At 33.0% G+C, this 72,089-nt stretch overlaps 3 protein-coding genes and 1 pseudogene across 3 annotated transcripts; 3 read left to right on the plus strand and 1 right to left on the minus strand.

Annotated features, from left to right (window-relative positions):
- Positions 1–7,051: 7,051 nt before the first annotated feature.
- On the minus strand, positions 7,052–7,633 carry LOC145564752 (uncharacterized). The gene has a single exon (XM_081624964.1). The coding sequence runs from the start codon at positions 7,631–7,633 to the stop codon at positions 7,052–7,054; it is 582 nt and encodes a 193-aa protein (XP_081481090.1).
- Positions 7,634–16,144: 8,511 nt separating this feature from the next.
- LOC145563464 (uncharacterized) lies at positions 16,145–16,982 on the plus strand. The gene has a single exon (XM_081623910.1). It carries the CDS (start codon positions 16,282–16,284, stop codon positions 16,798–16,800), a length of 519 nt encoding a protein of 172 aa, XP_081480036.1. The 5' UTR covers positions 16,145–16,281; the 3' UTR covers positions 16,801–16,982.
- Positions 16,983–26,943: 9,961 nt separating this feature from the next.
- Positions 26,944–27,454, plus strand: LOC145563465 (STS14 protein pseudogene; annotated as a pseudogene).
- Positions 27,455–27,579: 125 nt separating this feature from the next.
- On the plus strand, positions 27,580–35,922 carry LOC145564753 (uncharacterized). Its single transcript, XM_081624965.1, has 3 exons — positions 27,580–27,585; positions 33,723–33,986; positions 35,425–35,922. Exons 1-3 carry the CDS (start codon positions 27,580–27,582, stop codon positions 35,920–35,922), a joined length of 768 nt encoding a protein of 255 aa, XP_081481091.1.
- The last annotated feature ends 36,167 nt before the right edge of the window (positions 35,923–72,089 follow it).

Genomic DNA, 72,089 nt, shown 5'->3' on the forward strand with positions numbered 1-72,089 from the left:
TAAATATATATTGTACGTAGTATATATTATAATATTATCAGACTATTATTTTTTTATATATATAATTTTTATTTTATTAATTTGAGACAAATAAAAGTGATAAAAAAAATACGTGTCAACTAATACAAACGGGAGAACGAAGCTAGTCCGATCCAATATCATATAGAAAATCAATAGAATATAGTAAATTTCGTGTAGAAACGTCAAATTTTTGTATTTTCACTATCTCTTTAACTCCTTATATTATTTTTTAATCCCTAACAAATTCCACTTACATAATAATTTACTCAATTCAATTCACAATTCTAAAACTATGTAGCAAGCAAGCAATTAAACTGATGAACGTGTCAATAATGTTAAAAGTGCGAATGTTGCAACATCAAAATTACATATAGTACAAGTTACGTATTGTGTAACGCTACAATTAGATTCTATTTTTGTGTTTCAAAAAATTAAAAATAAGTGTGAAAATTATAGTCCGTCCATACATTTTAAACATTAAAGGCAAGTACATTAATAGAAGAGGAAGTCAATAAATTTTTCTTATTATGATAAATTTTCGAAAGACCCAAAATATAGCCAAAAAATGTTAAATTTTCCTTCACTTATGATTTAAATATCCAATGCATTGACTTGAGTAAATATATAGATGCACATGCACGGACAGCACGGACAGTTAAACGATAAGATGAGCAGAATTAGCCGGTGAGACGAGAATCGTTGAATTTTACCGACTTCAACTTGTATTCATACTTCATAGCTTTCATTTACTAATTCAATCCCATTATATACGACTTTGATGGAATTAATCCATGTTGTTGAACACTTCTTTACTTATCTACTACAAGTAGAATTGTCTAAGGGCGGCCTAGAAGGTACGAATGTTGCAACATTACTTACGGAATATCATGACTAAATTATGATTTATCTTTAATCTTTAATTTGCCGTCCTAGATTATTGGAGCTCGTGGTATGAATATTATTGCAATCTCCTACTCTATTGCGAAATGATCCTATTCTAATTGTTGAAGTTCATCAGTTGAACTTCGACTTGGAGAATTCTCCAGAAAATTAGAGAGGAAAACAAAACTTGATGAAGAAGATAGAAGTTTATTATGATTGAATGAATAGAATTACAGCAGAAGAAAAGCTTTTATACTAGAGTTAGTTACAGATTCTAACAAACTCTAACAACTTTTCTAACAAACTGGAAACTGAGCTGTAATATTAATTGCTGAGCTGTAATTCTGTTGCTGCTGTTGCTTCATTATGCTGAGCTGTCTGCTGACTCGTGCTATAGGTTCCAACACCCCCCCCCCCCTCAAACTTGGCAGGGGAGAGAAAAACATGCCAAGTTTGGATAATAAATCCTGCTGCTGAGAGACTGACAATTGCTTAGTGAAAACATCAGCAAGTTGTTGTCCTGTAGGAAGATAACATAGCTCAATTAAACCTTCTAGGACCTTATCCCTGGTAAAATGACAGTCCACCTCAATGTGTTTTGTTCTCTCGTGGAATACTGGGTTTTTAGCTATGTGAATAGCAGATTGACTGTCACAATACAGCTTTACAGGCTTCAAGTCAAACAAACCCAATTCAGTGAGAAGTCTGACCAACCAATCAACTTCTCCTGAAGCATGAGACATAGCTCTATATTCAGCCTCTGCTAAACTCTTGGAAGTGGTACTTTGCTTCTTGGATTTCCAGGAAATAGGAGAGTTACCTAGAAGCAAGACATAACCAGTGACAGACTTCCTTGTGGAAGGGCATGCTGCCCAATCTGAGTCACAAAAAGCCCTTAGAGTTAGCTGATCTGTAGCTTGAAGCAAAATGCCCTGACCAACAGTACCAGCAACATATCTCAATGTATGATGAAGAGCATGAACATGAGGAAGCCTTGGAGAGTGCATAAACTGACTCAAGGATTGAACAGCAAAAGCAAGATCAGGTCTTGTATTTGTGAGAAAATTCAGTTTCCCAACATAACATCTATATAAAGCAGGATTGTCATACAAATCACCTTGATCAGAGTATAGCTTCAAAGCAGAAGGAAAAGGAGCACTAGCAGGTTTAGAAAGATCAAAGTCACAATCTTGCAAAAGCTCTTTTGTAAATTTACTCTGAGTTAATACATAACCATTGTCACATCAACAAACCTCAATTCCAAGAAAATAACACTACTAAAAATTGGCCAAATTACGACCGGCGCAAACGGTCGCAAAAAATAGTTAAAACGGTCGCAATACATAATTGCGACCGTCAACGGTCGCAACATGGCGGTCGTTATTATCATGGTCGCAAAAACAAAATATTACGACCGTTTGGCGGTTGCAGATTTTTAACGGTCGTTTAACCTATTTTCAACGACCGGTAAAAAAACGATCGCAAATATTAAAAATTGCGACCGCCTTATGAAACGGTCGCAATTATTGAATTTAGTGACCGCCATAAGCCGTCGCTAAAAGTATTAAAAAAAACAAAAAAAAAAAAGAAAAAGACCCACCCATCCACCCTTAACCCAGAACCCACCCAAACCAGAACCCACCCAAACCACGCACCACCACTACCCTTCTTAAACAACCACTACCCGCCTCCGCCACCCTCTACCCACCATCACCTTCGCCCACCTTCAACCACCAATACCCACCACCACCTACCCACCTTAAACCCAGAAAAACAGAAAAAGAAAAAAAAAATCACCTACATAATTTTGAACAAAAAGCAAACAAAAATGAAATAAAACATCATTAAACAATCTATGAAATTCGAACACATAAAGAACAAATTCGAGCAAATAAAATGCATAAAAATTATATAAAAAAAATCGAACAAAAATTAAATAAAAAAATTCGAACAAAAATGCACAAAAATTAAACCAAAAAACGAACAAAAATTAAATAAAAAAATCGCCCAATAATTATACCCAAAAAAAATTAAACCCACAATTCGAACAAAAAATTTGACAAAAAAATCAAACAAAAAATCTATGAAATTCGAACAAATATAGAACAAATTCGAACAAAATTATGAAAAACTCGAAATAAAACCAAAATCAAAGAAATTCGAACAGAAAAGCAATTAAAAATCGATAACAAAATCAAACAAACATGGATATTTGAACGGAAAACGAATTTCAACCAAAAAATTCAAAAATAAACAAAATTTTCAAAAAAATAAACATACCTTTCATAATATATCTTCCTCTTTAGGTTTATATAGTTAAATTCGACCAAGAAAACTCCAGATCTGGAATTTTTAAGGTCGAATTTGACCATGAAAAACCATAACTCGTTTGTTGAAGAAATCCGAACACCATAATTTGTTTGTCGACGAAAATACGTACACCAAAACTACAGCTCTGAAAAAAATGAAGAAGAAAAAGAGAATGAAGATGGAGGGGCGTGAGAAGCGAACGAAAATGGAGAAGTCAGAAGAAGAAGAAAGGAAATAAAAGAAGTAAGGATAGAGAAGAAAGAGATGGAGGAGCGTGAGAAAGAGAAGTAAGAAGGAAAGAGCAGGAGAGAGAAAAGAAAGAGGAGGGGTGAGCGGCGTGAGGGAGTGTGAAGTAGATTAGGGTTTGTGAATAAGGTATGCTTTTATACCGTATTTTTTTAATTAAAAAAAAGGGTCTTTTACGACCGTCTTTACCGGTCGCAGATTATGATTATTTACGACCGTCTCTTTGACGGTCGCAGATTATGAAGTTTACGACCGTCTCTTTGACGGTCGCAGATTATGAAGTTTACGACCGTCAGAGACGGTCGCAGATTTTGACATTTGCGACCGTCTCTTTGACGGTCGCAGATTATGACATTTACGACCGTCTTTGACGGTCGCAAACGATTTATTTTAATTTGGAATTATTTTTATTTGTTCAAACATCCTAGCGACCGTCTAAAAGGCTAAAAACGGTCGTAAAACGGTCGCAAATTTGCGACCGTTGTCAAAGCAGTCGTAATATTGCGACCGCATAAAAAACGGTCGCAAAATATGAATTTTGCGACCGTTTTTCAGACGGTCGTAAAAAAACGGTCGCAATTTAGCCGAATTTTAGTAGTGTAATTCAGCTTTCCCAAATCCTTGATACTGAAAGTCTTGTGCAAGTGAGTCTTTAGATCAGAGATTGATTGTTCATTAGATCCTGTGATGATAATAGCATCAACATAACCAGCAACTAAAATAATATCATCTGCATTTTTCTTCAGAAAAAGGGAATAATCATTTTTAGATTGATAAAACCCCTGAAACTGCAATTCTTCCACCAGTCTGGCAAACCATTGCCTGGATGCCTGTTTAAGGCCATACAAGGACCTTTTAAGCCTGCAAACATGTCCTGCAGGAGCATCAACACCTTCTGGTATTTTCATATAAACCTCTTCATGAAGAGTGCCATGGAGAAAAGCATTATTGATATCTAGCTGGAACAACTTCCAATTGTTCTGTGCAGCCAAAGAGATTAAACACCTAATAGTTGCCATTTTAACAACAGGTGAAAAAGTTTCTTCATAATCAACCCCATATTTTTGGGTGAAACCCTTTGCAACAAGCCTGGCTTTGTATCTTTCAATACTACCATCAGCATTCTTCTTGATTCTGTATACCCATTTGCAGCCTATAGCCTTCTTCCCTTTAGGTAATATAACAATGTCCCAAATGTTGTTCTTGTCAAGAGTAGAAAGCTCTTTGTCCATAGCTTCTACCCAAGAAGGATCAAGGGTAGCCTCTTTATAGCAACTTGGTTCAGCAAGAGATTGATGAACTGTAATTTCCAACTATTTCTTCTCAGGAAGAGAATCAAAAGAAACAAGATTGCACCAGTGATCAGTTGCAGCAAGACAGTAATCAGAAAAATGAGCTGGAGGTTTACTGATTCTAGAAGATTGTCTGAGTGGATTTTCAGCTGGAATATCTGAAGAGTTTGGTAAAATAGTAGTAGAAATAGAATTTGAAAGAATTTGTTGAGAATTGGAAGAATTAGAAGAAGAAGAAACAGGAACAAGATCGGTAAGTGTCCTGTCATCAGAAAATATATCAGGAATATCAATTGGATTTTGAGAAATAGGAGTGGTGACAGGAAGAAAGAATTTATTGACATAATTTTTGTGTGGAGAGGAAGAGAAATGGAAAGGAAAATGTTTCTCATAAAAAATGACATCCCTAGATATAATGACTTTGTTTGTGGCTAGGTTTAGAACTTTATAGGCCTTTTGATTTGGAGGATAACCTAAGAAGACACAAGGAGTAGCTCTAGGATCAAGTTTAGTTCTATGAACTTTAGATGTGGACACATAACAAAGACAACCAAAAACTTTCAAATGTGAAAGGGTTGGAGCAGAACCATATAGTCTTTCATAGGGTGTGAGAGAATCAATAGACTTTAGTGGCATTCTGTTAATCAAGTAAGCAGCTGCCATTATGCAATCACCCCAAAAACGAGCTGGAACTTTTGACTGAAAATATAGAGCTCTACTAGTTTCTAAAAGATGTTTGTGTTTTCTTTCAACCACCCCATTTTGCTGGGCTGTGTCACTGCAAGACTTTTGCTGTAAAATACCATGCTGCAAAAACAATTGTTTCATGCTACCTTCTGTAAGATCAGGAGCATTGTCTGATCTTACAGTCAAAACTTTGGAAGAAAATTGAGTATTCACATAAGTGAGAAATTGACTCATAACAGACACTGAATCACTTTTATTTTTCATGAAATGAACCCAAGTCATTCTTGAAAAGTCATCTACTATAGTGAGAAATTGGTTACAACCAGTGTGTGTAGCATGAGTGTATGGTCCCCATACATCTATATGAACAAGCTCAAAAGGCTTACAAGATTTTATTGAGCTAGTAGAAAAGGAAAATCTAGACTGTTTAGCTAGAGGACAGATTTGACACAAATTTTCTGCCAGACAACCATGTATATCAGTGCCTTTTATTGACTTTACTTTGTCAAAAGACATATGACCTAAACGAAGGTGCCAAAGTTTAGCTTCCTCAAATGCAATTAAACTATAATTCTCAAGTTTAACAGCATTGGTTCCACTCAAATGTTCTTCTGTGAGACTGTATAATCCTCTGTCCAATCTACCAAGCACTATTGGACTGATCAAAGAAGGGCCCTGAAGCAAGCATGTATCATTAGTAAATGATACAGATCCTGAAATGTCTTTACATAGCTTTGATATAGAAATCAAGTTAAACTGAAAACCAGGAACATGCAAGACATTTTTAAGAGTAATGCCTGATTTGAGTAGAATAGTTCCTGTATTCTCAACTTTTAATTTCTTTCCATCAGGTATTGTTATAAATCTCTCACAATCAATCTTTGAATGTGAATCAAATGCTGAAATATCAGCACACATGTGATCTGAGGCTCCACTATCTAAAATCCATTTAGGAATTAGAGAAGAAGCTAGACAGAAGTTACCTGCCAAGTGAGAAGTTGCTGCTAAGCCAAGGGAACTTGAACCTCCTGAGAGTTCACCTTGCTCAGCAGCCTGCTGTTTCTCAAGGTACTGCACAATTTGTTTATGCTGATCTTGTGTTACTGACAAATTGACAAGATCTGCTGACTTAGAAAAACTAGCTGAGCTGATGCTGCAACTCTTTTCCCTTTGTTCTTGAAATCAGATGGATATCCATGCAGCTTGAAACACTTATCTCTGGTGTGATTTCTCATTTTGCAATAATCACAATAGAGGTTGTTTCTTGTGTAAACAAAATTTCTTGTATTTGAACCTCCTGAGCTAGAATCAGGTATTTGTCCCGCTCCTCCTTGAGAGTAAGAAAATCTTTGTCCTGCTCCTCCTTGAGAGTAAGAAAATCTGTTGTTGCTGAATTGATTCTTACTGTCATTGAATTTCTTAGCATAAAATGCTGCTGATTCTGAGTTTTGATGAGACTTGATGTTACTCAAGTTCATATGAGTCTGCTCTTGGAGTAACAAACTGTATGCCTTAGATACAGTTGGAAGAGGATTCATCATAAGAATAGTACTCTTTGTATGAGAATATTTGTCATGAACTTTCATCAGAAAGTGAATAAGCCTCTGATTTTGCTAAGACTTGAGTAATTGCTGTGTCAAATTGCAATTACAACCAGTACATACACAAACAGGCAACGGATTTAATCCATCCAATTGATCCCATAGTTGCTTAATTCTAGTGTAAAACTCAGGAATACCTTCAGAATCACTCTGAGAAATGTCAGCTATCTGTTGTTGCACTGAGAACAGCTGAGGTCCAGAAGATTGACTGAATCTCTCTTCTAAATCCTGCCAAATCAACCTTGCAGTCTTCAAGTAAAGAACACTTCGAGCAATTGAAGGATCAAGTGAGTTCAGAATCCAGGAAATCACCAAATTATTCACTCTAACCCAGATTTTGAAGTTTGGAGAATTATTTGAAGGTTGATTCAAACCTCCATCAACAAAACTCAATTTTTTTCTAGCTGATAATGCAATGATCATAGATCGTTTCCAGTCATTAAAACTGCTTCCATCAAACACAATATTGACTAATTTTGAAGTTGACAAATCTGAATTGCTCAAATAATAGACTGAATTTGGATTTTGTGTAGGATCGTTCTCTACATTTGCATCTGGATTTGTAGAATTATTTCCAGAATTTCGAGGTGCCATTGTTGAAGTAAATTGATCAGAAAATCAAGAAATATCAATTGAGAATCTGAAGACAAATTTAGAAAGAAGAACAAAGGAATTTGAAGAAGATAATGCAGAATTTTTGATCAAAAACAAGCAAAATTCTGCTCTGATACCATGTTGAAGTTCATCAGTTGAACTTCGACTTGGAGAATTATTCTCCAGAAAATTAGAGAGGAAAACAAAACTTGATGAAGAAGATAGAAGTTTATTATGATTGAATGAATAGAATTACAGCAGAAGAAAAGCTTTTATACTAGAGTTAGTTACAGATTCTAACAAACTCTAACAACTTTTCTAACAAACTGAAAACTGAGCTGTAATATTAATTGCTGAGCTGTAATTCTGTTGCTGCTGTTGCTTCATTATGCTGAGCTGTCTACTGACTCGTGCTATAGGTTCCAACACTAATACTCTATATCCATCCAAATTTATTATATTTTGCATAATATAGTTACATTGTAATGTTACACATGCATTACGTACCAACTTGCACAAAATATCTTAATTGTCCGATTTGTAATTTCAAAGAAAAAAGAGAAAGACTAATTCAAGATTAACACGTACTAGGGCCTGTTCACATTTAGTGAATTGAGTTGAACTGGACTGAACTGAACTGATTGGAGCTGAACTGAACTGAACTGATTAGAGCTGAACTGAACTGAACTGAACTGAATTGAGCTGAAATGAATATTTTATGAAAGAGGAAAATTAAGAGCTGAACTGAACTGAACCGATTGGAGCTGAACTGAACTGATTATAGCTGAACTGAACTGAAATTAAGTAAATGTGAACAGACCCTAAGTCTTCACCAAAAAAAATAAAATAAATAAATAATAAATAAATAAATAAATAAATAAGATTAACACGTATTAGTATAAATTCCGAGCTTAGAACAAGTATAATGATTAAATTTAAAGCGTACAAGAGTAAATATGTTACATTACTACTCGTCGTTATTTCAAATATAATTTCGTTAATTAATTTGTTGTTTCTCATTAAATTAAATGTATAATTTCCCATGCTAACCATACTCGTTCAATTTAAAGTAAGAATTCATCTCATGTTAACTATACGTCTATATTCATCCAACTAAGAATTCAAAAAAAAAAAAAAAAAAAAAAAAACTGATGGGGATTAGATGTGAAATTTTAAATAATGAAGGGATAATACAATATTTTAACGAGTTTTATATATTTCACTTAATTTATATACCCTTCTATTCACATGTGGACTATTTTATTTCTGTGACAGATAGATGAAGTATCAAATTCGATACGGTAATAATTATCTTAAGTCAACTAATATATAATTTCAATCTTATCAGTATAAATATTTAATCAATCCTGAAGATTTTTATTTTATTATACAAAAATAAACTTCCACACTAAAGCATCTCATGCTTCATACCAATTTTCCTCCTTATATTTTCTCAACAATAATTGAAGAAAAAAGAGGTGATGCATTAAGTAGCTAGAAAAAGTGCATTTACATGATCTTCGTACAAAAAAGAAAAGAAAAGAATGATACGGAGTACATTATTAAAATTAAATTATTACAAAAATACATAAAAAAAAAATAAAGCAAATCTTATTCTAACTACCTAAATTTTGTTACGCCGTATTTTTATGATGTACTTGTATTTTTCCTTTGTAAAAAGTTTCCACTATAGCCGTACCAAAACGTGATTTCATTATATTGCGCAACATTCTTACTTACGTTGAAGCTTCCTTCAAGAAAGGTAATCTCATATGATTATAAGTTTGACTCTACTACTAATGCACTACTTTATTACATAAAAGGCAATAAAATGTTGCTTTCATAAATTCATACTTTATCCTATGAACTTTTTGACTATTTTTTCTTTCCGTTCAATTTCCATTTGATACTTGGTAATCACTCACTTATTAGTCTAATAAAAACGCCCATTGTTTTTAAAAAGCGGCTTATGTAACGGATTACGCTTCATTAGTGGCTTATGTAACCTATTACGGAATAATCATTGATTTTCAAGAATTAAAGTATTAAAATAAGTCTTGAATCTATTTGCCTCCTATGATGAAAGGTTAAACCTATTTTTAGTGTCTATTCCATTTATGTTTACTTTTCATAGCACTAAATAAAATTAAATATTCTAATACTTGTAACCTAAACCATTATGTAATCTTTATTTCGTCAAGATTATAAAATTCTCCTTCATTTGCTATTACATTGTTAGTGAATCACGTAAATATATGTCATGCGTGTATTTAACGTTGTTCTTCCTTAATTTTTCTTATACCGGTCGCAAAACATAAAACTTAGGAATAAAAACAGTGGATTACAAGCGAGGATAATACAGCTTAGTAATGTTTGTTAAGTGTCGGGGAAATAAGGTGCAGAAGTCTCATGACAAACAGCTATTTGTAAAACTGGCTTAATTAGTTGGGTGGTTTTATTATAAAGAAATAGCGTAATTAATTTTAGGAGTCCCATGGTTTAAGTAGCGTGTCTTGCGACCTATATCACGTGAAAGTTATCCCTCTTTAGGTTAGTGGTACCAATGGATTAACGCGTTGCATGTTGTTATACCATGAAAGACATGTACTACTTTAATTTTTTCTGTTTTATGCGTTACGTATTCAAATTAATTTAATTAATACACTTAAATGTGAGTTACAGAGAGTGAGTGTGAGGACTGAGGGTGAAGGATCCAAGCTATATATTGGAAGTTGGAACTCGACAAATATAAGTGTTTGTGCAATTTTGTAGCTTGTCATTTAGGATATTAATGTCAGGATCGGATCCATCGATAGTTCTTAATTATGCGTTATGTGTACTTGTATATGAGCGATTTTTAAAATGGGATTTTCTATTCGTTTTATATTAATGTATTATGAAATGTAATGTTTAGAGTTACGATACATTTATCAGGTGTTTGTCTTTATGTTCAAGAGAAAATATAAAACAAATAAAAGTGCGTCTTATGTGAAAAGTTCTTTGTTATCTGAAAAATTGAGCCAATTTGTTGAAATTTATCTGAAAGTAATATGTTGAAGAATAGACCTCTCAAGTATGTCATTCTATTCTCTCCTTCCCTAAATTTGTCATAATATTATTAATTCATTGATCAATTGAATTTTATGATGACATTTACAATAAAAATTTGATTTTCATAAATACATGCCAAATTAATTAAATAATTTTTTTATCAACAACCAAACTACAAAAGTTCACATTTGAAAGTTTATTATGCACTCAATCATGTAGTTGTTCCATACATAGTTCCTCAAGAAGTTAAAGTTTATCTAATACTCTTTATATGATTTATGCTTAAACATAAATTACGAATTGAAGATGATTACTATTTTCGAAATGCATATTAAGACTAATCTAACATGCCATAGTTGATAATTTTCTTACTCCCTCCGTTTCAATATGATAGTCCCATATGGAATCAATCACATAAAATAAAAAAAGGAGAATATTTGGAATCTAGCATTAAAGTAAAAAACAATTCATAAATAGTTTTTTTCTTATTTAATTTTTTTGATTTTTTTTTAGGAAAGCATTAGCCATAATTGCATAAATCAAGGGAGTAATTTCTTTACTTAGAGTCATGTCATTAATTCACAATCAATCGATCTAACCAATCAGAATTTACTATGTATAAAATAGGAAATAAAAACTAAGTTAAAAGTGGAATACATTGAACATGGGTAGATTTTTGTAAAACGCCCAAAATAATATATGAGACTAACAAATTAAAACGGAGGGAGTAATACATAGTATGTATTCCTATAGTCGATTTTGACACCAAATTAAAACAAATATTTAAAAATATCAAATCATATTAAAAATGTTTGCAAGTCACCTACATTATCATGATAACATTAGTCCAAAACACAACCTCTTATTGTCTATTAGGCCATTAAATAAATTAGAGTGAACAAAATACCGATGCGTTTGAAAAAGTATTATAGTCTCATACTCTCATGTATATTTCAGTTCAGTTTAGCTCTAATCACACTACAAGAAATAGGTCATTTTGCGACGGAAACCTTGCAACGGACTACAATTCCGTCGCAAAAAGGGTTAATTTGCGAGGGAATAAATTCCGTCGCAACTTTGCGACGGAAACAAACTTTTGCGACGGAAATTCCGTCGCAAAGTTTGCGACGGAATTTATTCCCTCGCAAAAGTTTGTTTGCGACGGAAATAATCGTCGCAAAACAATATTAAAAAAAAAATAAAAAAAAACATTTTGCGACGGATTCTGCGACGGAAATTCCGTCGCAAAAAGTTTTTAAATTTTTTTAAAAAAAACTGAAGTTTCGCTGAAGGAGAGAGAAAAAGAAAACGAAGAACAGAAAGAGGAAAGCGTAGAGAGAGATAGAGGAAAGCGTAGAGAGAGAAAGAAAATCCGGCCACTTCACCGCCGCTGTCGCCACCGGAACGACCGGAATCCGGCCACTCACACCTACTAACGCCCACCCCCTCCGTTCACTCCCACTCACGCGCACTCACGCCCACCCACGCCACCCCCTCCGTTCAAGCCCACTCACGCCCCTCCGTTCGCCGGCGGTGTGCAGCCACCACACCACCCTCCTTCCGGCAGCCGGATTTCCGCCACAACACCCTCAAATCCCGGTGAGTATTCCACTATCCCCCTTTGTTTTTGTTTTCAATTTAATTTTAATGTAAACCCTAACTTTTTCTAATTATGTTTTTTAATTTAATTTGTAACTAAATTTTATTATTTAATTACTTGTGTTTAGTGTAGTGTAGTTTAATTTATATTGCAATGTTAGAATTAGTTTAATTTTTAAGATATATTGCAATGTTAGAATTAGTTTAATGTATGTTAGTTTAGTTTAAAATATATGTTAGATTAGTTTATAATGTATGTTATTTTAGTTTAAAATATATGTTAGTTAGTTTATAATGTATGTTAGTTTAGTTTAAAATATATGTTAGATTAGTTTAAAATATATGTTAGATTAGTTTAAAATATATGTTAATTTAAAAATACATGTTAGTGTATGTATGTTTATTTGAATGTGGGTAATTGTGTGTTAATTATATGTGTTTCATCACTTGCTTTAAACTTGTTTAAATTAAACAATTATGGTATGTATGTTAATTATATATGTTCACTAAGATTTGAAAGCATTTGCATCTTCTTATTCCTAGATACCCGTTCAAGACATACACATTAGGAGTATGTCTTGAATAGTCCCCGGTTGGGACTGTCCTTTGACGTTTAATCTCACTTTAGGTGGTGAATGTATGCAATGTTTTTGATTCTATGGAATATCTTGGCGTCTCATTTCTCTACAATGTTTTCTGGGTACATATGTTGGTGTGTTTAATTACCTACATCGTGTACTTGGAGAACTGTAGGGATATGCTGTCGGATTTTCTATAGAATTGAAAACTAGGCATACATTCACTAGTGAGATAAGATGTCCAAGGATGGGTTAGGTTGGAGTGGTAAGGACCCCTGGATATATGTCATCTAAAACCTCATGTAGGTTAGATGTATTAAGGTCAAAAATAGGTTCATTAGATAACAAATGTGAGAAATAGGCAAGTTAGAACCAAAAACGCCCCATTTTCACCCAATTTTCCTAGTTTTAGGACCTAGTGAACCTATATTGCCACTTATGAACTATTTCAAGCCTCGAACTCAAGTAACTATGTTATTTAGGTGTATTATGGTCAAAAATAAGCTCATTTGATAACAAATGTGAGAAATAGGCAAGTTAGAACCAAAAACGCCCCATTTTCGCCCATTTTTTCTAGTTTTAGGACCTAGTGAACCTATATTGCCACTTATAAACAATTTCAAGCCTCAAACTCAAGTAACTATGTTAGTTAGGTGTATTAAGGTCAAAAATAGGTTCATTAGATAACAAATGTGAGAAATAGACAAGTTAGAACCAAAAACGCCCCATTTTCACCCAATTTTCCTAGTTTTAGGACCTAGTGAACCTATATTGCCACTTATGAACTATATCAAGCCTCAAACTATTGGTTCTCATTCTTTATTTTTATTTCTGCATTGTATATCCTTTGTTTGTTACAGGAGGCGTACCAACACAGACAGGAGGAATCAAGAACCCAGGGTTCCCAACTGTCTGAAAATGAAATTTTCTTTGAGGCGGCTGGTGGTCGTAATAAGAAGGGTCGTGTTAGAGGTCTTGGTGTTGGTGCTGACTTGTACTACGGCACATCTAGGGGACGAGGATCGGGTTCTTCCAGCCAATACGTACCGTCGGTCATAACTCAAATGCAGGAAAACTTCCACAAGGAGTTGAATGAGAGGGTGGAAGCAATTGAGAGCCAGATCGATAGCCGTGTGGCGGAACAGCTCGATGCTCGAGTGGAGGCTCGAGTGGCAGAACGGATGGCTGAAATCGAGAGGAAGAACAAGGAGTTCTTAGAGGAGTTAGCCAGTAGATTTACAGGATTGACCACTCCTTTCACTTGTTCTACGATTCAGCCTCAGATTCGAGACCCCAGGAACGACCCGGGTGGTGGTGGTGGTGGTGGTGCAGGCCAAGGACAGCCAGCTTGTGTTTAGTTAGGTGTCATTTTTCGATTTTTGTATATGGATGACATTGTAGTTTAAAAAATTATATCATGTACCGTACTTGGTAGTTACGGCTACGTGTTGTATATATTTGAATTATGTTAGGGCGTGGACTTTTTGACTGAAATTATTTTAAATGCACGTATTTTATTAAACAGGATTGCATGAATACAGGTTCCAGGAAAACAAAACAAAATACAAAAAAATTAAACAGGATTGCAGGAATACAGGTTCCAGGAAAAAAAAACAAAATACAAAAAAAAAAAAAATTAAAATTACAATAACTTTGCGACGGAATGTAATTCCGTCGCAAAATGGAGTATTTTGCGACGGATTATTTTCCGTTGCAAAATTTGTGACGGACTATTCCGTCGCAAAAGAATCCATTTTGCGACGGAATTACATTCCGTCGCAAAATTTGTGACGGAATATTCCGTCGCAAAATGATTCCTCTTGCTACGGAATTTTCGTCGCAAATGTTGTTTTCAGCTACAACTACCTTTCCGTCGCAAAATCCGTCGCAATTCGTTTTGCGACGGATATTCCGTCACAAAAGGACTGTTTGCTACGAAAGTTCGAGCGACGCCATGCCTGTGACGGAAATCCGTCGCAAAGTCACTTTGCGACGGAATTTTGCCAGTTTGCGACGAATTATTTCCGTCGCAAAACGGCCCTTTTCTTGTTGTGTCAGTTTAGTTTAGCTCCAATCAGTTTAGTTTAGTTTGTTCAGTTCAGTTTCTAATTTCCTTCTCTCATAAACAATTCTTTTCAATTCAGTTCAGTTCAACTCCAATCAGTTCATTTCAGTAAATCAGAACAGATTAGATAATTTAGTAATTATGTTTAATATTGATGAAGAACATAAACTTTAAATCTCATTTAGTAATCCTAAACACGCACATAATTACGTGCTGGGATCACATATGCTATGTATTACATCAATCAAAATAAAATTCCAATACAAAAAAAGTGTATGAACAATCGAACTTAAAATTTGTAAGAAAGTTCTACAGTTTCAACCCCTTATCTTCTTGGTAACTTCTCTATTACATCATCTACATAATTATATCCTTTGTCGTCAACTCTCCATACGTTACCATCACAGAATAGTAAATACCCAAAATATCCAAAAAAAATTTCCCTAAATTGTTTTTCTCCAGTTCGTACTGTAGACATAATTACTTAATTGAATTACGTAATTAATAAGTATAATTATTTATTGACCAGTAACAGCCAAATCAACACCCTAATACTCGTAATAACATAATGATGTGTCAATGTGTCAAATATGTGAAAATATAAATTTACTCCGTATAAAATTGTGCATGGTCCAAATTAAAGAAACTATTAATATTTTATTGGATTACTTTCTCTGTTCTTTTTTAGTTGACACTGATTTTTTATCACGTTTACCAATTCAATGATTACTTTTAACAATTAATATCTTTAACTATTATCAACATGTAAAAGTTACAAACAGTTAATATCACTTCTTATTAAATTTATATTAAGACAATTCAAACACAATCCCACATAATCCTACAAGTAGAAAAATACTCGTATAATTTACACTATCATTGAGAAGTTTGTGAATAGTATTAACAGATTGTCTGTCAACTAAAAAAAAAAAAAAAATACAAGTAATTTGTATAGAGTAATGTCAAAAATCAAAATGTACTCCGTTTTAAAATTTAAAATCCAAAAAAGAGCATGATAAAAAATCTCTACTACAGTACATACGACTTTTACTGCTGAACAAATTTCGATTACATACACCCTGGCGTCAACTTATTTCCAGCTTGTCACTATTTCCTCACCCCACCCCACCCCTCCTTCCTCCTCACGTCTACTCTTCTTTTCTCTCTCCTCCATTCCTTCCTCTATATATACCCCTCTTTCTCTTCTTTCCCTCATTACCATTCATTTCCCAACTCAAAAAAAAAAAAAAAACAACATTTACAAACCTTTGAACATTTTATTTTACTACTTACAATTACAACAACTAAAAGAGAGAATTGTGATATCATTGTGATAACAATTATATTTTACAATTATGGGTATATGTTCGTCTTGTGAATCGACCTCAGTCGCAACAGCAAAGCTTATACTAGAAGATGGAAGACTAGAAGAATTCTCCTACCCTGTTAGAGCTTCATACCTTCTTTCCAAAGATCCCAATGTGTTCATTTGTAATTCGGATGAGATGGATTTTGATGGATTTGTTTCGGCTGTTCGGGCTGAAGACGAGCTTCAGCCCGGACAGCTTTACTTTGCGCTACCATTGGCTAAACTTAGCCGCCCGATTCACGCGGAGGATATGGCGGCACTCGCTGTTAAAGCGAACGCCGCTCTTTTGAAGAGCCGCGCTGGGGGGAAGTGCGGGTGCCGGAAGAAGGGTAGGTTTTTCGGGGGTGGGGAGAAAGAAGAGAGATCTTCTGCCAAGGTAGCGGACGTAGGGTCCGCTGCTGGCAGAAGAATGAAAAATATTGGGAACCGAAATCGGAACCAGAGTAATGGGATTAATGGAAGGAGAATGATTTCTGTGGGTAATTTAAGCGCAATTCCTGAATGAATTGGAATGCAAATCAAAATTGGGAATGAGAATTTTTAGATTAGTTTTGTGTAAATAGGTTGATTAATTGTATAATTATTAGATGATTAGTGGTTCAATTTACCAATTTTGATCATGGATGGTTTAGCTTAGCCCACAATTTTGTTCGTTATTGGATTAATTTTAGTGAAATTACTCAACTATTTCATTATTTTGTCGTATATATGGTTCATTTTCCAGAATTACGGGAATTTTGATTAGTTTATTATAGTGAATTGCTTAAACGGAAACTGCATATTCTATTGAAGCTTTTCTAACAACTTTTTGAAAAGTCCTTCGACAGTTGGAATAGTTGCGAGATTATTTACATAACATAGCATTAACTCGGAGTTTAAGACGTTTGAAATTCAAAGTTTACCTGTAGATGATATTGTATTTAAGTCTTTTTGAGTTATCACAGTTTATATTAGCCAATCACAAGTCATTTTACGACTAACTTTCGTTGTTGTTATTAATGATACGGAGTATTAAATTGAATTTAATATTAGTATATTTATATATTGGCAAACTGGAAAGGGGACCGAAGAACAAAAAGAAGGGTATTTTAGAATACAACATGCATTATTCTTGCCTAAATTAACGTTTCCGGCAATGCATTAAAACAATTTACTCAATTCTTAAGCAAATGATAAACTATAAAATAAGTATAATTTCAATGATTATCAAGAACGATTCATATATAATAATACACTTGGTTTATAATATTAACTTAATTAGGAGTATATAATCGTATACTAAAAAGACGATAATGCATGTTATCGATAGTTACAACTTGTAATTAATGATTAATGAAATCATACATTAGATACACATAATGGCCGGACCACCGATTGTACTCTGGTCCCCCTCTATGCATGTAATTAGGTAATATATCCAACATGGTGGACACATTATTTGACAAATGCTATAGATTAATAATTAACATACCTAATAATTATAATTTCACTAAATTAGCACACCTAATAATATCTGGTAAGTAGTTATGGTTGAATGCATGTTCACATGCAATTCGTTATTGTTAGAAATATTCCGGCCAATCACTCAATATAAAAGGAAGAAAATGTAATCGGTTGAGACGACATATACATGTGGTTAAGTAATACTGTACTCTGTAAAAATAACTCCCTCCGTGCTCCGTCGTTCAAAAATTGTCCCATATTTCGTTTTTCACATTTTCAAGAAGCATGTGTAAGTTTAAGGCTTTATTCACATAAATGATGATATGAAAAGAGAGCAAGTGTGGTTGCAATTGAAAAATTTACTAATTAAAAATAAACAGCAAAGTATTTTATCGAGTAGAATGAAAGGCTAAAGAAAATTATTTGTCATGCTATTGGATAACTCTTATTTGGTGAGGCGGTTATAAGATGCAATTCAAATTGAACTCTTATATTTGAGCTGGAAGTTCAATATGAATTTACAAACCCTTTGTTCGACAAATGTAGTTGCATTGTTAGCTTCATTTTTAATAGTAGTTATTAACGGTTGTATATTAGATTTTAGCAAGCAATCTAGTTTGTAATACATGTAGGTTTTGTTCCTTATGTTAGAGTTATTTGTTAAATACAAAAAGTAAGTATAGCCTATATTATAATTGACTTAATTAAGGGTTAATGAAGAATCTAGTATAGTCAAGTATAATCCACCGCTACAATTAGTTTACACAGTCTACTACTCTACTTTACAACTCCAACTAGGTTACATCCTAATAAAATCATATGAAAATAAGATAAGCAGCCTCTTAACTTTATACGAGTAAAATTTTTAATACTCTCATCTTTTATTAACACGATATATTTACACCTTCTTTTTTAGGAAGACCATACCGCAACATACTCAACATGCAATCTAATCTGACACACAAAAATGAGAATATAATTAAAGATAGTGAACAATTACCCTACTGGCTACAGCTACTGAGCTAGCTCAATTTCTACGAGTAAGATTCGAATTCCAACGTCTCTATTCATTCACAATAAAATCTACTCCTACTTGTATAATTTGTATTATCGATCGTCTTGTACTGTGCTAACAAAGCTACTGGTACGTATCACATACTCAAGTAGAAAAAGATTGGTACAAGAGCATTAAGTTTATTCCCGAAAATAGCAAAATAAGACAAATTATGGATGGGACCATTACAATTTAGCATTGCCAATAGTATTGCAAAATCTTGGAATTGATGATGAATGACGAACGATGAACTATTACTCGTAGATTATAGTGGATTCCAGCTTTCTTCAACGTATTATGGACTTGAATTGAGTTTATATTGAATCATTTGAGTCCGTCCTATTTTCAGTATAAGCTGGCATGCTGTAGACTGTAGTCACGGACTTTTATGTTTACGTACATTTTATCTTTTGCTTTCCATTTATCACGAGTACAAAAGATTAATCAACTATGGATGGATCGGACTAGTCGGAGTAGATATTGGATAAAATTAGGACTGTTTTATTGATCAATTGGATAAACCAGTTGGTGTACAAGGGTCTACATCATCATCATATAAACTAAAAAAGGGTAATGCTATTGGTTCTTAATATGGTCCATGATTATGATGGTTTAAGAGAAACTGATAGAGTATGAATCATAATCTTGGTAAGCTTTTGGTTGAGGCCCAGGATTATGTTTCATATTCTATCACGCCCCTCACACGAGAGATCATTAGGCTTGAAGTGTGGATGCAACTAACATGGGCCCTCCGTATAAATCGCTCACATTAAGCATCACTTAGGCTAATAGTAAAGATTGTATCTCATTAAGTCATAACGTTGTGGGATCAATTCCTACCAAAGACACTTGAGCCAGCATGAATTTCAAATTTAACGGCCTTGTGTGCTCACCTTATTTAGGTTGACATGTGTGAGATTTCAATTTAGTAGAGCGTATTTTCCTTCTAAAGGAAAAAAACTGCTAAAAATAACTTGTGGCTAGTTTATTACGAACCAAAATCATTTCGCAAATAAATAACCCAAGTAACCTCTTAGCTAGGTTGGCTGTCTTAAACATCCTCTACAACATCGTACGTATACATTTTTCTTTTGCAATGTAAAATAGACAAAAGCTATGAAATTGTTTGCGTTCTCTTAAACCATGGAAAAAAAAAAAATGGAAAGACAATTAGACAAATGTGGGTCGAAAGCATGTCTGAATCTTTGAATTCTTTGGCTAGATGACCAACATTTACAAAATGCTTGGTACTATAGAACATTGATAATCAATAATCAATATGCATGGGTGTTTTTAGTAGGTGGCTTGTCTCCAATTGTCATTTATCAGCGTCTCATCACTGCTTCAGTAACATTTGTGTGTGTCTCATAGCTAATTAGTATTAGCTCTATTTATGTATTCATTGAATTATGCTCGTCCATGACATATAACAGTAACCTTGTAATTATAACATAAATAAAATGTGACAACACTAATATAATCTTTAAGGACGACTAGGCCATTTTACATAACATGGAGTTAACATTAGCAAGCTATTAATTTTAGTTTTATTAAACATCTTAAATTATTTATGAGTTACCAACTACGCGACTAACTCAAACAACCAATGTAAACATGTTTGTGAAATTCTTACTCCGTATACAAGGATAAGAGAATGAGGTCGAAACTTAATAGGCGAGTGAGAGCTGAGATGCACAATGTAGAGGAAAAACATCAGAAAATCAAAATGTCAAATCTACACAACATTGTGTGGATTGAGAACAACATCATATCAAACATCAACTATAGTTCTAAAACTGATCCATCTCAAGCTGGTCCATAAAATTATACGAGTACTATTACCGTATTGCTCTCAAAGACCGGATCCATTCTTAAGTTTTTGTGTTAAATTCAGTCAATTAAAGTCCCCTTCAATTCCTAACAAAAACAAATTCCAAATTATCCGGATGATACAAGTACTACTGTACATAATTTCTTTGAATCTTCATTATATAAGCTTAATTAACAGCCTCAAACTTACGGTTTCTTTGAATATTCCTCGAAAGCCTATGATTATGTGTGGAGGAAAATTAGATTCTTCAAGTTGTAAAAATTCAATTGGATATCATTACATGTAAATATGTAATGTGAACATATATAGTCTTTGTTGTTTTTTTGTTGATAGTTAAGGGCTTTTTTGCTATTGTTTTGGAATTTTCCCTTCTCATTCGTTAGAAATGTGATAGAATTCCTCTCAACAAGACAACCACTTTTATTGGTTACATACAAAAGGTTCAAAAATCGTCTTTTTAAATCAAAATTTTTTTGTTTAAGTTTGTACAGAGTATAAATCTATTATCACCAAACAATACATGTAAGCATTTTATATTAATAAAAATAATACTACTTCTGATTTTTTTTAGTTGCAATTTTGGGGTATTATTTGAGAGATATAAAATATTCCAAAGTTACAACTAAAAAAATTGAAGGTAGTAATATAATTAGGAGTATTTCATAAAGATAAAGGCCTGTTACTTCTTTAGTTCTATTGTTATAATCCCTTCGTTTCCAAATAATGTATATGTACCTATTTGTTGGGGTGTGAATGTAAGATGGATAAAATCGAGAAACGTCAATAACTTGAACAAATGGACCAATAAACTATACTTCGGGACTATTCACTTCAGCTTAATTCAAGTTCAGTTTAGTTCATCTCCAATCAGTTAAGTTCCTAATTTCCTTCTCTCATAAAATATTCACTTCATATCATTTTAGTTCAATTCAGCTTCAATCAATTTAGTTCAGTAAAATGTGAACAGGCCCTTCGTATTAGGTATTAACTTTCCCACAAATTTGTGTGGACCAAAGGATTTGTTGGGCCGTGGTTATACGAAGTATTTCATTATTGATCACTCCAGTTGTAGCCCATCCTTTTTAACGCAAAAGATAACACAAAAACTTCGTACGAAGTATTAAAACTGTAGCTAGAGCAGTTAAAGATGCAACACAGAATTTTCTGTAACGAAAAGGCTACTCATGAGAGTGATGACTGATGTGGAACCGCGGCTCATCCTAGACCATTATAACATATATAAAATCAATGACATGGAAAAACAACTCTAGTCACATACTCTTATTTGTGACTAATTGATTACTTTTCTCGACTCTTGTATGATAGTATCCATTATCCTGTAATGTATACCCCTACTTTCATCTATCCGGGGCCGACTCAAAGATTTTGGGGTCTGTATTAAATACAATAGGTCACTCGATTGGAGTCGTCTTACTCTTAGGTGATCCGTGTAGGAATATGAATGAATTATTATGAACGGGATTTCCGTCCAAACAAAATATAAAAATTAAACACGTACTATCATTCAAATGTGGGTTCTCCTATAATGTTGTCGCTTTGGCGATGATTGATTTGAAATAATCTTAGCCCTCAACCCCCCTTACCAACCCACAACTCAAGGCCACAAAGCCAAGCCAATGCATTAAGCGAGCTCCCACATCTAGACGCGCAGGGCCAAGGAGTGAGCCCCGGCCCCCTAGCTAGATATATTATCATTGATATATGAATTTATTGCTAAACACCTAGAGAAAATAGCACACTACACACCATACATGCATGATTCAAAATCATTGAATTGGACCTGATAATGATGTGTCCTTCAACCTGGATAATAAACAACATGATTGTGGGTCTTGCAAATTAAATCAAAGGAATTTGTGGTTCTTAAAAAGTTGTAATTAAGAAGCCAGCTAATTTTGTAGGCACCTGATTCCCACCATCAGACTAGTATGATAATAGACCTTTGTCACCAAATGAGGAAACTAGATTAAATTCTTGGTGGTTTAGACTAGATAGAAGAGTAAAATTTCAATCCATTAGTTTTTTCCCATGAATGAAACATTAAATTTTATAGGGTGTGGAAGATATTGTTTGGCTGAATATGGAAAATCAAATTTTCAAAGGAAGTCCCATTTGTTAGGCCCTTGTTCTATTAGATTGAGTGAAGCTAATTAAGTTAAACTAATCTTCTTTGAAACGATTAAAACTAAACTGAATTGAAATGAATAGAGCTAAACTAAATGTCTAAATTGAACTAATAAATGGAGTCGAGCTGAATTGTGTTGAACTAAAATGGATTAATTCAACCAAAAGCTTAACCTGATGGTTGAGGCCCACGATCATGTTTTATACACTATCAGTATGCATAAAAATTGTGTGTGTTTGAAAGCCGTCATGAAGTTACAATAATAAATTATAAATGTTATTCCCAAAAAATAAAAAAAAAATAAAAAAAAGTAAAAAAAAAATTTTCCTACCATCAATTTATATAACCCTTATATGGTCAATTCGAGTAAAGTTGATGTGTACATTAATACTCATATTAATCAATGTCTCAAATTCAATTCTTGACTAAAAGAGCTCAATTCCAAATCTTAATATCTAGGGCTAGATCAATGAAGCACAATTGTACTTTATTCTAATTTATTATGAATCAAATAATTTCAAACTCAAACAAAAATAAAAACCCAAAAAAATTGACTGGGCTTAGCATTAGTATATAGAGTCTAAACAAACCCACTTGTATGACGAACTGGTCCATGCAAAACTATGTTAAAATCAATTTTTTTTAAATCTAGCTCTTATTGGACTCGACAAAAACGGGTCGGGTCAACCCGAGTACCCTGAATACCCACCCGAAAACAATTTCCTATAAATATGCTGAGTCAGGCTAATTAAGAATCTGACAATGTCTACCCAAATCGTGCAACATTAATCTAAGGAAGAAGACACACCAATATAATTTTATGATTATTATGCAACTTAATGCTATTGAGTAAATTCCAATTTTACAGGCAACAACTCCACTTTCATTAATTTAATCTTTAATCACTTGTCATCAATCGTCCTTAATTACCGGCCTTAGATTCAACTCTCCAGATCATTCTGTAACACCTTAATATATATTACTACTGCTACATAACGAATATATTTCTTACAAATTTCGTATATTATTTTCTCTCAAAACTTAAAATGGGTGGATGTGCTTCGTCTCAAAGGAACTACGGAAGAAAGTCTGGTAAGAGACCTGCTGCAAAGGTGATCAAAGTGATTCATTTAGATGGTCGAGTGAAGGAGTTTGAGCCGCCTATATGTGCTGAACAGATATTGTCTTGTAACCCTGGTTGCTTCTTATGCAGTTCCGATACGATGTCTATTGATGCGTACCCTACGAATGTGCCTGAACCTGAAGAGCTTCGGCCTGGTTTGTATTTTCTGTTGTCTAAGGCTCAAGAGAATAAGCCGTTTTCGCTTGAGGATTTGTGTGAGCTTGCTGTTAAGGCTAGTTCTAATCTTTCTATTCATGATCTTCAGCTGTCTTTTAGGCATTATGCTGTTGTTTGATTAGTGTTTTTTTTTTTTTTTGTTCTTTTTTTTTGTAGTAGTTCTACTGGTTGATTGGACTGCTTAATTCAGATTAATTAGGATGATGTATATTGTATAGTGCAGTTATGTTTTACATATTTCTTCGTATTTATTCTTTTTTTTTTGGATCGTTCATCATAAACAATCTTGCTATTCACCTACTCGTAATTATAAGCTCTTAAATTGCCACTAGTACACAATAGCTGACTATGTTGAGTTAAATCCAATTTTGGCTAGCTATAAACCTCTTTAAATCATTTCAAATCGGATCAGAATCAGATTTATTTCCTAATTGCAAGCATAGCTGATTTTTACTCTGTAACAAATATGGACTAACAACTAATTATTACAAATACAATATCCGAGTGTATAAGATGCACATGATAGTACGTACTCAAATTTGATATAGAATCTTATCAACATTTTGATCACCCTTATATAGTAATTCTCTTTAAATATAGCATAAATACATTATACATACAATATAATGATACGGAGTAAGATATTTTATATAAATTTCTAGCTATTACTTAGTAGGTTAGTTACACTAGTTTCAACAACATTTGATTACGGTTGTGCTAACAAGTTAAATTGTTAGACCCATTTTCATTTTTAGTTCTTCTAGCTCATGCAAATCGAGATTGATTAATTTTCTTTTAGGTTATATGACCGAGCAAGTTAATTGTACATATACCTAGTACTTGTACGTATATAACTTCATGAAAAGTTCAATTTGTGATGAGTTAGTGTAAATTACTTAGAGGCCATTTCACCAATTGACAATGTTTAACACTAAAAGGCTTATAATAAAGAGATAGATGATTTTGGAATTAAATATAACTATGGTTATCTTATTTTTGCACTATTATTTTAGACTATGCTTTTAATAGAAATGAACAAAGGATAAGTATGTTCTTTCATTTTAGTATACATTCCCTTCAAATTAAAAGTGCATACTTGTATATGTTAAACTCTTTTCATTTTGATATCATTATGGAAATTTCATTTTTGGAAGATAAGAACGAAAATAAATTAGAAACTACTAAACAATAGTAGTTCCGTACTAGTATAGTACTCTAGTAATGTAGAATTAATAATGTAATACAATACTCATCTACTCAACGTATAGTAAGTAGCTGTATTAATTCATTGATTGCTTAATAATAAACCAAGGACCATATTATATGATTAATATCTTAAATGGTTGAAATTAAAAATCCAAGTAGCAAAATGGGAATTGCAGAATCAAAGTCGTCGTTAATTAAAAAAATTAAATAAAAGAAACAAAATCTGAAATCCCCAACCTAAATCAGCTGGCATGTTTATCTGTCACGCCTAGTAGCACACGTTCGGGAATCAGCTCACGTTCACATTTATTTTTTTGCATTTGACATATTTTGTGATTAGTCAACGACATCTTACATTTCATCATTAAGTGATAGCATGGCAGCAGCTCGCTTTTCGCCCCTACTCTTTGGAGCTACCGGAAGGGAAGGCGGTGGTATTGACACCGTAGTTCCCGTGTCCTCTTTAAGCAAATTGACACACTTTTCTTATAAGATCGTTCAAACTGACACACTTTTCTAATAAAGTCGTTCTTATTTAGTTAATAGTCTTGATATACGTACTTGTTTTTTTTCATGAAGATGATCCATCAATGTTACCAAGTACTAGTATGTTATTTCTCACATGTTTGGGTCTCACTTCTTTTTGGTGTATTTCTATGAAAATAATTTTTTACAAAACCACCTCTTCCTAGTTCCTACTAACTATAATAATAAGTTTACAGCATTATCAAGTCTACTACAGTTAATTAATATGCCTAAAACTCTATGCTGATCATATCGTGTCACCTAAATACTATAAAGGGAGAGTTATTGGAAATAAGAACAACTCATCATAATATTGGGCCTGATGTTGGGCTCAAGTAACTTGGTATTTAACTGAGATTAATTGTCCCAATGGGCTTATAAATTTGTCAATTTGGGCCAATAGAGTTAGGATTTGGGCTAATAAAAAAAAACATTTTTTTAAAAAATAAATTAAATTATGGGCTATTTTGGCCTCTTTGGGCTAGGGCGCTAGGCTAAAAAGTACTTCTATTGAGTATTGATTGAGTGATAAAATTTCATATATGGTTTGCAATATTCTTAAAGAGTTTTGTGTATAATTTTACCATTCTGAGTTTCTCTACTCCGCGTAGGAATGTAAACGCTCATAGTACCAACAATAACTTGTTTCGTGCAATCTATTGATGATCAGCTTTAACTCTAATGTCTCTTATCAATAATTGTAGCTTAACCAACCTCATCCAGTATCTTATCTGTATCAAATGTTAGCTGTTAGCACCTTAATATCAACATTCAGCAGGATAATCCTATAAATTATTATGATACAAAGACTTCTCCTCTTCACTACAATTACCCTTAATATTATATGTTAGAGTTTAGACATTAGACAATCATCACTGAAAATGAAACTCCTTGGAAATTAAGCATTGCCATTTTAATCAGCTACACTAACGTTACATGCACGTGATCAAGACACAAATCTTTGAACCCCCCACGTGATAACTCCTATATATACCATCAACTTTTTCAGCACCATTTATCACATCTATAATTCACCTTTACAAAATTACAAATATACCCTTTTACAAAAACAAACCAAGGACAAAATCGTAAATACAATCCGACAAAAAAAATCTTATTAATATACCACTATCCTTTTATCATCATCACTTTCATCCAATAAAAACAAAATACAATGGTCCATCTGATAACCACTCTACTGATTCTCTTGTTCATCTCATCGGCCTACGCCCAAGCACCGCCACCACAACCACCGTTAGCAGGCCCAGCCCAAGAATACTTAGATGCACACAACCAAGCCAGGGCCCAAGTTGGGGTGGGCCCACTCAAGTGGAGCCCAATTCTGGAAAACGCGACGGCCCGTTTAGTGATGTACCAAAGGATCAAGTTCAACTGCCAATTTGCGGACCTTAACAAGAGCAAGATCAAGTACGGGGCGAATCAGCTGTGGGCCCAAGGTTCTTCGGTGAGGCCCAAAACAGCGGTGGACGCGTGGGTGGCGGAGAAGAAGTACTATAACCACGAGAAGAATTCGTGCAAAGATAACCGACAGTGTGGGGTGTACACGCAAGTGGTTTGGAAGAAGTCGGTGGAGTTGGGGTGTTCACAGATAGTTGTGTTAAAAATGGGACGAGTTTGATTGTTTGCTTTTATAATCCGCCTGGAAATGTGCAGGGTGAAAGCCCGTATTAGGGTAGCTAATGTGGAATTAATGTACTAATCTTTTGATAAGAATAATGTATTACATTTGTACTTTAATTTCTAGTGAATGCAGATTAAATGGAGGTTTATGTTAATTTGCCATTTAATTTCATCACATCTGAGTTTTTTTTTTTTTTTTTTTTTTTTTTTTTTTTTTTTTTTTTTTTTTAATATATAAATCATCCTCTTGGGCTGTGTGTTAGATCTATCTGTCTCTCGTGGAAGATGACTAGGAATTGTATCATGGTAAAATGAATGGTGCTTGTATTAATTTGCCTTATAATTTAGGGCGTATTCGTTTCAGCTTAATTTTAGTTCACTTCACCTCAGCTCTAATTAGTTCAGTTCAATTCATTTTAGTTCAGTTTCAATCAGTTCAGTTCAGTTCAGCTCCTAATTTCCCTTTCTCATAAAATATTCATTTCAGCTCAATTCGATTCAGTTCAGCTCCAATCAACTCAGTTCAGTTCAGTTCAGCTCCAATCAGTTCAATTCAGCTCAGTTCAATAAATGTGAACATACCTTTAGTGTTTTTTTTTTACTGGATTTGTATGCTAATGCAATATTTTAATTTAATGCAACATTGATAAAGATACAAATGATACAATTCCTTGTTATTGCTGAGCTTGGTCCCACTGATAAATTAAAATTTTGTAGAGGCGGTAATCTACTCAATAACATTAATTAAATTCAGCATATTTCTATGGAAATTTTGTGTAGATTACCCTAAAGATAGGGTTATTTGTGAACAATTACCCATTTTTTTTTATTTATTTAGAACTACCCGTAAATTTGGAAATGTTTGGGTAGCATAACCCAGTAACGTTTCCATCCAATTAAAACATTACTTTGGCCTAATTTTTCACTTTTGTCAATTACAATGGCCAATTAATACTAAAATAAGCAAAACCCCGAATTCAATTAAACCCCCAAACCTTAAAAATCAAAATCCCCAAATAATACTAAACTCATGAACCCTAAAATGAATCCTAAACCCTAAAATGAATCCTAAACCCTAATTAGGTTAATTAGGGTAAATTAAAACCTTTAAACAAATTGAGGGAGTTAATTTGGGTGGCAAAAGTGAAAAAAGTGGGCTCCAATAACGTCTTAATTGGACGAAAATGTTAGTGGGTAGTGCTACCCAAACGTTTTCAAACTTGTGGGTAGTTCTAAACAAATAAAAAAAATGGGTAATTGTTCACAAATGACTCTATTTTTAGACTCGTTTGGTTGCAACGGGAATTAACTTTCCATGGTAAGTTATAATTCATGGGAAATTATTTCCCTTGTCTAATTCCTATGAAATTGATCTACTTTGTTTGGTTGGCATTAAGGAAATTACAATTCCTAGGAAGTTTGAATTATCTAGGGGGAGGTTGGTAAAGTAATTCCCACATTGTGTGGGAAATAGAAATTCCTAGGAATTTCAAATTCCCCCATTGTGCAAAATTTTAATTAACCAAACAACTCACATTTAGTGCAATTCCTAGGAATTTTGAATGACTACATAAAATTGGAGCAACCAAACAAGGCCTTAGGATAGTTCTACACAAAATTTCCTATTTCTATTGTCATATCTCTCATGTTTGGCTCTAATTGTAATTGCTATGCTGTAGGTGTCCGTCGTACAATAAGCTATATCCTTTACAAATAGATTCGAACTGTAGAATAGTCTACCCACAAATCCACAATATTGCACGAGTATAAAAATACATTCATACATTAATCTACACGAGTATAATTAGAGGTGATCATTGACAGGGCCGTCCCAACCTTTTTGGAGGCCCTGTGCAAGTATGAAGTGTATAATAGTCTACCCATAAATCCACAATATTGCATGAGTATAAAAATACATTCATACATTAATCTACACGAGTATAATTAGAGGTGATCATTGACAGGGCCGTCCCAACCTTTTTGGAGACCCTGTGCAAGTATGAAGTGTATAATTTGGTACTAATGAAATTTCTCCACTCGGCTTTTTTTTTTATACTAGAAAACAAAATCGCTATTTTTCAAAGATAAAAAAATTGCTGGCGGGATTTGATCCGCTGTCTCCAACAATACCCTTGAGGTCATTAACCACTAGTTCACAATTAGCATGTATGCACTTTTAATGCAGCATATATATTAGGAAAATTTGTCAAAAACAACCTTTTAAAGTGTCTATTTTATTAAAAACAACCTTTTAAATTTTTTTTTGCAACTTCAGACCACATTATAAAATTTTTTTACCAAAGACAACCTAATGCTAGTTTTCGGCGTTGACTCTATTTTTCCGATTTTGACCACGAGTGTGTGAGGCACGTGACTTCATATATTGCTAATTATACCCCTTTCCCCTCCAATTAACTCCTATTAAAACCCTTCAAAGTGACAAATTACTTTGAGAGAGGAGGGGATTTAGTACGAGTGAATTGGAGGGAAAGGGGTGTAATTAGCAATATATGAGGTCACATGTCTCATACACTCGTTGTCAACATCGGAAAAATAGAGTCAACGCCGAAAATTAGCATTAGGTTGTCTTTGATAAAAAAAAATTATAATGTGGTCTGAATTTGTAAAAAAATATTTAAAAGGTTGTTTTAAATAAAGTGAACACTTTAAAAGGTTGTTTCTAACAAATTTTCCTATATATTATTTATTCATTTTAACACTTGAGGCCCCAACTAAATTTGGGCCCTGTACAGCCGCACTAGCTGCACACAGTAAGGGCCGGCCTTGATCATTGATCTTAGCTTTTGACGAAGAAAGTGGCTCATTTCGAGCAAAGACGTTAATTGGGATTAAAAAGGTCGGGCCAACATCTCGCTAGGCTAGTAGTACTACACGTACATGAGAAAGGTGATACGAAGTACTACATAGCTCATCACGCTAGTATTAGTAGCATACAAGGTGTCAAAATTACACCCAATTCGAAACCAATCCGAAAAATATGCGATTTAAATTTGGACTCACATGCACACAATAAATTTGCATGACTTAATTTTAAAAATTGATCCGACCCGATCTGACCTCATCAGACTTGATCCGATCATCCGAATTGACACCTTTTACCTACTACATACACAATTTAAGTTTCTTTCCTCATTTGATGGAGTTCTTTTATATTATTATTACTCATTGCTATAGTATTTTTTTAAAGTGTTCTAGTTATTAACGTGCATAATATGTTCACATATAAGGGTGTATCCTAGTCCAAATTAAGATCGAATTGAGGTTCTATTCTATTCTCGTCACCTTATAAAAATAATATTAAATTAAAATAATTTCAATTCTTATAACCCAAGAGGGCTACTCTTCCTATTACCAATAGGTTTTAGGATGGACCTTTGTTGTGGGCTTAGGTTTGTGGGCTTATGGGTTTCTCTTGTTTGTATTCTCCCCCATCCGTTATAACAATTTCAATTCTTATTAAAATAATTCAGTTCAGTACGAGTAGTATATTTATTTTAACTGGTAAGAAAATATATGTTATCAAATTGATGCATAATAACAATATAAGAAGCTCTGATTCCCTATAATTTCACCACCTCTTTGTTCTTTCATTTATTCAACAATCATTTTTTCTAGATAATCTAGTTAGTGAATTCAGGCACATAAACTATAGGGTAATTTGGTATTTTTAGCCTATTTCTTATCCCTTTCCCTTATACCTAGTGGTGGGCATGGGCCGTGCCGGGCCTGCCGTGGGCCGTGCCTAGGCGGGCCATGAACAGTGTCGTGCCGGGCCGTGCCGGCCCACGGTGGAGGCGGGCCGTGCCGTGCCGTGCCGGCCTTCAAGGTTTCCCTGTCCACGGCACGGCACGGCCCACCGTGCCGGTCGTGCCGTGCCGGGCCGCCCGTCGTGCCGGCCCACGGTGGAGGCGGGCCGTGCCGGCCACCGTGCCGGCCCACGGGCCACGGCTTACCCTTTTTTCTTTTTTTTTTTTTAAAAAAAAAATTAAAAAAAACTTTAAAAAAACTTGAATTTTTTTTATGAAAGAAAAAATTGAATTGAATAATTATACAATTTAATATTTGAATTTAATAATTATTAAATTTTTTATGGAGTTAAGTTATATTAAATATTGTTTAAATTATATTAATATTTATTGTTCATTCATAATTTACTATATATCATATTATTCATATAACTATATAAGTATTAGACAAAAATTAAATAACAATATAACATATTCCATAAAATTAAAAGTTGAAAAAATTCATTCATAAAAATTTATTAAGTAAAAGATAATATGAAGTACAAGGGTACAACTAACAATAATTGATGAATAACTTATTTTGTTATTTTATTATACGGCTAATGTTAATAGAGTACATAGCCAACATAGGAAATACTAACATTTTCACTAATTAATAGAGTACATAGGAAATACTAGAATTTTCGCTAATTAATATTAATTCTCGAGTTGTTGGTAATCTTCAATCAAGGTCTTCATTATCTTCTTCGTCTTCATCTTCGGCTTCATGTTCACTAGCTAATGCGGAGGAGCTAGTTGAACCAGAACGATCGGAACCATCGATGTTGTCGTTGGCCGTAAAAGTACGATCTTGGATGCGTTCTTGGGCATCCATCCAATCCTTCAAGCAAACACACATTTCTAGTGTTTCGGGCTTCAAACTTGTTCTTCTATCGTCTAGAACCCTTCCCGAAGCACTAAAAGCTCGTTCCGAGGCAACGGAGGAGGCTTGGATGCTGAAAATATCACGTGCCATTGCCGCCAAAATTGGATGCTTTGTGCTTTGGGATTTCCACCAATCTAGGATGTCCATCCCCAACCTCGAATCTTCGTCCAAGCCTTTCATGAAGTCGTAGTTTAAGTACATTTGCAACTCCGAAACATCGCTTTGTGTTCGCCTTGATGATGATCCACTACCTGAAAACTTAGATAACATGTTAGCAGCTTGGGCCGCCAAACTTTTGCCCGTTTTACTTACGCTTTTGGATGTTTGAGAAGGGGCAAAATGAGTGACGGTTCCATATTTAGATTCATAAACTCTATATAACTCAAAAAATTTATCTTTCACATGATTTTTATATTGTTCGACACCATCACCGAGTTGCATGCATTCATAGTAAATATCAATTAGCATAAATGTGCCATCATACTTTGATCTAGGATCTAAAATAGAAGCAAACATATAAACCATAGGAAGCTTAGTGTAATATTTACGCCATTTAGCCTCCATTTGTGGAACATAATCATTGTAATCTTGTTGTGATCGATGTTCATAAAGAAGTTGAGCAAATAAACATGCATTTTGAAGGAAAGAATGAATGCAAGGAACATAAACAGAAGAAAAACAGTGAGTCATACTATATAATAATTGTAAAAATTGCATATATTTTTCACAATTATCCCAATCGGAGTCTGCTATCATGAATTGTGGATACTTATTATTGTAAAACAATGAAAATGGAACTCTATACGAAAGTGCCTGACTCAACATGTCATAGGTGGAGTTCCACCTAGTTGGACAATCCGTTTTAATTCTAATAGGCTTTATCTTATTTTGCTTAAGATATCGCCGCCTCCATTCCTGATACCTACTGCTAGAAGACATAATAGACAAAACAGCATTTCGAATTTTGGAATAGTATGGACCAATTGCTTCTTGTCCATCCTTAACACACAAGTTTAAAACATGACAAATGCATCTAATATGTAATGCATCTCCATCCATTATGACATTATGCAAGTTTGGTTTAATTAGATTAGCACTAGCTGTCATGGATGTTGCATTATCAAACGTCATGGACATGATTTTGTCCCTAAGACAATATTCATCAAGAGCACTCATAATACAATTAGAAATATTAAAGGCCGTATGGGGGTATTCAAGCAATTTGAAACACTACAAGAAATAGGTCATTTTGCGACGGAAACCTTGCAACGGACTACAATTCCGTCGCAAAAAGGGTTAATTTGCGAGGGAATAAATTCCGTCGCAACTTTGCGACGGAAACAAACTTTTGCGACGGAAATTCCGTCGCAAAGTTTGCGACGGAATTTATTCCCTCGCAAAAGTTTGTTTGCGACGGAAATAATCGTCGCAAAACAATATTAAAAAAAAAATAAAAAAAAAAACATTTTGCGACGGATTCTGCGACGGAAATTCCGTCGCAAAAAGTTTTTAAATTTTTTTAAAAAAAACTGAAGTTTCGCTGAAGGAGAGAGAAAAAGAAAACGAAGAACAGAAAGAGGAAAGCGTAGAGAGAGATAGAGGAAAGCGTAGAGAGAGAAAGAAAATCCGGCCACTTCACCGCCGCTGTCGCCACCGGAACGACCGGAATCCGGCCACTCACACCTACTAACGCCCACCCCCTCTGTTCACTCCCACTCACGCGCACTCACGCCCACCCACGCCACCCCCTCCGTTCAAGCCCACTCACGCCCCTCCGTTCGCCGGCGGTGTGCAGCCACCACACCACCCTCCTTCCGGCAGCCGGATTTCCGCCACAACACCCTCAAATCCCGGTGAGTATTCCACTATCCCCCTTTGTTTTTGTTTTCAATTTAATTTTAATGTAAACCCTAACTTTTTCTAATTATGTTTTTTAATTTAATTTGTAACTAAATTTTATTATTTAATTACTTGTGTTTAGTGTAGTGTAGTTTAATTTATATTGCAATGTTAGAATTAGTTTAATTTTTAAGATATATTGCAATGTTAGAATTAGTTTAATGTATGTTAGTTTAGTTTAAAATATATGTTAGATTAGTTTATAATGTATGTTATTTTAGTTTAAAATATATGTTAGTTAGTTTATAATGTATGTTAGTTTAGTTTAAAATATATGTTAGATTAGTTTAAAATATATGTTAGATTAGTTTAAAATATATGTTAATTTAAAAATACATGTTAGTGTATGTATGTTTATTTGAATGTGGGTAATTGTGTGTTAATTATATGTGTTTCATCACTTGCTTTAAACTTGTTTAAATTAAACAATTATGGTATGTATGTTAATTATATATGTTCACTAAGATTTGAAAGCATTTGCATCTTCTTATTCCTAGATACCCGTTCAAGACATACACATTAGGAGTATGTCTTGAATAGTCCCCGGTTGGGACTGTCCTTTGACGTTTAATCTCACTTTAGGTGGTGAATGTATGCAATGTTTTTGATTCTATGGAATATCTTGGCGTCTCATTTCTCTACAATGTTTTCTGGGTACATATGTTGGTGTGTTTAATTACCTACATCGTGTACTTGGAGAACTGTAGGGATATGCTGTCGGATTTTCTATAGAATTGAAAAGTAGGCATACATTCACTAGTGAGATAAGATGTCCAAGGATGGGTTAGGTTGGAGTGGTAAGGACCCCTGGATATATGTCATCTAAAACCTCATGTAGGTTAGATGTATTAAGGTCAAAAATAGGTTCATTAGATAACAAATGTGAGAAATAGGCAAGTTAGAACCAAAAACGCCCCATTTTCACCCAATTTTCCTAGTTTTAGGACCTAGTGAACCTATATTGCCACTTATGAACTATTTCAAGCCTCGAACTCAAGTAACTATGTTATTTAGGTGTATTATGGTCAAAAATAAGCTCATTTGATAACAAATGTGAGAAATAGGCAAGTTAGAACCAAAAACGCCCCATTTTCGCCCATTTTTTCTAGTTTTAGGACCTAGTGAACCTATATTGCCACTTATAAACAATTTCAAGCCTCAAACTCAAGTAACTATGTTAGTTAGGTGTATTAAGGTCAAAAATAGGTTCATTAGATAACAAATGTGAGAAATAGACAAGTTAGAACCAAAAACGCCCCATTTTCACCCAATTTTCCTAGTTTTAGGACCTAGTGAACCTATATTGCCACTTATGAACTATATCAAGCCTCAAACTATTGGTTCTCATTCTTTATTTTTATTTCTGCATTGTATATCCTTTGTTTGTTACAGGAGGCGTACCAACACAGACAGGAGGAATCAAGAACCCAGGGTTCCCAACTGTCTGAAAATGAAATTTTCTTTGAGGCGGCTGGTGGTCGTAATAAGAAGGGTCGTGTTAGAGGTCTTGATGTTGGTGCTGACTTGTACTACGGCACATCTAGGGGACGAGGATCGGGTTCTTCCAGCCAATACGTACCGTCGGTCATAACTCAAATGCAGGAAAACTTCCACAAGGAGTTGAATGAGAGGGTGGAAGCAATTGAGAGCCAGATCGATAGCCGTGTGGCGGAACAGCTCGATGCTCGAGTGGAGGCTCGAGTGGCAGAACGGATGGCTGAAATCGAGAGGAAGAACAAGGAGTTCTTAGAGGAGTTAGCCAGTAGATTTACAGGATTGACCACTCCTTTCACTTGTTCTACGATTCAACCTCAGATTCGAGACCCCAGGAACGACCCGGGTGGTGGTGGTGGTGGTGGTGCAGGCCAAGGACAGCCAGCTTGTGTTTAGTTAGGTGTCATTTTTCGATTTTTGTATATGGATGACATTGTAGTTTAAAAAATTATATCATGTACCGTACTTGGTAGTTACGGCTACGTGTTGTATATATTTGAATTATGTTAGGGCGTGGACTTTTTGACTGAAATTATTTTAAATGCACGTATTTTATTAAACAGGATTGCATGAATACAGGTTCCAGGAAAACAAAACAAAATACAAAAAAATTAAACAGGATTGCAGGAATACAGGTTCCAGGAAAAAAAAACAAAATACAAAAAAAAAAAAAAATTAAAATTACAATAACTTTGCGACGGAATGTAATTCCGTCGCAAAATGGAGTATTTTGCGACGGATTATTTTCCGTCGCAAAATTTGTGACGGACTATTCCGTCGCAAAAGAATCAATTTTGCGACGGAAATTCATTCCGTCGCAAAATTTGTGACGGAATATTCCGTCGCAAAATGATTCCTCTTGCTACGGAATTTTCGTCGCAAATGTTGTTTTCAGCTACAACTACCTTTCCGTCGCAAAATCCGTCGCAATTCGTTTTGCGACGGATATTCCGTCACAAAAGGACTGTTTGCTACGAAAGTTCGAGCGACGCCATGCCTGTGACGGAAATCCGTCGCAAAGTCACTTTGCGACGGAATTTTGCCAGTTTGCGACGAATTATTTCCGTCGCAAAACGGCCCTTTTCTTGTTGTGAAATAAATAATACGTTTTTGCAATAACCATTCACTATCAACCCAATGACAAGTAACACACAAATAATGTAAACCATAACCACCATCCCATGCATCAGAAGTTATAGAAACTCTTGAAGTAAGAGTTTTAAGTTCTTCAATTAATTTCATTTTGTATTCTAAGTAAGTTTTCATGGCAGCTGTTTTAACGGTTTTTCGGGAGATTTTTTTGTGTTGGGGTTGTAGTGCTCGTTTAATGTAATTGTTAAACGGATCACTTTCAGCAAAAAGAAAAGGTTGTTCGGCTTGGACTATCATTCTCCCAAGTTCATCCCTATCCCTCTCATAATTGTAAGTGAAGCCATAAGGATGGAATTGAGAAATTTTTGGTTGAGTTGGGTCAGTACTAGGGGCACCACATTTTTCACTGTGTCGGTTTAGGTGCCCCGTACCGCCTTTGGCTGGAGCCGAATAAATATTACCACAAGTTTTACACTTGGCTTTTTCACCATCTCTACTTAACAAGAAATATTGCCAACATTTACTCTTTCGGTTTTTCAAAAGGGTCATTTCTTCTTCGGTGTACCATTCAATGAATGGGTTATCAGATGTGGGAATAGTATTTTGGACGGATGGGTCACTAGAGCCGGCAGGTTGTGTGTTGCTTGCTTGAGTTGTTTGATAGTTAAATTCAAAAGGCATATCATGTGCGGAGGCATAATAAGGTGGAGATTGGGTGCTTTGCCATGGTTGGAATGTCCCTTGTTGATCTAATCCGGTGGGAAAACCGGTAGAAAACCCGGGGTGGGTGGGATTGGCCATTGTAGGGATTTGCATAGTAGGGATTTGCATTGTAGGGGGGGGCATAGAAGAGCCTTCCAATGGTCGTTTAGATTTGGCTTTTTTAGAGGAGGATTGGTTCGGGTTTGATGCCATGATTAATTAAGATTATTAACTAATAAATAATAATTAACAACAATATTAACAATTATAACAAATTAACAATTATAAGTTTATAACACTAACAAAGTAACAAATTATAACAAATTATAACAATTAACAAGTATAAGTAAGTTTTTTTTCTTAATTATTACTTAATTAGTAAGTTAATAAATTTTCAAAAATAATTATAATAATAGTAGATTATCTAAATCAATGAGATCCCAGGTAGGTTATGGTTAGGATCGACGTTGTCCAGAGCCCAAATCCCGCCTTAGACAGATTTCAACAATCCAAATAACCCACAATTAAAATAGAAAGTAGTTTTTATGTAATTAAGTAGTTCCAAGTATACAACAACAATAATAATAATAATAATAATAATAATAATAATAATAATAATAATAATAATAATAATAATAATAATAATAATAATAATAATAATAATAACAATAATAATAACAATAACAATAACAATAACAAATTAAAATAAAGTTGAGTTAGATCTTACAATGACGCTTCAATGCTTTCCCAAATTTATAATTTCTCGAATTTATAATTTCCCGAAATTATAATTTCCCGAATGTAAATATAACAATTTTTTTTTTTTTTTTTTGGTAGTAGACTAATAATATTAAAAATGTAAAATTTATAATAGAATAAGAGATTAAGAAATATTAAGAGATTATAATTTATAAATTATAATATATGAGAATAAGAGAGTAAGAGAGTAAGAGAATGAGATGAGAAGATGAGTATTGAGTTGTGGAAAGAATTGGAAGTTGAGGGTGGTATTTATAGGTGAAAATAGAGCCGTTTATAGCCGTTTATAGCCGTTTATGGCCGTTGGAGGGAAAAAACAAGAGCAGCGCCAGTTTATAGCCGTTAGCCCGCGGGCCGTGCCTGCGGGCCGTGCCTGCGGGCCGTGCCTGCGGGCCGTGCCTGCGGGCCGTGCCTGTGGGCCGTGCCTGCGGGCCGTGCCTGCGGGCCGTGCCTGCGGGCCGTGCCTGCGGGCCGTGCCACGGGCTATTGGCCGGGCTCGTGCCGTGCCGGGCCACTTTTGGGTTTTTTTTCACCGCAGCCCGCACGAGGCACGAGGGGCGTGCCATCGTGCCGGGCCGGGCCTGCCGTCGGGCCGTGCCGTGCCGGGCCATCCTCGTGCCGTGCCCGGGCCGCCCGCGTGCTGACCCGGCCCATGCCCAGCTCTACTTATACCACCCCCTTAGTTATAGAAATGGAGGGATTATGGGGTGTTTTAATCCCTATCCTCAACCCCCTTTTAATCCCCATTCCTCTAAACAAACACCACTTTTTTTTCTATCCTCATACTTTATCCTTATCCCTTCCTTTTTATCCCCCTAAACAAACACCCCCTATGGTTAATAATTATATCATACGTAGCTCTACATATAGTCATATAACATTAGAGAATAGATTGACAATATGAGAGAAGACATACAACAACAATACTATTATCAATAATATATAAAACCAGTAAGCTGACAAACATCAATAACATTCATTCATTCATTCGATTACATTTTTAGCCACAATAACTTTAAATAAAAACTCCTACAGGAGCTTATTTATTTAATGGAGTAGTGGATAAGCAGAATGAGATTACATAATTTTCAAGGTTGGTATAGTAAGTTAGTAACCCGGCCTACAGGCCAATTTAAATTTGTTGGAGCATCAAAAGGAGTTTTATTTCCTACAACGGGAGCAGCCAAACCTTTCGAGTTTTAGGATGATCTATTACAAACATTATTACACGTACTACACGCTTAAAACAATCTCATTATTGGACCATTTGATTAGTGCATGGGAGATATTATTGGCTACACTACTTGGCTATGTTATTGTACGTGTACATTATCCTATTATTGGACCATTTGATTAAGTTAACCATAGAATAATCAACACGCGCTCATGGGATAAGCAAGTTGCAAATTACTACTCCCTTCTCCATTTTTTAAGTACCTAGTTTGATCATACTAGTTAATGCTAATTAACTTTAACCACTAATACACGTAATATTTAATTTATCAATAATTATAAACTGTTGGTATTTTGCAAACTATACGTACACTGGGGCAGTTTTAACAAATACCCACCTAATTATGGTTAATGCTATGTAGTTTAACTTATTGCAACAATATTGATCAAAGAGCTGAGATTTATATAATATTGTCAAACGATCAGGACCCCTAAGAAAAATTGAGAGTGTTACTATTATTGGCTCATATTAGTGGGCTAGATAAATTTGGGAGAGTATGTAGGTGGATGGATGATAAGAGAATCCTCTCCCCAAATTGTCAGCAATGGAGATGAACCTCTAACTTTCAACCTAATAGTTGGCAGGTACTCTTCTTTCTACTCTTTTAAAATTATGATGGTTGAGAGGAGCTTAAAATTAAATGGTAATGTAGAAAAGTCTACGTACTCTACAATATGCGTACATCAGTACATGGCTATGACTCGTCCTAATATAATTTTTGATTTCTCTTATTTTATTCAAATAGCAGTTGTATACATAAATATTAAGTTATAAAAATCTAATACTTGTATTACATACTACGTATGTAGAAATGAATTTAGTAATAGACCTCACTTGTTAACTTTCTCGTGTATACATAAATAATCGGCTAATACAAGTTTATCTGCCAGATAAATGAATTTTTGTTAATCTGGTGGCATTTCGGTAAATATATTGAAAAAGCGCGGTCATTTATTCAACATGTATTTTTGGTGAGCTATTCAATTAATGTTAGCAACTTGCATTATTTACTGTTTGGTGAGGAAATTACACATGTACCCCTCAACTAGTACATGAAAAGACGTATGTGCCCCTCCACTGGTACTTTATTGAAAAGACGATTATACCCCCAGATAAACAAAAATTTGTTTATTTGGGGAATTGACTGGGCACAATTCATAAATAATAAGTTATAAAAATCTAATACTTGTATTAGATATATAGAAACGCATTCAGTATAGTCCACACATGTTAATTTTGTCCCAAGTAAAAATCATAGATATAGTTACATTATACTCCTTCCGTCCCCTATTGATAGTCCTTTATAAGCATTTTTCACGGGAATTAATAAACACAAATAAGTACAGTAAAAGTACATTGAAAAAGTAAATTGACATTGGGTATGCAAAAAAGTAAAGAGAGAAAGTACTCCCTCCGTATTTTTTTAAGTGTTACAGTTTGACTGACACATAGTTTTAGGCAATTTAATTGACTTAAATAAAATAAGAGGTAAGTGGGGTAGTTGGAGTATTAAAAAATTGTAAAAGAAAGATAGTAGGGCTAGTAGTTTATTGAAAAGTAATGAATGTGAGAGGAGAGATATAATAAAAAAGTAGTAGTGGGTTTAGGTGGGGACCAGAGAGGTGGGGACCATAAAAGGAGAGAGATATAATATTTTAATGTAGCTTTTTGCCAAAAAAAAGAAGTGTAACACTTATTAAAACACGGCCGGATTTGGTAAGTGTAACACTTAAAAAAACACAGAGGGAATAATAAAAGTAAATGGGAAAACAAAATTTACATGAGAAATTTAAATTTGCACATATTGTTGCAAATTGGAGGGAATTTTGGTAAAAAAATTAATATTAATGGTTGTTAGAAAAAGTAAATAGGGTGAACATTTTGGGACTAAAATTTATCCATAAGGGACTATTATTTGAGGACGGAGGGAGTATTATTTATAGTTATTTATATACATATTTTACCCGGACTAATAATAGTGTGTAGAACATTAAGGAACTGAAGAAGTTTGTATACTATAATAATCATTGATCTAAATAGATCGATGGTTGGAATTGGATCTTGGATACATTTATCCTTGAGAAGTTGGCTTGGAATACGAGTGTAGACTAGTCTACACTAATTTACTTGAGTGAGGTAATCACACATTATTTTCTTAAAAAAAAAGGTAATCACACATCATGATACATGAAATAAAGTAAACAACTACCACAAGTCCACATATATATTGAAGTTTCTTTACTAGTCAGTCCTCGACTAATTAGGTATTTAATGTTGTTGGAATTGTAACGACAGGTATTTAATGTTGTTGGAATTGTAACCACTCAATCAATATACTTGGTACGGAGTATATGTTAATTATAGATAGATTGTATGAACATGTTTATTACTCGGTATTTTATAATTATAAGCTATAAAAAATACTCCCTCCGTCTTTTAATTAGATTAACAATTTTCTCGATTATGTGAGGAATAAATATTAGAAGTAGGAATCTAATTAAGAGACAAAGTGAGTATATCACGGAGTTTAAGGTGATGGTTAGATACTTAAGATTTATTTTATATTCCATCTATCCCTCCATCCATTTATTACAAGATATCTTGAAAAAAAAAAAAACCAAAAAATAATAGCCATAAGTATTTATGGAGATAGTACAATTGTATATATTTGTACGGAGTATTATTGTATACGTCATAAACATTCTTAACCACTCATGTTATCCCGTAATAAGAGTGTAAGACTAGACTACAGTCTCTACACTAGATAGTTATATCATGGATTATTTTGTATATTTCACAGTGTTCATGCAAGTTGTACAAATATGTATCCACTAGATTGAAAGATTTATCATGGCTTCAATTAAACTACAAAAGGATTTTTGGAAATTATATTTTTCCAAAAGGGTAATGTTATATGTAACCCTAAGGGTTATATATAAGCATTAAATACACTCTTAAAAATTGTATAAAATTAGAAATTCATGACAAAAACACGCGTAAATCAGTGTAATTAGTGTTTATATTTTTATACTTTAGAATATACAAAAGTTTAACATAACAAAATTTGACCAAAAGAGTATTCAGAAATTTTAATTTTCATTGCATAGAATTTTGACAAAGCTTCTTTAAAATAAGATTATTCTAATGTATTTTCAATTCGATCATCTTTTTCCTCAAAATTAATTTGAACATAATTATACTTTCAAAAAAGTAAATAAAATAAAGTATAAAATGATAATCCACTTATACAACACTTTTTTTTTTAAAGTTATTGTTAGAGATATGAGATATTGGAAGAAAATAGATAGAATAGAATGGCTTTGTATTAATTGATTATTATTCATCAATAGGTTGAGTATTTATACAAAACCTACGCTCATAAGATAGGAAAACAATCTTCCTAAAAGATATATTTACTAAATATTATCTTAACATAAATAAATCTAAATATATTATTCTCATAATAAGATACATAAGGAAAATATATCACACATATTTTTTCCGATATTTTATATCTCTAACAGTTATGCCACTTTAAATGACATGTTTTTTAACACACAACTTTAATATTAATTACGGAGTAATTTTTTTTTAAGAAAATTGGAGTTATTATATTTGAATAATATATGAGAGAAAAAAAAGTATTATTGCGAGTATGATATTAATTTCATACAGATTAGTACATAATATTGTTGAGGTGAGTTTAATTTGTCAAGTGTTAAAAAGTAAATTAAAGTGAATTCATAAAATGAAAAAGGCTAACGAACGTCCTGGGACGTTGGATACTTGGATAAGCTAACTAAAACTAGAAATATTAAATTAAAATTAACATTAATTACACCGATTGACACGTGATTTTGTCATATTTTTCCAAATTAATACCACTTTAGGTAATATTTTAAATGTTTATCCAATGTCCTATGGGCGTTCATTAGCAAAATCCCATTAAAAAAAAAAAGTATATAATAAGTATTACCAATATCTTTATATTTTAAATGAAACAACAATTTCTCGATCTCTTAAATAAAAAGCTTTAAAAAAGAGACAACTTTTCAACATTCTCAATTCCTTAGTTTCCACTAATATATAGTGAGTATAGAGATTAAAAAAAAATTTAATAAAATAATTCCAATGGAGAGAACGCCATCTTTGACAATTAATGATCCTGTATGTCTTATAATCTTACATGATGGCATACTTCTTTCCACGAGGGGCTCAATCGATCGGTTCATATTCAAAGTAGATTCAGGTTTGATCCATCTTAAAATTTGACTATTGTTTTGAAGCTAATTAAAGGTCCCATTACTGTGTACCATTCATTCATATATACTTAATTGGATCTTGCTAACGAACGCCCCGGGCGTTGGATTTAACATTTAAAATATTGTCTAAAATGGTATTAATTTGGGAATGAATGATAAAATCACGCGTCGATCGGTGTAATTAATGTTAATTTAATCTTTATACTTTAAACTACCTTATCCAATGCCCCCGGAGCGTTCGTTAGCTTTTGCCTACTTAATTACCTATTTCTAATTTAATGCACGATATAAGGTTTTTAGATTAGATTAAAAACATAAGGAGTAGTAGCAAACGATAGAGTCATAGGCCGCTTAAGCCATGCGCCTAATTATAGACTTATCCCCCATATTTAAGAAGGATATACATAGGGGTGTAAATGAGCCGAGCCGAGTATTACCTTGTTCATGTTCAAATTCATTTAACTTAGGCGAGTCCGAGCACGATCCCGAGCTTTCAAACGAGCTCAATAATCTGTTCAAGCTCGGCTCATTTAGATTACCATATGTTCGCGAACGGTTCGTGAATGACTCGTTTATTAAACGAGCGTTTCATGAACGAGCTTAGTACTAAACGAGCTTCTCTAATAAATGAGCTTTGTATTTTTGACATTTGAAAATATTTAAATTAGCATAATAATTAAATCCTATTTATAAACCTTAGAATTAAATCTTAATTATTAAAAAACTTTAGAATCAAATTAACAATTGTGAATAAATAAATAATTTATAAATATAAATAAACGAGTAGCTCGCAAACATAGATAAACGAGTTGTTAATGAAATTATATGAACGAGCATATCTATTTTCGTGTTTAAGCTCATTTATTAAACGAGCTTCAAAATTTGTTCAACCTCGGCTCATTTATTAATTAAACGAACATGAACGAGTTTCAACCGAGCTTGAATCCAAGTAATTTATTGATCGGCTTGGTTCATTTACACCCTAGATATACAAATTAAAAGTGGCAAGTTAACACCCAACATCTACACTTTGTTTGGATAGAGACATATGGATGGAAAAGAAGAGAAAAGAATATGAGGGATTCATCATATCCTTTGTTTGGATATATACCTAATGCAAGGACGGAAGCTAAGGGAATGGAATCGAATGGAATTGGAAGGATCCATTTTCAATTCCTTCCCCTTTTTATGGACCAATCCCTCCAATGTTGGAAAGATTTGAAAGGAAAATAAAAGGTCACCTTCTCCAATCCCTCCCCTCACCTCCCTTGCTTTCCCTTCCCTCTTTTTCGTTCCCATCCCTTTTTCTTCACTATTGCTTTCCCTTCCCTCTTTTTTGTTCCCTTTCCTTCTAGAATGAAGTTTGCCTTTCGACAATATGATGTTAAATTTATTGCATTCCATTTTTTCTCAAAATGTACTCAATTTAAGGCCTGCCATGATGGCTAATTAAGGTTCTTATATAAGAGGCTAATTGGGAAAAAAAAGAAGTTAAGGCATGCAAATTGCAATGCTGGCAGAGAGTTGCTCTTTGAAGGATGCAATGCATAAACAAAAATATTTAAAGGATTATTCAATACTCCGTATATGGTTTTTAATGACGGTTATCATCTTCTCTATCTAAACTCAATAAATCACAAAATCGATATATACATATATGTTTATTATCGTAATCTGTCATTTATGGTTCTAATTGTAAATGCTGTGCTCCATAAAACAATAATCAATGTCTATTTCAATTCATCTGAATTGAGATTGTAGAATAGTCTACACACAATATGCAACATGATCTTAGTAAGACAATACATAGCTCATTATTATTAGAACACTAGATTAGTGCCCGTGCGATGCACGGATTTAACAAAAAAAAAATTAATTTTGCTTGAATTAAAGTTGTATATTATTGAAATAGTTTTAAAATCAATAAGTAACTTACTACAACAATAATAATAATGATAATATTTGATAATCTAGTCCTTAATTCAATGGTACATGCGAAGTGAAAAAAAAAAAACAAACAAAATAGGGATGTGATATGGTAAAATGAGATTAAATAGAGGAAATGGAGTTTAGTTGATAGTCAAAGTGATCTTGCAATTTTTTGGAGAAAAGAAAATAGTTACATTAATTTATTTTTCCCAATACAATGTAAAATGCATCTCATTAAATATTAAGTGCATCTCATTAAATAAAAAATGCATCTCATCATATAAAAAAACATGATTATCCAAAAAAATGATGACCAAATAGGAAATCGATTATATATTATACAAATATTTTTTTAAAAGATTTTGTCAAGAAAAGATACGAATTATAATATTCAGAATAAAATTTTAGTTAAATGTGTATATATAGAATATATAAGAAAACCAATAATAACAAATCATATTATCTAAATATCCTCTAAAGCATTTTTGGTAAGAGAAGCTGGAGGATAGTTTTGGAGGAAAAATGACAGCACCAAGAAATGACACGTGTTATTCTTGGTGTGTGTTTTAGTATTATGTTATTGATGATTATATTCCAAATACTTTGAATAATCTTTAGTCTGATATACATATATGTTGTCTAACCCACTTAAACAAGTTTGTACTCTACATGATTGAATTAATAGTGATAATAGGTCTAAACTTTTGCCAAATTAAAGAAAATAATTTGTTTCGGGGTGTCCAAACTTGCTATTCTCCTCTAGTATGGTGTCCAAGAAGTTTATATGAACTTGATTCCATTTCTTGATTTAGTTGTATTCAACTCATATAGAAGTCCCTCGATCGCTCTCTACTAGGTTGTGAGTTTTAACCCTATTAATTTCTTATGTGTTATTCCTCCTTGAAAAAGACAACATGATCACGAGAATTGCTTGTTTCTCATCTCTATTATTGTTATTGTATATTACTCCGTATATATTTGAAATACTATTAATTTGAGGTCTCATAATGATTTGCAGATCTAGCTTATGATCTGATTTTTAGTCTAAAATTTGAAACTAGTTCATTTTTCTTTTTGTTTGTTTGATCATGTATTACGATTACGGAGAATTTTTTGTTGAAAATTTATACTAATAATTCAAACTTTGGACGTACCTCACTTCTAATAGTCTCACTTTTTAATTGACAAAGAACATCCCAATTTTTTTTTGTTATCAACTTGGGATATTAGAGTAAAAAGAAGACATATATATAATGACACAACATTCAAGATCGTTTAAAATTAAACACGTACGGTAGCATATATAAGACCGAACATTATTTATTCGATCATTTGATTACAAACAAAGTCACAACATACAGTAACTTAAAATGCTCCTATATTATACATAGGAGCTTATTTATAGTGGATAACTAGTAGTGAGGCACAAAGAGATTACTTAAGAGGTAACCCAGGCCATAATCATGAGTTGCATAGATCGATCAAGGGGCTTTAACACCAACCTTGCGAGTTTTAGGAAGATCGGTAGAAGGCTGGGCTTGAGCCTGCTCGACACCGCCACAGTAAGCGGGTCCGCTGCCACAGTAGCCATACTGGCTACAGCACAGCCCATTGGGGCAAGCCCCGTTGACACATTCTCCTTGTCCCATTGATGTACCCACCAAAAGGGTCATGATCACCATGATTACCACAAAGCTCTTCACCTTCATCATTTTCACTCTTCTTAACTTTTGTAACTAATTTACACTTAGTTTTTTTTCTCTTTGTTTTATGAGTTTTTTGTGTGATGAATTTGGCTATGAATGAGTGGGTATTTATAGGGTTTTGAGATGCAGTCTTTTGGGAAAATGCATGGATTTTAATTAGTGCATGGGAGATTTTATTGGCTACGCTACTTAGCTATATTATTGCACGTGTACATTATCCTATTATTGGACCACCTTTGATTAAGTTAGGCATTGAATATTCAACACTGGTTGGGATAAGAAGGTTACGGAGTGCAAATTATATATTCCCTTCCAATTTTCTTAGAGCGATTTCCATAGATAATGCTAAAATAAAAAATAATTCCGTATATATGTCAATTTTAAAACTATTTTCCGTGATACCGTACACGTAGGCTTAGTGAAGGTTCGTAAAATCTGAGGCTATAAACCGCTAATAACAATAGCGGATTTTTAAAAAGAATCGCTAATGTCATTAGCGATTCTTTTCTTAAAACCGCTAATGTTATTAGCGGTTTATACTTAAAATACTCACTGACTTGTGGGCAATTTAAAAATATTAAGTCTTCATCTTCCTCCAAAGTCAAAAACAAAAAGGCACGACACCACTCTACTCTTTCATTTCTTCAGTGATAAAATTACAACTCCATACTCCAAAGCTACCTACTACTTCAAATTGCCGCCGGAACCACCTACCACCTGTTATTGCCGCCGCCGCCGTCGACCGAGCCTCTATGTGCGGGAACTCAATTCACCTCTCTTTCTCCTGATTGAAAGGTTAGCCCTAATTTTGATTTATTTATTTTTACAATAATTTCGAGTATACAATTCTAATTATTTACTTATTCTATTAAATCCTAATCAAAATTTGATCAAAAGTAGTTGCAAACTTGCAATTTCTAATTTATAACCTTAATTAATTTCATAATTCATAAAAACCCCAAATTGATAGTTATAGATGTTCTAATTTGTTACATGCAATGTTTCGTGTTGGCTACGTTATCGGATTATCACATCATATATATATTTTCTTTGTAAATTATATAATTGTTTTGCTAATTGAATTTATCTAGGATGGTATTATATCTATTTTATTGCAAGATCATTGTTAGATTGAAACCTATGAAATCATACTGTATGTTGTTAAATGGGTAGCTTGTAAGGCTTTTTTTTGTTTTAAATAAATGGGCAATTTGATATCACTAGAGCTAGTAATCTAGTATGTATTGCTCTGTTAGGAGTGTGTATTTTTGGATTGTCTCCATACCATTGAATTACCAATCTATTGTTGATTTCAGTGCTTTAATATATAGTCTACTATGATCACGATCAGTGCACTTAGTTTGTTGATATAAAATAGTTTCATACTTCTTACTATTGCACTAAAGTTTATACTAATAGGTAGTGTTTGGTAATTTTTATTGTATCGTGTTCAATGTATTTTATATGTCATTTATCAACTAATCTATTATTATATGACTTACTTACTACCCATTCATTGAAGTTGGTTTTTTAGATTATGGAGTTCTCAAATTTCCCTCTTCTATGTTATATGGGTGGGGAACTTGTTGAAAAAGGAGGTGATATTTCATACATAGGCGGAGAGACTAAGTTTGCATTTATAAGTTCTACTTTTAAATTTGTGGATGTTTTAGATAAAATATATGAAGTTGTGGGTTGTGATCCAAGGCATATGGAGTTGAAAATTAGAATGAGTTATCCGATTCACAGTTCTCATGTGGCTATTCAGTTGAACGATGATAATTCATTAGTAGCTATGTGGGATACTGTGAGACAGAATACAATGTCCAATATGCAGTTGTATCTGGAACAGGTTCCCAGAACACCAAGTGTGGTGACCAACTTGGGTTCTTTTCCTATCACGGATTCATGGTCAGATACGACAACGACCATGAACTTGACAAATTCAAGTGTAGTAATGGGATCATTCACAAGAATGCTCACAGATGGTCAATACATTAGTGAGCACTTGTCAGATTTTGGATCTCCACATCCCTCACAACACATTGAAACTACCTTTTTAGGTGATTATGACTCGACTCAACCCGAGATTGATGTGCAAGGCATTGATGATGTTGGGGTAGATACTGATGATGGTGAAGGTGACGATGTAAGAGAGGCCAACGAAGTTGCTATCAAAGCAAGTGCACCTTCACATGAATTCAACAACGTTCCCGAGTTTGACCAAAAGTTAATTGATGCTTGGAGAACATGGTCAGGGAACAACACATATGCTGGTAATGGTGAGTTTGTTGTTGGCCAAGAATTTGATTCTTTACAACAATTGAAAGATGCATTGAAATTGTACTTCATAACAAGAAATCAAACATATAAAGTCGGACAAATATGTTGTTGAGTGCAAAAGAAAGAAGGAATGCAATTGTCCTTGGAGGCTACATGCAATAAAAAAAACCAGCCCTTCCTACCTTTACAGTTGTCAAATATGGGGGACCTCATGCATCTAATTGTGTATCCGACATCAACAAAGTTGACCACCCTCTTATCACTTCTGATTTTATTTGTAGTATCATATTAGATCTCATACGAGCCGATCCTTCTTTCAAAGTACATGCTATAGTACAAGTCATCAAGGACCGCTTTCACTATTCCATAACATATAAGAGGGCTTGGTTAGGGAAGCAAAAGGCAATTGCTAGCATTTTTGGCGATTGGGAGCAATCATATGAAGAGTTGCCGAAGTATATGCAAGCACTTCAAGAGGCAAACAAAGGAACCGTTGTTCATTGGTGCACGATACAAACATTAGATCCTTCTATTCACGTGTTTAAGAGAGTATTTTGGGCGTATAAGCCGTCCATTGATGGGTTTCATCATTGCCGACCTCTTATCACCATTGACGGCACTCATCTTTATGGAAAGTATAAAGGAACACTTCTCATTGCTATGGCTACAGATGCAAATTTTCAATTGTTTCCTCTTGCCTTTGCTGTTGTTGAAGGAGAGACTGGTGAGGCTTGGGAGTGGTTTATGGCATGCATAAGACAATTTGTTACACAGAGATATTTGTATAATTTCTGATAGGCATAAGTCAATTTTGAAAACAATGACCGAGGTAGGCAGTGGATGGGAGGAGCCTCATGCTCATCACAGGTTTTGCATCCGCCATCTTGCTTCCTATTTCAATTCTGAATTAAAAAATGCTCACTTGAAGAACTTGTTCGGTCGTGCAGCTGATGCACACCAACAAAATAAGTTTAACTATTACTTTAATAGGATTGGTGAGATAAAGTTGGAAGCTCGTGAATGGTTAGCAAATAAACCATTACATCAATGGTCACTTCTACATGATGGGGGCTTCAGATATGGCATAAAGACCACAAATATGTCTGAGGCCTTTAACGACATGATGATAGGAGCTCGGTGTTTACCCATCACTGCTTTAGTTAAAATGACATTCTATCGAGTGAATTCGTACTTTGTGACTAGGAGGGGATGAAGTAAGAGGAGACTTGAAGAAGGTCATGAGTATTGTGAAAAGGCTACCAAAGTAATTGAATGGAACTTACAAAAATCAGCAGCATACACTGTTCGGCCTTTTGATTATGAACGAGGTTTGTATGATGTAACTACAGGTCAAGGTAATCGCCCTTCTGGTAAAGGTGGTAAGGTGCACACTATTAATCTTAGAAGGAAAACTTGCACTTGCCAGAAATTAATCATATATAAGCTGCCATGTTCTCATGTCCTAGCGGTTTGTCGGTATCGAAGCTTGTCATATGCTGAATTTGTTGATCCTTTCTTCAGTACTGATAAGCATAGACAATCTTATATCAAATCCTTCAAACCTTTACCATATCCTTCGTATTGGAGAGATTGTGTAGGGCCAAAAATCATTGCTCCTCCATGGGATAAACGTGGTCAAGGACGCCCCATTTCAAAAAGATTTCCAAATGAAATGGATGAGAGTAGACAAGAAAAGAAACGAAAATCATGCAGCTTATGCCATAGGAAAGGACACAATAAAAAAACGTGTTCACTTAGGAATAACGAGGGTACAGGGTAATTTTTGTACCTCATATTGTAAACCGTAATTGTGTGATTGCTTTTATTTTTAGAATTTTATAACTCACTCACTATATTAACTAACATTGCTTATATTTATTTTAGGTCCAATGCAGCCGGGCCCTCAAGATCCCTCGGTACTTAATCTTCAAGCAGACCATAGGAGTGAAGGTGTGTGGAAGGGGGAGGCGGATAGAGTGTTGTCGTGTAGAGAGCATTTGTTTTCTCCAACTCATAAATAGGAGGTAGACGATCGAATGTTACATTATGTTAGGGAAGCAAGATTCTATAGTGTACATAGATTGGCATGTGGTGTTGAGATTGATCGACCTCTAATTATTGCGCTGATTGAGAGGTGGAGGCAGGAGACGCATACCTTCCACTTGACAATCGGTGAGGCTACAATCACTTTAGAGGATGTTGCTGTATTATTAGGATTGAGAGTACACGGTGATGCTGTCATTGGCTCCATCTCATATAATTGGTCTGCTCTAGTGGAAGAGTTGTTAGGGGTAAAGCCCAGGGTTGATGAACGAACTGGAAAATCAGTACTTATAGGTTCATCAATCAAATTATCTTGTTTAAGGACGCACTTCTCACAGTTACCCCCTACTGCCGATGACCGCACCGTCCAGATGTATTCAAGAGCTTATATCATCATGCTGATGGGAGCTGTTCTATTTGCCGACAAGAGCGGTGATGCTGTGCAACTTTTGTACTTACCCTTGAGATCTTCAGAGGGCTGGTGGGTATAGTTGGGGGAGTGCTACTCTTGCCTTCTTGTATCGGCAATTATGTCGAGCATCTAAACGCAAGGCAAAGGAGATTGGTGGTGCCTTGATACTACTACAATTGTGGTCGTGGGAGCATATTCACATTGGTAGACCTACCATCTCTCGATTAAGACAACCTATCCCAGAGGACCAACCTAATGACAACGACCCTCCGATACTTGGTTCTCAACATCAGTATGGAGTTGACTCTCTAGCATGCAGGTATTTATTTTACACATGGTTACCACTCACAGATTTATTTTGGTATATTTTTTTACCCGGAAAAGTACTTTAATTCACAAATCTGCCATCTATTCCACTTTCTTAGAAGTTGCACAAGTGAGAAACTATATTTCAGCTCTGCACTAAATTCATCTACTGCATATCTCTAAAAATGTGGCTTCTAACTTGGAGGAAAATCATTGTGTTCATTTTTTTTCCCTGACTTTTGCTCATGTTTATCTAACCTACTATAATCTGAAGTATAAACTAATATATTTGCATTTACAGTTGGCTACATGTTTACTTTACACGAGTGGACTCAGCTAGTTGCATTTCATATTATCGTGATGCACTAGATTGCCAAACAGATGATCAGGTATATTTATGCGAAAAACCAACACTGGTTTTTTTAATAACGATTTTAATTCAATTATGTTATGTTCATAATTATTGTACTTGTGGTTGTTGATAGATGACATGGAAGCCGTATACCGAAGAGATTCTTGCTGCACTTCCAGAGATATGTCGAGCTGATAAACATATTTGGCGCACATACTCACCGTTGATCTGCTTTGATATTGTGGAATATCATCATCCTGATCGATTCATGCGTCAATTTGGATATGAGCAGACCATCCCACTTCCATGCAACACAAGAGAGTCACTGCATCGTATAGACCGACGAGGAGTACGTACTAAGAGCTATGAAGTGATGCATGCTAAATATTTGGAGGAGTTGTCATGGGAAACCCAATGAGGGGTCAAACTCAATTGTTACAGGGATATATGTCATGGTATCGAAAGATTACAAGGCTTGTTATCACCCCGCCTACACTAGAGCGCCCTTCGACTCATTACCAGCCTGCTTCGACCGAGTTTGTGCTAGTAGCATTTAAAACTAAATTGTTGATTTTATTATTTGTCTTAATTATATCGTGTTAGGCTATATTGTTATTATACAATCACTGACTTTGGAATGCGGCAGTCCCAAGAATTAGCTGATGTGGTGAGGAAATGCACTCGAGATTCAGAGACTGCATCTGAATTGCCGGATGACAACGCATTATAGCTCACATTGCATACTCTACAAGGCCTAGCAACTTCTTGTGCTGATACATTACATTCAATTGGCAAGGGGCATCTTTTCCATGATCTAGGCCTTTCCCACCCTACATCCTCCTCCTCCTCTAATACATCTTGTCACATGGCAATGCACTCCTCTTCCCTTTCTCGACCTACTCCTCGACGTCGAGAACGTAGAGCTCCCACCTCAACTTCCTCACACGACCCATCTCCTAGCTTGCCTCCTCCTCCTCCTCCTCCACCACCACCACCTCCACCTCCACCTCCACCTCCTTTGTCTCCTATGTCATCAGAATCTTCATCCATGTCACCTTTCTCTTTCAATCTTACTCCATCATTATTATCTCCCCCGCTGCCTCGTACTTATTGTAGACGCAAGTCCACCTCGACATCTTCTGATTTTTCCTTGTTGGACACTATTACAGAGGTAGATGAATCTGAGATGGGATCTTCAGCACGTCATAAAAAGAAACGTGGATCATAGCTGAATTTAAGAATATTTTGTATATGTAAATATTTTGTATATATTCTACCACGAGTAATAATTAAGTGGGTAGAAGTGTAGAACCTCAAGGAAATGAGGAAGAAGTTTATACACTTAATAATCGTTGATCACATATATAGATGGATGGTTGGATACATTGATCCTTGAGAATTTGGCTTGGAATAGAAGTTTATACACTTAATAATCGTTGATCACATATATAGATGGATGGTTGGATACATTGATCCTTCGAGAATTTGGCTTGGAATACAAGTGTAGACTAGTGTCTACACTACTTTACTTGAGTGAGGTAATCACACATTATGATACATGAGATAATGCCAACAACTAAAACAAGTCGACATATATTGAATTTTCTTTACTCCTCAGTCCTCGAATAATCATCTGTTGATGTTGTTGGCATTGTAATGTAAACAAATAAAACAAGTTGACTAATTGGTATATAATGTTGTTGGTATTGTAACCACTCAATCGATATCTATGTTAATTATAATTGATTGAATAAACATGTTTATTTTGTAAGCTATAAAAAGTATATCATGGGGTTCAAGGTGATGGTTAGATACTCAAGATTCATTTTATATTCCATCCCTCCATCCATTATTACAAGAAATCTTGAAAAAAAAAAAAACCAAAAAATAGTGGCCGCCATAAGTATTTATGGAGATAATACAATTGTATATATTTGTATACTTGTATAGTTGTATGCCATACGTTAAGCATCTTATCACGTAATAAGAATGAAAGACTAGTCTACACTGGATAGTTTGACTTGATTAAGAAAAGACATGATTATTTTGTATATTTCACATTTTTCATGCAAGTTGTACAAAAATCTAATTTCAATTAATACTTGTATCAGATCTTCAAAAACATTCTTAAAAATAATAATATTTTATAAAATCTAATTTTAAAATTAATATACAAATGTTTTACTTAACAAAATTTGACCTAAAGAGTATTCAGAAATTTTTATGTTCATTGCATAGAATTTTGACAAAGCTTCATTAAAATAAAATTATTCTAATGTATTTTCAATTCGATCATCTTTTTCCTCCAAAATTTATTTATTTTTTATTTTTTGATAAGATCCTCCAAAATTTATTTGAACATAATTATACTTTCAAAGAAGTAAAAGTATTTAATGATAATCCACTTATACAACACTTTTTTTTTTTAAGTAATTCCACTTTAAATGACATATTTGTTAACACACAACTTTAAACTTAAGTAAATTTTTTTAGAAAACTAGAGTTATTATATTTGAATAATACTGTATTATAGAAAAAAAAAAAGTATAAATTGTGAGTATGATATTAATTTCATACAGATTAGTACATAATATTGTTGAAGTGAGTTTTGTTAAGTGTTCAAAAGTAAATTTAAAAAAAAATAGATAGAGTAGGTATATAATATTACCAATGTCTTTATAGTTTAAATAAAACAACAATTTCTCGATCTCTTAAATAAAAAGCTTTATATAAGAGACAACTTTTCAACATTCTCAATTCCTCAGTTTCCACTGATATATAGTGAGTATAGAGATTTAAAAAAAAAAAAATTAATAAAATAATTCCAATGGAGAGAACTCCATTTTTGACAATTAATGATCATGTATGTCTTATAATCTTACATGATGGCATACTTCTTTCCACGAGGGGCTCAATCGATCAGTTCATATTCAAAGTAGATTCAGGTTTGATCCATCTACAATATTTGACAATTGTTTTGAAGCTAAAGGTCCCATTATTGTGTAACATTTATTCATATATACTCAATCACCCATTTCTAATCTATTACACTTATGCACAATATATTGTTATACTACCTCCGGATCATATTATATGCAACTTTGGGGTATTATTTGTGAGATATAAAAAATTCCAAAGTTGCATATAATACAATCCGGAGGTAGTATAACTTTTTGCTGATCTGATGAGGTATTTTTCCTTTGGTTTACATGTAGTGAGCTAGATAGTAGCTAACAGATAGAGTTATAGGCCCGCTTAAGCCATGTGCTTACAAACTTATCCCCCATTTTTAAGAAGGATATACAAATTAAAAGTGGCGGGTTAACACCCAACCTCTACACTATGTTTGAATAGAGAGATTTGGAGGGAATACAAGAGAAAAGAAAATAAGGGATTCGACATCCTTTGCTTGGATACCTAATACAAGGAGGGAAGGGAATAAAATGGAATTGGAAGGAACACTCAAATTTCTTCCCTCACTCCCCTCCCCTTCACCTCCCTCGAGTCCCTCCTCTTCACCTCCATCCCTTTCTTTGCTTTCCTATTTCTTTATCCGGCAAATACTACCTTCGTTAATAGTTATCTGCAACTTTGGAATTTTTTATATTTCACAAATAATGCCCCAAAGTTACAGATAATCATTAACGGAGGTAGTACACCGAATCAACCATTCTCTCCATTATTGGAAAGTTTTGGAAGGAAAATGGAAGATCACCTTCTCCCTCCCTCACCTCCCTTTCCCACCCCTCTTTATCGTTCCCCACCCTTTTTTTTCACCATTGTTATCCAATGCAAACATTAGTGTCAAATAAAGTTTGTCCCAAAAGTAATAGTAGAGTACGTGCAGCTTGGGGTTAATTGGGAAGGTTGATTAATTATTAAAATATTATCTAGCATAGATCCTTCAACACCTAAATTCGTAGCGGTTTGTGGTAGAACTAACATAGATTTCCTTGGCCATCATATTTGCTTCCCTCAAGCCCTTGGATAGCTTTGCCAATGGAATTTCCTTAATCACGTCCTTATAATATGGATAATAATTGGCTATTTCATCGAGAAGCATATTTGCATTATTGATAATGCTGCCAGAATGAAAGTTGCCCTTTGACTATATGATGTTAAATTTATTGCATTCCATAATTTCTCTAAATGTCTCCATCTAATTAAGGCCTGCCATGATGGCTAGGGTTTCTTCCATAAGACGCAAATTGGGGAAAAAAAAAAAAAAAAGTTATCCCATGCAATGCCTTAGATCCAGTTTTCTAGCGTGGCACTTGTAGTCGTTGTAAATACAAGCAATGCTAGAATTTGTTATATACACCCAGGTATACAGTACACGAGGGATCATTTGCTTATTTAATCAATTAATGAGCAAATTGTAATTTTACACTTTTGTTTATTGAATAAGAAAATAGCCCCGGGTGTACGGTATACTCAGGTGTACATAATAAGCTCTCAAATCTAATAGAGAGTTGTGCTTTGAAGGATGCATTAACTAAGATATTATTTAAAGGGTTATTAAATAGTATATGGTTTTTATAGTTGTTATCATCTTCTCTATCTAAAACTCACTTAATCACAAAATCGATATATATATTTATTATCCTAATCTGTCATGTATGGTTTTAATTGTAAATGTTGTGCTCCATAGAACAATAAGCATTGTCTTTTTCATTTGAATTGTAAATGTAGAACAGTCTACACACAACATGATCTAGTAAGACAATAAATACCTCATTTTTAGAACATTATATTCCAAAAACTTTGAATTTTCTTTAATTTGTACATACATATCGTCTAACCCACTTAAACAAGTTTCTACACTATACTTTATTATTGAGTTGAAATTAAAAATGATAATAGGTCTAAACTTTTGCCAAAGAAAATGATTTGTTTTGAGGAAAAACACTAGCTAGCTAGCTAGGTTGCAAAATTTCAGGCCAAAATTTCCTGTTGAAAATTATGCTCAATTCAAGCACTTGATTAAAAACATGAGTAAGGCAGCATTCCAATAATACCAATCAGTCCTGTAATTGCTATGTAATTTATAGCAACTATTTTAGCTGGTAAAAATAAGTTATTAATCTCAATTTTATAAAACACCGTACCAATCAGTTTTATGGAAATGTTTTTTTTTTTTTTTTTTTTTTTTTTTTTTTTTTTTTTTTTTTTTTTTGGTGAAGTATGGAAGTGTATTTTACGGATATGTAATATTTAAGTTTTGTTTATATCTACCAAATATTTCGTTGTTAATGCATGTATCAATCTCTAACAGCTATACATTTTAACAGCATGGTATCTTGTAGTTAGTGTTACTTAAAAATCTAAGCATCTGCCATTTTTCAAAGCCACTATTTTATTCTACAGTATGAAAAAACAAAATTTCATAAAATTAATTAAAATAAAAAATTATCAATATTTCAAATTTTTTGGCATTAATAAAAATTCAAGGTAAAATATTGATTATTACATCAATCACTAAAAAAAAAGCCATTACTCTTAGTATTTATAACTTGTCATAAGAACTTATTATACTTGAGAATAGGAAAATTTGTCAACAATTACCTTTTAATTTACCATTTTATTTTATTTTATTATCATTTTTTTGTGTTCTATCCGGTTTACTCTTTGGGCTAATCCGGATTTTGGGATCAGTTTTGGGTGGTTAGATTCCAGTCCCCTCCCAATTGTTATTGCGAAAGATCGAACTCAGATCCTCCCTACCAAATGTAGTCCCAATCACCACTACACCAACATCCAATTGGTATTTACCATTTTTATTATTTGCAAACAACTACGTACCTTTTATTTTTAACTTTGCAAACAAATTACTTTATATTGAGTTTTTGTTTTGGTACCACAACCATTTGACGGATACCGTTAATATATCCGTTAATGAGACCCACATTCAACGATTTTAGACAAAATTAACTCTAATTACATACATTAGACCCCATTACCTATTTTAAGCACCTTAATGTTATATCTAGTTACTTTGAACCCCATATTAATGTTTTTCGGTTTTAATTTGCCTAATTTATACCCAAATTAAATTAGTGTTTTCAATTTGGAGCTAACATACTATAATTCCAACATGCATTTGTGGTTTCAATTTGCGAATTTTACTCAAAATTTACATCGAGTTCTCTCCAAAACATTTCTCTTACTCTTCAATTATAAATTAGGGCTCTCAATTTGGAATTAACAAAAATATTGACGGAATCCGTTAACTGGTAGTGGTACCAAAATAAAAATTCAATATAAGGTAGTTATTCACAAATTCTAAAGTAAATGGTAATTGTTCACCGTAAAAGTGGTAACTTAAAAGCCAGTTGTTGACAAAAAATCCTGGAGAATATGAACAACAAAAATATCAAATAACAAAACTATATCAATGGAGATGTTGAATGTTGTACTAGCGTGTTATTCATCAGATATTCGCCTCATTCGAGTTTGAAGCTTTCTCTCTAAGAAGTATAGAAGCATTAAATTTTATCACCAAAAGATCTTTAGCATTTTAATTGTTTCTCAGATGAATCCATTTTACTTTAAGTTTTCTATTCTCCTCTTGTATGGTGTCCAAGCGGTTTGTAGGAACTTTATTCCGTTTCATGATCTAAATTGGTTGTATAGATCATCTCATATTGAAGTCCCTCTCTACTACTCTACTAGGTTGTGACCCTATTAATTTCTTATATGTTATTTCTCCTCTGAAATAGACAACGTGATTACGAGACTTGTTTCTCATATCTATTGTATTATATTAATTGAAAATTTTAATTTGAGGTCTCATTATGATTGCAAATCTTATGATTTTTAGTCTTAATATATTTGAAACTCGTTCATTCTTCTTTAAGTTTGTTTGATCATATATGTATTATGTTTGGATGTTTCTACTATGGTCCACTTTATTTGGACCATCACTATACTGAATTATCATTGGCCGAATTTTTAATTTTTTTTAACCTTGGTCAAACACTATTTTTAGTATTTTCCTTTTTTAATTCAATTTTTATTTTCCAAAATATAATTACTGAATTTCCGAAAATTATTTTATAATTTTCGAAATTTATTTATTAAAATCAGTTTTTGATTAAATCAAAAGATAACATTAAATTAAAAAAAACAAAATAAAAAAAATTGTTCATCAATGTTCTTCATTATTCATCATCGTTCTTCAAGTTTGTTCATCCATGGATGAGATTAACCACCATTATGGTAATCTTTGTCCGTAAATACACTCGCACATCAATGAAAATTGAAAATATGCATCGATTTACATATTATATGTGAAGAGTTCATTCGAAATTTGGATTCATGTATGAATCTGGGATTGTTTTTAATCCTAAAACAATATATGTTAATTGGATAATCGCAAACAAATGATGCAAAATCGATCATTATATGTATGCGAAAATAAAAAAAAAAAAATTAACAATTTTTCGAAATCTGGGTTTGTGAGCAAATTGGAGAAGACAACGATTTTTGTTTTGGAATACTTGTTTGATCCGAAAAAAAAGCATAGTTTTCAATTCTGGTTGCATATAAGGCATTAACCAAAATGCTAATAGGACATTACCTATAAAACGCAATATTATTGTTTATTTGGTCTACGACCATACTTTATTTTGGACATTGCTAATTATTAGTTCATACTGTGCATGCATTAATATCCTTATTTTTTTCTTTATTGATAGCAAATAGGATCGTGGTCCTCAATCCTCATTCACTAGCCAAGTCACAATGTACATATACCAAGTTTGATATCAATGATCACTTGTATATTAGCTATTGTGGTTTGATTTCTGTATGCATATTTCTCAAAATTAAATTAACTCTCAATCAAACCACCTTTAGAGCTATTCTAATGGCAACCTCATTGTCAAATTAGATGATCATCTTCTTATCTATCGTGTGACTCAATGGTTGGATTACTTGGATACTAGTTTGTTATTAATTAAAATAATGAACCGTCTTTGGTTATTATTATAATTTTACAATAATTAAGGAGATTGAGACCAATTCTAAATATATGAGTAATGTCATATTCTAATATTGGACGAATCCCATATAATAACCAAATGAAAAAAAAAAACCGTGGAGGTGAGCAATTACATGGCAAACTTTTTTTTTTTTTTTTTTTTTTTGAAAGAATACAATGACAAATTGTTAAATATAGTAAATATATTTTTGTATTTATAAATTAGGAAGGCCAATATTCAACCCCTTATATTTAGGCTAAATGCATGCTACTATTGCTAGTTGTATTCCTTATAATTAGGACATATCATGCTTCTGTTTTGTATATACACGTATTCTAGTTATATTAATGAGAATCGAAAATATTCTTTTTCCTATTTGTCAAAATAGCGTTACATGTTAAATGTGAATTTTTGTATCTAGTTTTTTACCCAATGGTTAGTACTACGACTCTACGAGTATCTTTTTTTGATTAGTTTAGTTTCATTTTTAATTTATAGTCTATATTTTATGTCTCATAAAAAATAACTGATTAGAACACTATTGTACATCATTGATTTATTTCCTAAATAGTACGTTAGCTATTATAATAGAATATTTGAAAAAGATTTGGACGACAATTTATATGGGATAACTTATGTATCATTTAGTAACAATATTTCCTAAAAATAAGCAATCAACAACCATCATATAGGCAATATTCTTCAAATAGATCTTAAATCTAACACATTCCATTGTTAATCTAAATTTCCATTTTGATTGGTTGCTTTAAATACATGATTTTTTTTACCTTATAGAAAGATGGTTTGAATTTTAAATTACGCAAACCAAAAAACAAAAATTAATGTCCAAACCTATATAATGAGCAAATCGATCAAAGGAAGAAGACGCAATTTCAGGATACAAAGATATATAATGAGCAAATCGATTATAGGAAGAAGACGTAATTTTTTTTAATTTTCTTCTCATAAACCTTGTTTGATACGTAGAACACAAGTGTGAATTTTGTGATCTGTTTATAGCTCAGGAATTAACTTATGTGTACTTTGGTCATTACCTAAAAAAGAAAGTTTATTGAGTTTGACGGATGACCATATGTATTTTGGATATTATAAAAATTCCAACTTTATGATTTTTTTGACGTGGAGCTGAGGGAAACCAACATTTTGATTTTATTGTACAGTAAGAATGTCAAAAAAAAAATTGAACAAATCTGATCTTATTTCAGAAAAGAAAGACTTAAAGTATTTCTTTTAAAAAAAAAGATATATTTAAAATCATAAACCTTAATTAAATTATGGTATTTTCCTAATTTTATCTTTTTTTGAGGGAAAATACGGAAGTTATTATCCTAAGATTTTGTTAATATTCTATTAACCAAATTGCGTGAAGAAATAACAAAATCTCAGGAAAATCTAAAATTTGAGGGAAAGTAAATCAGCTATTACCAAAATTTATCCTCTTTTTAAATTCATTTTACCCGATTGTTTATCAAACATTCCATGTTTATTGCATTATTAAAGAAATATATTACCATAATTCTAGGCGTGATAAAAATCAATAATTTTACAAAATCATAGGATATGTCGACAAAATCAAGTGGTTATCATTATGTAAAAATCATGTGTGACAAACAAATTATATGTACATGTTTAGCCCTTTTAATTAAAAATAAGACTTCCCTTTTATGAATATTGTTAAGACCATTATTCCACTTAAAATATTTTTTACAAATTTACAGATTTTAAAAGTGTGAATAATAACAGTTTTGAGACTATATAAACTACTATACAACTATTGGGTCACAAGATAGATACAAACTATTTAGACAACAAAGATAACAAGATATTAACAAATTATAATCTAAAAATTGGTAATGTCCACAACATTTTATGACCATATCCAATAATTAATTAATTTGTTTACGCAGGTAAATCCCTTTTGGATGTTTGGTAAATTCTTTGTTCATAAATAAGGTTTAAATTTCAATCTAAATTTTTTGGAATCAAACAATACAAAAAAAATAAAAATAATTAGTTTCTCTAAAAGTATTTAATCTAATATTAAAGTATATGCATACATAAAGCAAACCACAATAGTAAATATATATTAGTTACCATTTATACCAAAACTGGTTAACATGAACTGTGGTTGTCCAGTGAAGACCACATTCATATTTACTACCAACTGAGAAGATAACAAGATATTAATGAATTATAAATTAGTAATTGGTAATGTCCAAAAGAACTTAGTGTCATATGTTTTTAATCAACGAGTGAATTTAATAGGTAATGTCCTATTAGCATTTGGGTTAATGCCTTATATGCAAACAGAATTGAAAACTATATCTTTTTTTTTTTTTTCGGATCAAACAAGTATTCCAAGAAAAAAATCGTTGTTTTCTCTAATTTGCCTCACAAACCCAGATTTCGAAAAATTGTTAATTTTTTTTTTATTTTAGCATACATATAATGACCGATTTTTCATCCCTTGTTTGCGATTATCCAATTAACATATATTGTTTTAGGATTAAAAACAATCCCAGATTCATACAAATATGAATCCAAATTTCGAATGAACTCTTCACATATAATATGTAAATCGATGCATATTTTCAATTTTCATTAATGTGCGAGTGTAAATACGGGACAAAGATTACCATAATGGTGGTGAATCTCATCCATGGATTAACAAACTTGAAGAACAATGATGAACATGAAGAACATTGATGAACGATTTTTTGATTTTGATTTTTTTAATTTAATTTTTTTTATTTAAGTAAATACTAATTTTAATAAATGATTTTCGAAAATTATAAAATGATTTTTGGAAAATTAGTAATTAAATTTTGGAAAATAAAAAAAGGATTAAAAAAGGAAAATACTAAAATTAAGGTTTGACCAAGGTAAAAAAAAAAAAAAAAATCGACCAATGATATTTTAGTATATTGATGGTCCAAATAAAGGGGACCATAGTAGAATTTTTGATTATGTTTATGGGGCATTTTTTGTTGAAAAACTATACTAATAATCCAAACTTTGGATGCACCACACTTTTTAATTGACTACGAACAATTTTAATTTTTTTTTTTTTTTTTTCTTTCAACACTTGATATAGTGTAATAGGAAGACATATAATGACACAACTTTATGCTCAATATTTAAAAAAAAAAAACTTGTACCATAAATAGCATGCATATATAAGACCGAACATTATTTATTCGATCATTTGATTACGTACAAACAAAGAAACAGCATACATTAACTTAAAATGCTCCTATATTATACATAGGAGCTTATTTATAGTGGATAACAAGAAGTGATGAGGCACAAAGAGATTACTTAAGAGGTAACCCAGGCCATAATCATGAGTTGCATAGATCGATCAAGGGGCTTTAACACCAACCTTGCGAGTTTTAGGAAGATCGGTAGAAGGCTGGGCTTGAGCCTGCTCGACACCGCCACAGTAAGCGGGTCCGCTGCCACAGTAGCCATACTGGCTACAGCATAGCCCATTGGGGCAAGCCCCATTGACACATTCTCCTTGTCCCATTGATGTACCCACCAAAAGGGTCATGATCACCATGATTACCACAAAGCTCTTCACCTTCATCATTTTCACTCTTCTTAACTTTTGTAACTAATTTACTCTTAGTTTTTTTTCTCTTTGTTTTATGAGTTTTTTGTGTGATGAATTTGGCTATGAATGAGGGGGTATTTATAGGGTTTTGAGGTGCAGTCTTTTGGGAAAATGCATGGATTTTAATTAGTGCATGGGAGATTTTATTGGCTACACTACTTAGCTATATTACGTGTACAATTTCCTATTATTGGACCACCTTTGACCAAGTTAAGCATTGAATAATCAATGCGCGCTCGTGGGATAAAGCAAGTTGCAAATTACTATTCCCTTCTCCATTTTTTTAGTAGTTAGTTTGATCGTACTTGTTAATGCTAACTTTACCCATTTTAACCAGTAATAAGCTTAATATTTATTTTATCAATAATTATAAATTGTTGGTATTTTTGCAAACTATACATTGAGGCAGTTTTAACAAATACCCACCTAATTATGGTTAATGCTTTGTAGTTTAACTTATTGCAACAACATTGATAATAGAGCTGAGATGTATATAATATTGTCAAAAGATCAAGACACCTAAGAAAAATTGAGCTGAGATGTATTTACTATTATCACCAATGGAGATGAACCTCCAACCTAATGGTTGGAAGGTACTCTCCTTTCCACTCTTCCAAAATTATGATGGTTGACAGGAGCTTGAAATGGAAACGTAGAATAGTCTACATACTCCACAATATGCATACATGACTATGATTTTATTTTATTTTATTTTATTTTTTAAGTTTTCTTATTTTATTTCTTATTTTTTAAAATATATTGTTTCAAAAAAAAAAAAATTATAAAAATCTAATACTTCTATTACATGTATAGAAATGAATTTAGTAATATAATTAACTCACTTGTTAATTTTCTTGTTATAATATTTTTTTGCATAAATAATAAGTTATAAAAATCTAATACACCCTTGTATTACATATATATTCTGAAATCATAAATATATATAGTTACTTTTTCATATATATATATATATATATATATATATATATATATATATATATATATATTCTACCACGAGTAATAATTAAGTGGGTAGAAGTGTAGAACCTCAAGGAAATGAGGAAGAAGTTTATACACTTAATAATCGTTGATCAAATATATAGATGGATGGTTGGATACATTGATCCTTGAGAATTTGGCTTGGAATACAAGTGTAGACTAGTGTCTACACTACTTTACTTGAGTGAGGTAATCACACATTATGATACATGAGATAATGCCAACAACTAAAACAAGTCGACATATATTGAATTTTCTTTACTCCTCAGTCCTCGAATAATCATCTGTTGATGTTGTTGGCATTGTAATTTAAACAAATAAAACAAGTTGACTAATTGGTATATAATGTTGTTGGTATTGTAACCACTCAATCGATATCTATGTTAATTATAATTGATTGAATAAACATGTTTATTTTGTAAGCTATAAAAAGTATATCATGGGGTTCAAGGTGATGGTTAGATACTCAAGATTCATTTTATATTCCATCCCTCCATCCATTATTACAAGAAATCTTGAAAAAAAAAAAAACCAAAAAATAGTGGCCGCCATAAGTATTTATGGAGATAATACAATTGTATATATTTGTATACTTGTATAGTTGTATGCCATACGTTAAGCATCTTATCACGTAATAAGAATGAAAGACTAGTCTACACTGGATAGTTTGACTTGATTAAGAAAAGACATGATTATTTTGTATATTTCACATTTTTCATGCAAGTTGTACAAAAATCTAATTTCAATTAATACTTGTATCAGATCTTCAAAAACATTCTTAAAAATAATAATATTTTATAAAATCTAATTTTAAAATTAATATACAAATGTTTTACTTAACAAAATTTGACCTAAAGAGTATTCAGAAATTTTTATGTTCATTGCATAGAATTTTGACAAAGCTTCATTAAAATAAGATTATTCTAATGTATTTTCAATTCGATCATCTTTTTCCTCCAAAATTTATTTATTTTTTATTTTTTGATAAGATCCTCCAAAATTTATTTGAACATAATTATACTTTCAAAGAAGTAAAAGTATTTAATGATAATCCACTTATACAACACTTTTTTTTTTTAAGTAATTCCACTTTAAATGACATATTTGTTAACACACAACTTTAAACTTAAGTAAATTTTTTTAGAAAACTAGAGTTATTATATTTGAATAATACTGTATTATAGAAAAAAAAAAGTATAAATTGTGAGTATGATATTAATTTCATACAGATTAGTACATAATATTGTTGAAGTGAGTTTTGTTAAGTGTTCAAAAGTAAATTTTAAAAAAAATAGATAGAGTAGGTATATAATATTACCAATGTCTTTATAGTTTAAATAAAACAACAATTTCTCGATCTCTTAAATAAAAAGCTTTATATAAGAGACAACTTTTCAACATTCTCAATTCCTCAGTTTCCACTGATATATAGTGAGTATAGAGATTTAAAAAAAAAAATTAATAAAATAATTCCAATGGAGAGAACTCCATTTTTGACAATTAATGATCATGTATGTCTTATAATCTTACATGATGGCATACTTCTTTCCACGAGGGGCTCAATCGATCAGTTCATATTCAAAGTAGATTCAGGTTTGATCCATCTACAATATTTGACAATTGTTTTGAAGCTAAAGGTCCCATTATTGTGTAACATTTATTCATATATACTCAATCACCCATTTCTAATCTATTACACTTATGCACAATATATTGTTATACTACCTCCGGATCATATTATATGCAACTTTGGGGTATTATTTGTGAGATATAAAAAATTCCAAAGTTGCATATAATACGATCCGGAGGTAGTATAACTTTTTGCTGATCTGATGAGGTATTTTTCCTTTGGTTTACATGTAGTGAGCTAGATAGTAGCTAACAGATAGAGTTATAGGCCCGCTTAAGCCATGTGCTTACAAACTTATCCCCCATTTTTAAGAAGGATATACAAATTAAAAGTGGCGGGTTAACACCCAACCTCTACACTATGTTTGAATAGAGAGATTTGGAGGGAATACAAGAGAAAAGAAAATAAGGGATTCGACATCCTTTGCTTGGATACCTAATACAAGGAGGGAAGGGAATAAAATGGAATTGGAAGGAACACTCAAATTTCTTCCCTCACTCCCCTCCCCTTCACCTCCCTCGAGTCCCTCCCCTTCACCTCCATCCCTTTCTTTGCTTTCCTATTTCTTTATCCGGCAAATACTACCTTCGTTAATAGTTATCTGCAACTTTGGAATTTTTTATATTTCACAAATAATGCCCCAAAGTTACAGATAATCATTAACGGAGGTAGTACACCGAATCAACCATTCTCTCCATTATTGGAAAGTTTTGGAAGGAAAATGGAAGATCACCTTCTCCCTCCCTCACCTCCCTTTCCCACCCCTCTTTATCGTTCCCCACCCTTTTTTTTCACCATTGTTATCCAATGCAAACATTAGTGTCAAATAAAGTTTGTCCCAAAAGTAATAGTAGAGTACGTGCAGCTTGGGGTTAATTGGGAAGGTTGATTAATTATTAAAATATTATCTAGCATAGATCCTTCAACACCTAAATTCGTAGCGGTTTGTGGTAGAACTAACATAGATTTCCTTGGCCATCATATTTGCTTCCCTCAAGCCCTTGGATAGCTTTGCCAATGGAATTTCCTTAATCACGTCCTTATAATATGGATAATAATTGGCTATTTCATCGAGAAGCATATTTGCATTATTGATAATGCTGCCAGAATGAAAGTTGCCCTTTGACTATATGATGTTAAATTTATTGCATTCCATAATTTCTCTAAATGTCTCCATCTAATTAAGGCCTGCCATGATGGCTAGGGTTTCTTCCATAAGTGGCAAATTGGAAAAAAAAAAAAAAAGTTATGGCCTCCAATGCCTTAGATCCAGTAAACAATGCTAGAATGTATTATATACACACGGGGTCATTTGCTCATTTAAGCAACAAATGAGCAAACAATATTTTTATTCTTTTGTTGATTGAATGAGCAAATGGCCCCGCGTGTACGGTACACACGGATACACATAATAAGCTCTCAAATCTGATAGAGAGTTGTGCTTTGAAGGATGCATCAACTAAGATTTTATTTATAGGGTTATTAAATAGTGGTTATCATCTTCTCTATCTAACTCACTTAATCACAAAATCGATATATATATATATTTTTTATTTTATTTATTTATTTATTATCCTAATTTGTCATGTATGGTTGTATGGTTCTAATTGTAAATGTTGTGTGTGTTTTTCATTTGAATTGTAAATGTAGAATAGTCTACACACAACATTATCTCAATAAGACAATAAATACCTCATTTTTAGAACATTATATTCCAAATAAAAACTTTGAATTTTTTTAGTTTGTACATACATATTGTCTAACCCACTTAAACAAGTTTGTACACTATACATTATTATTTTGTTGAAATTAAAAATGATAATAGGTCTAAACTTTTGCCAAAGAAAACGATTTGCTTCGAAGAAAAACACTAGCTAGCTAGCTAGGTTGCAAAAGTTCAGGCCAAATTTTCCTGTTGAAAATTATGCCCAATTCAAGCACTTGATTAAAAACATGAGTAAGACAACATTCCAATAATACCAATCAGTTCTGTAATTGATATGTAATTTATAGAAAATATTTTAGCTTGCAAAATCAGTTATTTTAATCTCAATTTTATAAAACACCGTACCAATCAGTTTTATGGAAGTGTATTTTACGGCTATGTAATACGGAGTATTTAAATTTTGTTTATATCTACCAAATATTTCCTTATTAATGTATCAATCTCTAACAGCTATACATTTTAACAGCATGGTATCTTGTAGTTAGTGTTACTTAAAAATCTAAGCATCTGCCATTTTTCAAAGCCACTATTTTATTCTACAGTATGAAAAAACAAAATTTCATAAAATTAATTAAAATAAAAAATTATCAATATTTCAAATTTTTTTGACATTGATATAAATTCAAGGTAAAATATTGATTACATCAATCACTGAAAAAAAAGCCATTACTCTTAGTATTTGTAACTTGTCATAAGAACTTATTATACTTGAGAATAGGAAAATTTGAATAGGAAAATTTGTCAACAAGTATCTTTTAATTTACCATTTTTGCAAACAACTTCCTTTTATTTTAAAGTTTTCGAAAAAATTACCTTATATTGAGTTTTTGTTTGGTACCACTATCATTTGATGGATACCGTCAATATTTCCATTAATGAGACCCACATTCAACAATTTTAAACAAAATTAACTCTAATTACATACATTAGACCCCATTAAAACCTATTTTAAGCACCTTAATGTTATATCTAGTTAATTTGAATCCCATGTTAATGCTTTTCAGTTTTAATTTGCCTAATTTACACCCAAATTAGATTAGTGTTTTCAATTTGGGGCTAACATAATATAATTCCAACATGCATTTGTGGTTTCAATTTGCTTATTTTACTCAAAATTTACATCGAATTCTCTCCAAAACATTTCTCTCACTCTTCAATTATAAATTAGGGCTCTCAATTTGGAATTAACAAAAATATTGACGCAATCCGTCAACTGGTAGTGGTTCCAAAATAAAAATTCAGTATAAGGTAGTAATTCATAAATTCTGGAGTAAATGGTCATTGTTCGCCGCAAAAGTGGTAACTTAAAAGCTAGTTGTTGACAAAAAATCCTTGAGAATATGAACAAAAAAAATATCAAATAACAAAAATATATCAATGGAGTTGTTGAATGTTGTACTTGCGTGTTATTCATCAGATATTCGCCTCATTCGAGTTTGAAGCTTTCTCTCTAAGAAGTATAGAAACATTAAATTTTATCACTAGAAGATCTTTAGCATGTAAATTGTTTCTCATATGAATCCATTTGACTTTAAATTTTCTATTCTCCTCTTGTATGGTGTCCAAGCGGTTTGTAGGAACTTGATTTCGCTTCTTGATCTGAATTGGTTGTATAGATCATATCATATTGAAGTCCCTCTCTACTACTCTAGTAGGTTGTGACCTTATTAATTTCTTATGTGTTATACCTCCTCTGAAATAGACAACGTGATAACGAGACTTGTTTCTCAAATCTATTGTATTATATTATTTGAAAATTTTAATTTAATTTAAGGTCTCATTATGATTTGCAAATCTTATGATTTTTAGTCTTAAATTATATTTGAAACTCGTTCATTCTTCTTTAAGTTTGTTTGATCATATATGTATTATGTTTATGGGGCATTTTTTGTTGAAAAATTATACTAATAATCCAAACTTTGGATGCACCATACTTTTTAATTGACTACGAACAATTCTTTTTTTTTTTTTTTTTTTTTTCCTATCAACACTTGATATAGTGTAATAGGAAGACATATAACAACACAACATTTATGCTCTTTTAAAAATTAAACTTGTACCATAAATAGCATGCATATATAAGACGAACAGTACAATATATATTCGATCATTTGATTACAAACAAAGTCACAACATACAGTAACTTAAATTGCCCCTTTATTATACAAGTATAAAAGGAGCTTATTTATAGTGGATAATAAGTAGTGAGGCACAAAGAGATTACTTAAGAGGTAACCCAGGCCATAATCATGAGTTGCATAGATCGATCAAGGGGCTTTAACACCAACCTTGCGAGTTTTAGGAAGATCGGTAGAAGGCTGGGCTTGAGCCTGCTCGACACCGCCACAGTAAGCGGGTCCGCTGCCACAGTAGCCATACTGGCTACAGCACAGCCCATTGGGGCAAGCCCCATTGACACATTCTCCTTGTCCCATTGATGTACCCACCAAAAGGGTCATGATCACCATGATTACCACAAAGCTCTTCACCTTCATCATTTTCACTCTTCTTAACTTTTGTAACTAATTTACACTTAGTTTTTTTTCTCTTTGTTTTATGAGTTTTTTGTGTGATGAATTTGGCTATGAATGAGTGGGTATTTATAGGGTTTTGAGATGCAGTCTTTTGGGAAAATGCATGGATTTTAATTAGTGCATGGGAGATTTTATTGGCTACGCTACTTAGCTATATTATTGCACGTGTACATTATCCTATTATTGGACCACCTTTGATTAAGTTAGGCATTGAATATTCAACACTGGTTGGGATAAGAAGGTTACGGAGTGCAAATTATATATTCCCTTCCAATTTTCTTAAAGTACCCGATTTAATTTGCATGACCGTGTCTTTTAATGCAGAAATTTAACTAATAATATATTTAATTTATCAATAATTTATAAATTGTTGGTATTTTGCAAACTATACATTCAGATAGCTCTAATATATACCCAAATAACTATGTTTAATCTTACGCAGTTTATTGCAAGTTTACAATAACATAAAACATTTGTCAAATTAAAGTGGTGGTGTATGTTTTTTTAGTGTTTAGAGAGCCACAAGGGCGGACAATGAGAATCGATCTCAAAATCTCTTGGAACCAGGAGGGGAGCTCTAACCACTTGAGGTATCCCTCACTCTCAAAGTGGTGTTGTATGTAATTGCCAAACGGTTAGGGTACCTAAGAGGCTAAGAAAAATGAGAGAGTACTTCTAATTATTACTATACTGTATTAATGAACTTTTGGTAGATGTAAATACTCATCGATCCTACCAAAATTTTGTTTTTTGTTTTAGGTAAGATGAAGGCACGGGTTAATCCAACTCATATTAGTGGGCTAGACAATTTGAATGAGTGGGGTCAAGGACTTAAGGTGAGGGAATCCTCTTTTTCGAAATTGTCACTTGTGGGGATTGAAGCTCCAACCTTATGTTTGAAATACTGTGCTTTAATTTCCACTATGCCAAGCCAAAGCTTAGTCTTCAAAAATCAAAAATATGATGGTTGATAGG

Source organism: Chenopodium album, chromosome 10, assembly GCF_948465745.1.
Source record: "Chenopodium album chromosome 10, dcCheAlbu1.1, whole genome shotgun sequence".
NCBI lineage: Eukaryota > Viridiplantae > Streptophyta > Magnoliopsida > Caryophyllales > Amaranthaceae > Chenopodium > Chenopodium album.

Excerpts from the sequence above, each read along its gene's own strand:
- LOC145563464 (XM_081623910.1), top strand. The coding sequence starts at position 16,282 with ATGGGTATATGTTCGTCTTGTGAATCGACCTCAGTCGCAACAGCAAAG.
- LOC145564753 (XM_081624965.1), top strand. Across the intron at positions 33,987-35,424 it reads CACAACACCCTCAAATCCCG|GAGGCGTACCAACACAGACA; the intron begins GTGAGTATTCCA and ends TGTTTGTTACAG.
- LOC145564752 (XM_081624964.1), bottom strand. The coding sequence starts at position 7,633 with ATGGCACCTCGAAATTCTGGAAATAATTCTACAAATCCAGATGCAAAT.